We start from the raw sequence: 72,089 nt of genomic DNA on the forward strand, positions 1-72,089 counted from the left end.
TATTAGAGGTGACACTAAAACAGTAACTTTGCACATGACAGTGGATAAAGTTTTAGCACCAAGGACGCAGGGCAAAGGAGGGCAAAACAGTAACTAGAAGCAGCCTGAACAATGAAGAGAATTACGCATAAATGTACGAAGTACTACTGATAAAGAATACAGCAGATTTCAAAATTTGGTAAACAGGATACAGACAACACACCGTATCAGTCTGCCAAAGCACATTCTGTGACCTCGAAACAGCAGCAGCAAGCAATTTTGTTATGAAAAGTATTTTCTAAATAATAAAGATATTATACAATTTATATAACAATGGATCTCACGTATATGTGTGAGTGTCCTAAAACCCTTTCTAAGTGCAAAATATCAACATATTACTTTGATACGGGTGACTTTAAATCAAGGATAACCAGAAACTGTAAGAGATATCTGATCATTAAAGGTCTGAGTATCTGGAACTATAACTGAGATCCTGAAAATAACAGATGCTGCAAATCTGACTTGAGGCAGCTTGCTTGAAAGGTTGCACAGGGACAGCTCCAAGGTCTGGGAATGAAACAATGGAATATCCAAGGCTTTTTCTAGTCACTTTCACCAAATGCTTGATAACATACCTATAGGGCATTTTGGCTTGGAGGAATGTGGAGTTGTAAAAAGAATTACTTTGTGTCTATATAGTTCCTCAATGCCGATTTGCTTATCAATGCCTAAGCTCCAGAGTCTTAAATGTGCATAGGCCTCGAGAGGAAGGAATGCCCCACATGCTGTCAAGGTGTTGATTGACTCTGCTATATCACAGCCAATAGTTTATGCCCTTAGCAGTGCACCCCTGACTATATATAGAACAGAAATCCAATAACTGATGGATTGGTATGAATAAACGGATTTCAGCACATTTTTAAAAATATAAATGCTATGTACAAAGTTGCTTTACTATATGTTTAGGAAAAAATGGAGGACCCTGCCAGGTGGGAAAAAATGGCATCTAGAAAAAGATTAAAGTTAGGTCCTGTAGAAGATCGGCCAGATGTTTAGCTAATTCATATGTCGGTGAACCAATGGCACTCACGCTGGGTCGGAGTGGGACTGAATCCTTATGAATTTTAGGGAGTCCATATACACACTGAATCCTTATGAATTTTAGGGAGTCCATATACACAAAAACTCCAATCACCACCCTCGACAGAAAAGAGGCATAATAAAAACATTAGTAGACCGTGCAAGACAGATGTGTGAACCGCACTTTCTCAACGAGGAAACTAATCATCTAAACCACGCACTTCAAGCAAATGGCTACTCCAGAAATGAAATCAGAAGAGCAATTAAACCAAGGATAAATCAAACAACCAAGGAAAAACAGTCTCCCACGGGAAAAGTGTTTTTGCCGTACATCAAAGGAATCACTGATCAGATGGGAAAGCTTATGAAAAAGCACAACCTTCAAACAGTATTCAGACTCACCAGAAAAATACAACAGATGCTACGATCAGCAAAAGACAGTAGAGACCCCTTCACCTCTGCAGGAGTATGCCACATACCCTGCAGCTGTGGACAAGTTTACATCGGGACCACACAGTGTAGCATCCAGACAAGAATAAAAGAGCATGAAAGACACTGCAGACTTGGACAACCTGAAAAATCAGCAGTGGCTGAACATAACCTAACTCAAACAGGACACAGTATCCTATTCCAGGACACTAAAATACTGGACAACACTTCCAACTACTTCGTCAGACTGCACAGGGAAGCCATTGAAATTCATAAGCATAAGCACAATTTCAACAGGAAAGAAGAGACCTTAAGAATTAATAGAGCATGGTTTCCAGTCCTGAAAAACACCAGGCTAACAAAATACTCTGTACCCGACAATAGCCCTGCAGAGAAGATTAGCATATCAAGCACCAATCCATACGCAAAACAACCTCCTCAGGATACAGTGAAGTCTCCCTCCATTAGCATTCCACACCCTGGGAAACTCTTACAGGAGGACTCAACCCAACCCTACCTTTCTGAGTAGATATAAATTACCTGCCAGCTTCTTTTCCACACTGTGACACTGAGAGATCTCTGTCTTTTGGTGCTACACCTCTGAAGATGCCAGTCACAGCTGCTGGCGAAACATCAGGAACTACAATGCCAAGACCACGGCTATACAGCCCGGAAAATCCACAACTACCATCGTTCTCCGGCCGTGAAAGCCTTCAACAATACAACTTGTTCAATCATTTGATTCATCATGATACTAAATAAAGCTTTCAATCTTGTGAAACAATCCACGCAGACACAACAGACATATAACAGAGGAATGTTAATATTTTACCTTACAGCAGCTGGTTTTATTGTTATTTTTAATGTTATCATTGTTTATAAGAAGTTAAAATCAATTTTAATAAACGTTTTAAAATTTTTAAAAAGTTGTAGTTCCCAAATAAAGCCAATGCATAATCAAATGCATGAAAACTTGGATAAGTATTATAAATCTTTATTCTATATAAATCTCAGATTCCTGTGGAAAGGAGTTGGTTATGAAAGGTGAGGTAAATCTATAGTCCTTCATTGTAAAACTATTACAGCCTCAGGATCTATTGCTCAGAAGAAGATCTCGTGCTTTGCATTCATAAGGTTACAGGTTCAGTTCCCATTATCTCAAGACAGAGAATGTCAGAGAGCAATGCTGAGAAAAACTTCTGCCTATGATCCTGGAGAGGTGCAGCTAAGTTAAAACAGACCAGTGATCATCAACATAGAGCCTACTGGGTGCTGCAGAGCCCACCTGGCTTTCTATTGTCTATTTAGAACAGGAAGCATCACCTTTATATCTAAAAGGAACTCTCATATAGGGCCAAATTCGATGATATATGTGGCATGAGTGGGGTCAGGAATCCCTGACCTGCAGTTGTATGTAACATGCAACTAACATTCTCTAGAACTCCAGGATACAATTTGCTTCAGGATGGAGGGCATAATGAAGAGGTTTCTGCCTTCCTTCATGCACCATTTTCGTGAACCAGATTGGTGGTGGGGAGACTGTCTGCCTCGCTGTGGGGCTGCAGGTTTGCACTGTGCAAACACTCCTTGCGTGCACACACAGCTGCTCTAGCTTAGGAAAAACAGCTCGGGAGGGTAGACTGCAGCCCCCTGTGCCATTTATGAGCCAAGCTGGGCCGTGGAAATCTTAGAAACTTTAGTATGACTGCAAGTCAAGTTGGATGACTCCTGACCTGACTTGTGCCACATGCATCATCTAGCTGAGCCCTCAAAAACAGCTGCCTCAATCATAGGAGGGTGCCAATATTTTTGTAGGGTTGCCAACTTCAGGTTAGGAAATTCCTGGAGATTAGGAGTCTGGGGAGGGACCTCAGAGGGGTATAATGTCATAAAGTCCATCCTCCAAAGAAGCAAGTTTCTCTAGGGGAACTGACCTCTTTAGTCAATTGTAATTCTGGGGGATTCCAGGCCCCACCTGGAGGTTGGCAACCCTAATTTTGTAATTGGCCATGGCCTTCATGTCAGCCACTTCATGGTGGTGCCCACTACTCATTCTCAAAACTCCCAAAGTGCTCATCAGATCAATAAGTTTGGGGATACTGGAATAGACACACCTTGGCTAGTTGGTCTCACGATGTGAGATAGCTTCATATGCTCATGGAAAGAAAGCAGGCTGTGTAAACAGGATCCAGTCTAACCACATAAATGGGATCCTTTCCTGTGGAATAAATTTGTTATACAGCCTACTTCCTTTCAGTTTAACAAGTGCCAAGCACCCTAAAAGGATGGATGTTGTGGGTTTTCCGGGCTGTATTGCCGTGGTCTTGGCATTGTAGTTCCTGATGTTTCGCCAGTAGCTGTGGCTGGCATCTTCAGAGGTGTAGCACCAAAAGACAGAGATCTCTCAGTGTCACAGTGTGGAAAAGATGTTGGCAGGTCATTTATATCTACTCAGGAGGGGTGGGGTTGAGCTGAGTCATCCTGTAAGAGTTTCCCAGGGTGTGGAATGCTAATGGCAGGAGGCTTCACTGTATCCTGAGGAGGTTCTTTTGCATATGGATTGGTACTTGATGTGCTAATCTTCTCTGCAGGGCTATTGTCGGGGATAGAATGTTTTGTTAGCCTGGTGTTTTTCAGAACTGGAAACCATGCTCTGTTCATTCTTAAGGTTTCCTTTTTCCTGTTGAAGTTTTGCTTATGCTTGTGAATTTCAATGGCTACCCTGTGCAGTCTGACAAAGTAGTTGGACGTGTTGTCCAGTATTTTGGTGTCCTGGAATAAGATACTGTGCCCTGTTTGAGTTAGGCTATGTTCAGCCACTGCTGATTTTTCAGGTTGTCCAAGTCTGCAGTGTCTTTCATGTTCTTTTATTCTTGTCTGGATGCTACGCTTTGTGGTCCCGATGTAAACTTGTCCACAGCTGCAGGGTATCCGGTATACTCTCTTCATTATTCAAACTGATGGCATATCATTCTGGTTTCAGTTTGTAGGATTAAAAGAGAAGTCACTCCAAAGAAAGGCCCAATGTAAAACTTCTTAAACAGCAGTCTCTGAGTATGTCCACTAGAAGATTTTCCATGCTTTCATATAGCAATGGTGCTGTTTAGTTTTCATTAAACTAACTAACCTCTCTGGAAGCCAAACAAGGCCCACCCTAATAAATGCAAGTGGCATATCAATATGCAACAGTTTTATTCATGTCTTCCAAGCAGTTAGTATGTTTTGGTTAAATAAAGGTCAGTGTGATTGGGTTGTAGCCCTGCTCTATAAAAGCAGCCTCATATCACATTTTCATAGATATTCTTAGCTATGGTGATACATGGAGGTGGACTATGGAAAGTGTGTAGGACGTGTTTGTGCATGAAGTAATTCCCTTATAAATACTTACTGCTATATATCAAGCATGTAGGCTTCAGCAAATGCTTGAGTAGTGGCTAAAATGCCTGGGGGATGGTGCATGCATTGTACAGCTGGGACCAAGCCCTGAGCAGCCTGGGTTACGACGAGGCCCCAGAACTATCACATAACCCACCCACCAATAGTCTCTCATTGAACTCTTTGTGAGGACACACAGTGGCTTTTGCGGAACAGGAAGTCCAGCTACCAGACTTTGGATTTCATGACCTGGTATCAGGAAATGGTAGTTATGAACTGAGTTTTCTTTAAAGTTCCAAGGTATGAGGTCCTCAAAGCCTGACACCAAGTTTGCATACATACTTTCTCTTTATCCAATCATTTCCAAACTCTTGTCTCTGCTTATTAATTCATAGCTATAAAGTAGCTGCTATACCAGGTCAGATGACTGTACTGGCATAATAGAATCTAATCAGAATAAATTGCAGGTTGCACAGATCATGTTGGTTTATACAGAAGGGAACTAGTCAGGATGTAATGAAATATCATGGTTTTCTAAACACATGGTGTCCTTCTCCTCTCAATGGAAGTGGATGCTGTTATTTTTTTTAAAATAACTACTAATCCTTGAGCTAGATGAGTAGAAATGCAATGATCACCACCATCTCTACCACTTTGAGGCATTTGAGAATGTCCAGAAGACATTTATTTTATTTTTCTAATACTAAACCTCTGAAAAAATCCTAAAGTATGTTTAATATTTCATATGTGTGTCCATTTAATATCTACATGAACACAACTATTTATTTATTTATTGCATTTCTAGACCGCCCTCCCCGTCAGATGGGCTCTTATTTGGGGGAAATTAGAGATGAGGAACAGAAGAAGGCTTGCTTAGTAGACAGTTGTTTATTACATGGTAACCATTTTTGGTCTTCCTGCCAGTGGTATGCAACAAAAAGTCGCTCATTGATGCAGTAGTGATTTGGTCAATTCTTTACAACCCTACAATGCTACATTTCTGTTGCTCAAACATTGTGGTTAGATGTACAGACAACCTCCTATCCCCATTAGTTCAGAGGTATGAATACATCTGACCGTTAGCTGTAATCATCCAATGATATAGTTGTCTGTTAACAGACAACAACAACATTTGACTTATATACCACCCTTCAGGACAACTTAACACCCACTTAGGGTGGTTTACAAAGTGTGTTATTATTATTCTCACAAAATCACTCTGTTAGGTGGGTGGGACTGAGAGAGCTCCAAGAAGCTGTGACTGACCCAAGGTCACCCAGCTGGCTTCATGTGGAGGAGTGGGGAATCAAACTTGGTTCTCCATATTAGAGTCCCGCTGCTCTTAACCACCACACCAAACTGTAATGTGTTTAGATGTCAGACTGTTGTGAATTTCTGTTTACAGGTAAGAGATAATCTCCTCAAACCATGGGTAAGGACCAAATCACTAAAGTCTTTTTTCAGTTATTTTAATGGATTTATGAACAGACCCTTGAGCACTTGATATCCTGTGCAGCCATGTTCTGAAGAACCAGCACTGGGGATCAAGTTCAGTTGGGCAGAACTCAGGAAAACCTATCCTTCTGGATACAAAACCTCCTCAATAAAAGTGAAAAAATGGAGGATATTTTAGTCTTCCCCAAAGGACAAGGAAATATCAGGTACAGGTTAATTTTCCAGTTGAGAGGATAATCTGTAGTCAATAATTTACCAGATGAATTGAGCTTCTGTTTGTGGAAAGTCTCTGGGCAGACTGGTACTCTCTTTCTCTCCCTCCCTTCCTCTTGGATTCCCTCAGTCATTCAAATGTATTTACTTTTTCCAGCTACTGCAAGGATAAAATACAGATCAAAAGTTTCTCTGGTATTTCCATGGCCCCAGTGGCATAGTAATATGAGCACTTCAAAGACCTTCATGCATTTCTGTGAGGTAAGGAAGTACTATAATACCCATTCTGAAGGAGAAGCACAGCAACACAAACTAGGTGAAAAGGCGCAGTGGAAGTCCATAGAAGATCACAAAATCAGCCCCAAAGCATCCCAGAGCTGCTTCTCATTTCACAAGAAACAAAGCTGTCTTTTTGTTCAGATGTATAATTACTTTCTTTAAAAAAAAATCATTGTACAAGGAACGGGGAGTGCAGGCAGTGAAAAAAAGTAGAGGTTGTTTCTTTTGCATATAATTTATAAAAATGGCTCAGCTTTTAAAGTCTGAGGATGGTGGGTACTGAGATCCAAGGCACCAATTACAAGCAAAACACTGCATGGAAGCCAGTTCAAACCTGCATGCAGCTATGTGGTACTATACTACCATGGACTGGTGCTACATCAAAAGTTCCCTGAAAACACATAGTTTCTAGCCTAGCCTTCTGGGCATGGAGCAGGGGTCACTGGGGCAGTCAGGATGGGGGGGGGTAGTTGGGAATTTCCTGCATTGTGCAGGGAGTTGGACTAGATGACCTTAGATGTCACTTCCAACCCTATGATTCTATGATTCCTCATATAGTAGGATTGCATGTGCAGGAAGATTTTGAATTAAGCATTCCAGAATATGAAATTCCACTACAAGCACTGAGGACTTCACCATGTGTCCCTGTTACATGTTTGCAGCGACTCTACAATTTACATAGATTAATTAGAAAGCAGTTAAATGAGCAGTGGGCAAAAAAGCCTTCTTATAGGAGAGACTTGAAATTTGCTATTTTGGTTTAAATTGGAATTTTTTCAATCAATCAATCAATCAATCAATCAATCAATCAATCAATCAATCAATCAATCAATCAATCAATCAATCAATCAATCAATCAATCAATCAATCAATCAATCAATTGTTACGGTCATAAAATCAGCAATTACAAATTAACCACTAAGGGTTAAAAATTTAAAATACATTTAGAAAACAGTTACAAGTTATAAAATCTGACTATACGTCTAAAATCTTTTAAAGGGCACACTAATTCAAAATTCCATCAATCAAGGATTTTTATTTTCAAATTGCTAATGAACAGAATTTAGCCACTGCATGTGAGACAGATTTCTGCATGTCTTCTAAGAGATATTCCCACAGAGTTCCAGTTTTAAAATTAATAAAATATTGCAAGGGTTTAAATCTAGTGAGAAGTGGAATAATCAATTGAGTTCTTTCTTCTTGGTAGGACTCACAATGTAGGAGGATATGTACAACTGACTCAACCACTTTATCAGAGCAGGGACAACAACGCTGCTGTAACGATAGATGGCAGAACCTGCCATGTAAAACTGCAGAGGGAAATGCATCAAAATGCATTCTGGAAAAGACCCATCTGTATCCCTCATATGTAATATTCGACAGATATGATGGGGCTATGTGACATGCCCACCTTTTTAGGGTACTGTGCTTTATTGGAAGCATTGCTTCATTATTTTGGGACTCTATATCAGTCAGTCTTTGAGATTAGGAGTTTTGCCTTGCTCAATCCCACAACAAAGAACACTTCTGGGTTTAAACCAATCATTCTGATTTTATCTATTATCATCATGGACCAAGGAGGATAGGGTTCAGCAGCTGAGAGAAGGGGAATTAAGCCCTTTGGGTTAAAATGGATCTTTAGTCAGTACCAAATTGTATGTTCCCAGATTTTTAGCTCTACTCTAGGTACGCCCACTTCGTGCCTAACAACAGCATTTGAGGTGCATCTTGGTGCATTAAACAGGGCTCTAAGAAACTTAGACTGAACTTAAAAAAAATTATTGTAAATGACATTGAATCACATGTGAAAAGGCAGGATATAAATGTTTAAACAAACAAATAAAAACCAGATTTGATAAAACGGTACTGCTTGACCATTATAAAAGCAGCCTCACTCACTGTCATGAGAAACAAGCTGCTTCCTTCACCTAGTTCCCTACATAGTTCATTTCCCCATTGGTAATATGGTGGGAACAAAAATAGCCAAAGGGTAGTGTTGTCAACTTTGGGTCGGGAAACTCCTGGAGATTTGGGAGTGGAGCCTGGGAAGGGGAGGGTTAGGGGAGGGGAAGTCCACCCTTTAAATAAGCTGTTTGCTCCAGTGGAACTCATCTCTAGTCTGGAGATCAGCTGTAATTGCAGGAGGTTTCCAGGCTCCGTTTGGAGATTGGCAAAAGGAAATGACAGAAGTAGGTCCCTGTACAATGGAAGGCCTCCAGATGTAAGCAGCAAAATCTTGCTTTATTGGGAAAAAGCCCTTCGCAGTTCAGAATCAGGTTCAAAGGCTGCTGCCAGTGAATGTTGGTAATAGAGAGCACTGTCACCTTCAGCTTCTGAAACAGGGTCGTTCTGAACATTTCAGCTTCAGCAGATTTATTTAGGCACATTAATTTCAAGACCCAGCCCCCTCTATTAAACCAATGGAAATTGCCTCCTTGTGCCATGAAGGACTGAATGAGAAGGAATTGACTTCAGAAAATACATGCCTTGAGGCATATGCCCATACATGTTCTCTGAGGCTAATTTCTTGTCCCCTGTAGACTCTCCCTCCTCCAATTTGCATAACAGTCTGCAATGGACAAGCTCTCCACTTTCAGCTCAGATATAATCATGGGGGCTTGAGCTTACTTACACTCAAAGAATGCACAGAGTTTGTCATATCATCCACCGAGCTCAAGACAAGGCCATTTATTTATTTACTATATTTATAGTCCGCCTTTCTCACTGAGTCTCAAAGTGGATTACTCAGTGGATTACATAGTCAATGCCATCAATATGATGAGACATCTAATAAGAAAAGTACTAGTACTAGGATTACAGAAACCTGAATAAGCATCAAGTATTCAACATGATACAGAACGCAGATACAATGCAGAAAAATGACATCACTCAGTAGAAAATAATGCAGTGATAACAGGGTAATAACACATCATAATCCACAGACCCTTTCCCTTTATAAAGCACCTTCCTGTACCATTCTGTTACAACATATTCATTTTTATTTTTATTTATTTATTTTATTTTTAACCCACCCTCCCTGCAAGCGGGCTCAGGGCAAGGTACAACATTGATTTAAAAAACAACTTAAAATCAATTATAAAAACAGATAAAATGCTGTGCCCCTTTCGGGGCAACCAGCAGGAGTGGACTCTCCATACCCCTTATAGAGGGAGACTGGTGGAAGGCTCAGCAATGATGGGCTGAAATTAGCCTCCACCATATGCCTGGGAGAACATCTCTGTCTTATAGGCCCACCTAAATGACACAAGATCCTGGCGGGCCCAAGTGTCCTCAGACAGAGAGTTCCACGAGATTGTGGCCAGGACCGAAAAGGCCCTGGCCCTGGTAGAGGCGAGCCGAGCCTCCCTAGGGCCAGGGACCACCAGTAGATGTTTTCCGGTTGAACGAAGTGCTCTCTGGGGCACATACAGGGAGAGACGGTCCCTTAGGTATGCTGGTCCCAGTCTGTTTAGGGCTTTATAGGTCAAAACCAACACCTTGAACCAGATCCGAAATTCTACTGAGAGCCAGTGAAGCTGCTACAAGATAGGCGTAATGTGTGTCCTATATGAACCTCCAGTTAGGACACACGCAGCAGCATTCTGGGCCTGTAGATGTCTCTGGATCAAGCCCAAGGGCAGCCCTGTGTAGAGTGAGTTACAGTAGTCTAACCTGGAGGTGACTGTTGCATGGATCACTGTTGTTAAGTCCTGGGCCGAGACAGTTGTTGGCCCTGCTGAAGGTGGAAAAAGCCTAGCAGTCCCCAGCGATTCTGAGCCTGCAGGCACCTTTGGATTCTGACACTGGGTGATGGGTACAGTCACAAAAAGGCCAATGCAGGAGGTGAAGTTGCCCGCAAAATGGCTGCCACAGGAGGCAGAGTGCACCATATTTCAGGGATTTAGGTTATGCATAACCCTGATTGTAGCTCTTCAGCATTTCAGGCAGAAACTGTGTTTAAGAAGATGCTTGAAAAAAATGAAAATATTGCTTTCCCATAGAGATGGGCACGAACCGGAAAAAAACTGAACCGTGAGGTTTGTGGTTCGTTGCATTTCATGAACCATGAACCACAAACTTTCACAAACTTGCCCCATTTCGTGAACCGGTTCATTTGGTTCATGAAAATGTCACATCCAGGTAAGCAAATTGTCACTTCAGGGTCAGCAGAAATTCTGCAGGAAGTCCATCCCCTGTTGCCTAGGAAACTGATTGATCGGTGCCAGGCTGTCTGCAGTGACAAACCAAAACACAAACCAAATGAACCAGCCTAAAGTTTGTGCTGGTTCATCAAAAACGGACGCTGACAAACTGCCAGTTCACAAACTACGAACAAGCCCAGTTCATCACAAACTTTGGTTCGTATTTCGGTTCATGCCCATCTCTACTTTAAAATATTTTAAATTAAAATATTAATGAAAATTTTAAAATATAAATAAAATTAAAGTATCTCCTTGGAAGTTAAAAGACAATGTTTTTTTGCAGCTGCATTAACTTGCTACTCCAGCCACAGTCTATATACTCTGAAATGTGTGGAAAGTATATGTGTTTGTGCACATGTTTTTCCCCTGAATTTGTGTGTGAAGTGTCCTTTATTCCATCTCAAGATAGGACAAACTGTGGGGACAATGTTCAGCTGCCTCATAGAACTTCAAAGAAGTCTGTACAGAGTGGAGAACTGGTACAGTTAATTCTACCAGTGAAATATGTAGACTCCCTGGAGCCTGTTTTAGACTTTTCCAAACGATTCTTCCATTCTTTTATATTAGATCAATTAAATGCATTGGACATTATTCAATATGCGTGCCTACGAATGTGTGTTTTTCCAATGAGCTTTGAATGTCACCTATCCCTACCCTGGTATTTATGGTTCTTCTGCCGATTTTTACCCATAATAGTCACAACAGTTCAGTGATTAATTGCTGCCATGTAAAAAGCCATCTATGTTCATGGCCATTACTACGACCACAGTGAATTTAATTACTTGTTGAGTCACGTGTACATGGAATGGAGGAAGAACATCACAATGATAGGCCCTGCTCCCAGCTTTGGGGCATTCATGTTTATTGTTTGCAATATGCTTTAAAACTTCTTGCATGTGCCTGGGGACCCGTTTTTTCAGAATCTCTGATTACATTGACATTTTGTCTTCATGTAGGTTCTATGTACACAGTAAATTGAATGTGTATAGGTCGAGATGGGCCTTGACATGACAATAACCCCCCTATCCCCCACCCACACAAACACACCTCTGGTCCATTTGTACACTGAACACTTACAAAGAGCTAAACTATCCATCACATGATAAAAATATTCCTGATATTTACCACTTCAGACCAAAGGTAGATGAAGGCAGAAGACTGCATGACTGAATTTTCCCATACATTAAAATATTAAAAACTGCTTGCAGAAAGAAAACTAGATTCAGAAAGGGAGATTCTAGGCTACTCTTCTCCCTTGCATATTAAGTTTTTGATGAATAGAAGTTCCACACACAGACAGAGACACACACACAAAAGCAATATGAAAAAGTACAATTCAGGAACAGCTTACGTGATAAGCTGTTATTGTAAAATAATATAAAAACTCATCAAGTTATCATGAAATAATGTTTAAACCATATATTGTTGTGGTTGAAAGAACCACATGTATTTGGCTTGGAAGAACCCATGTATTTCCTGTTGATGGCAAGGATGCTTTCTGTATGATCTTGACCCAGCCACATTATTTACTGTGCAATTTTCCTGTAAAGAGAGGCATCAGAATTTCCATTCCAAACATGTCTTGCCATGTCTCATTTTATCTCTTGTGATGCTGCATCATCTTTGTTATTCCCTCTCATCCTTCATCTCTAACCTCAATGTTTGGCTCTGTAGGGCATGTCCTTCCTCCTCCTCCTCCTCCTCCTCCTCCTTGACACCAACATTTATATTGATATCCTATCCTACTTCCTTTCTCTTATGTCTTCCTTGTCTGTCCATCCCTGGACCTGTTTCCTCATATGCTACAAATGACCACTCTCAATCTCATCTGTGAGTTATTCTCTATTCTCAATAAATTATCTTTTGGTCCTCCTTGTCTTCTAAAGTGTTTGCATACCTGAAACCAACCATCATCATACTGATAATTTTTGGGATAAAGAAAGCACTGAAGCTTTTCCAAGAGAACAATTACAAAATGCATGGTTTCTGAGCCAAAAACTTGCCCAGCTGAAATAGTCATATTACCAGAGACCAAGTTTTGCTCCTAAAAGTCTGTTTGCAATATTGTGTCTCATGTTCAAACTACAGTCCAAAAGAATGGTGGCAGGATGTACCTCAATTCCCTCCAGACATGCCAAGTCTAAGGCAAAATGCAAGATACTGGAATTCCATCTAGAATTGCTGTGGAATGGGAAATGTTCTAGACTTCTGAGTAGAGAAACCATGCCAAGGATTTTGTACCTTCAATCTGTTGATAGTGGACACAGCAATTTTAAAAATTTCACATTAAATTTGGAAACTATTTTGAAGTTCAATTGGTCAATAGTTTACAAATTCCCTTCCTTTAAAAAATGCACTCACAGGTGCATGCAACACATCTCTTTTTGATTTCAAGTACAGTGATTACTATGAAGTCCTTTTTTAATTTAAAAAAGTGTTAATTACCAATGTTTGGGGGAAAACTACTAAAATGCTTTTTAAATATATGGCTAAAGTTCCATTTTGAGGCAAGCTTATTATCTATAAGACGGAATGTCAGATAACAGAGAGTTAACTAATAGAGTCGTACTACAGTCCTTTAAAAAAAAAAAGAAGCTTGTTGAAATTACTAAATACTGCTTGCTTGCTTCTGCTCTTGAGGAATAGCAACACTTTCTATCTCTGTCCCTTTCTCCCTTTTTCAGTGCCTGCCCAAAAGCAATATGAAGCTTGCAGTCAGTGTAAAACCTTTCTGATTATTGTCCTAGGCGCAAGAAGGCCTAATTATTAACATTTCTGAAGGGCACCTGAGGATTCTTCTTGACAATTCGCTTTAATGTGCTGCTGATTTATTTAAAAATTGAGGTTGTTTACAACTGAATGCTGATTGAATTTCTGCAAACAATAATCTCTTAGGATAGTCCCTATTGCTGTGGTGTAGTTTTTCACTTTTATCAAGGAAATCACAGGTTTTGTTGTTTACACAAGCAGAGAGGTGAATCACTGAGGATCCTTTTAAGTCAACAACAAAAGAAAGGACAAAGACCTCTCTCCATTGATTTAGAATTAGATCTTTGACTCAACACAATTTTGGCCAGTGATCAACAACAACTACTTTTGCATATGTAACAACCTGTGGCATGTTGGCTGTGAAAATAAAGAAACTAAAGATGATTAATTGCACATATTAAGGTTGGTAGACATGTTGAAACAGCAGGATTTTCAATAAAGTTTCCAAGTGCCTACCAGTGGCAGGCAAACCCCCATTGGTTTGCCCCAGTGAGGTTGCAAGCTGCCTGGCAATCAGCCACTACTGGCAGGCAACCCAAGCAAATGTGCAGTAGGCACATTTCCAGCAGGACATGACAAGTCACTTTCTGAAATGACATCATCACTTTTGCATGGGAGTGCTCCTGTACTTCATGGGGGTGGGGGTGGCAAATGTGCTAATTCTAAAAGAAGTGACCTTGTGCAAAGCACAAGAAGCATTTCCACGCAAAGTGCAATTATGTCACTTCAGGAAGTGATGTCATTACATTGGCACTGGGAGCTCACATGCACTTTATGCACATGCAAAAATCTTCATACCAGTGAGTGTTTGGTCCCCCTGACCCACTGGGAGGGTTTGGAGAACTGGAAACCCTAATTTTCATTTAGTGGCATGTTAGAGACCAACAAGATGTTCAGACTGTAAGCTTATGCTGACTCTCAAAAGCTTACACTCTGAAACTCTTGTTGGTCTCTAAGGTGCCACTGGATGAAAATCTTAGTTGGATATACTCTTCACTGCAGATGTGACCGGCAGTCTGTCTCTTCTGCTGTTTTTATGAAGCAGTCAATCCAAATTCAGGAACGGTGATTGACAGATGGAAAGAAACATCTTATACAAATGGTCAGTTTGGATCAGGCCTGTCTGTGCAAAAGGAGACTGCAAGAAGGTAGTGGGTAGGGAGAACCTTCTATCCACAACTACAGCTGCACTGTGAAAAAATGGTTTACTTTTGTCAGTTCTAAGCACCTCTTGGAGGGCCTTATTTTTTTCAGCAGAAACTTGAGACTGGGAACATTTTCTTTACCTTACCAGACAAAACTTATACATGGTGTTTGGACTATACATCAATATTGAGGACCTTTGCAGAAGCTGTATGGTTAAAATAGTGTTGTTGTTTTTTAAAAGCTTCCCATTTCAATTTTTCCTTGAGAGCTGAAAACATATCAGGACGTTTTTTAATTTTGTCACCCTTTCAGCTGGATTAATTCTTTGTGACCATGAGCTTGATTGCTGCTATGGCTGCATGCCTTCTCTGCCATCAAGTGATCAATAAGAGCTAAGTGCACTATGTGCTATTGCACGTGTGCTAAAGATGTCACCAAAATTCATAACCTGCTTTTAACATGTTTCTTCAGGTTGTAATGCCATCTGTACTGTGAACCAAGCACCATCTCCCTGAGAAGTTCTTCTCCAGCCTGGAATGTAAAATGACTGATGATCAGTGTTCAGGCACATAGGTGCATGCACAACAGTTCTTAAATGGTAGCCCCACACCCTCAGAAAAAGATATCTAAGTATCTCTTTTGATTAAAGTAAGCTATTTTTAGGGGCATATGCAGAAGTTATTTAATTTTAGTCCCTTATTCTCAAACTCACTTTGATGGATGTGAATAATGTAACTATGCCTTCTGGTTAAGCAGAATTTTGTTTGGTGAATTTCTCTCTATTTTGATCAGTTCTCTTGTTTCTTGCAAACAGTCTATGTGATTATTGTCTGCTGTTCATGTCTATTTTTCGGGGGTAGGTGGGTGTAGTGGCTCATTCTGAGAACTATGATTCCCAGGAGCCAATATGATAAGGCATATCTGTGCAGCACAATTAATGCACATGTGGCAACATTACACGCAGGAGAGCAATCGGATAACCTTCCTGGGAACTACAGAGTGGTGGTGGTGGGGAACAGTGTAGTGGCCAAGTCTGCAGATGACACAAAACTATTCAAGATGGTAAAAATCAAGGTCAACTGTGAAGAGCTCCAGGAGGATCTCCACAAATTGGGTGAGTGGACAATGTGATAAATGAAGTTTAATGCAGGCAAGTGTAAATTGATGCACATCATAACAAAATCCTCACTTCAAGTATAGGCTAATGGGGTCTAATCTTGAGATCACAGTGGATTGCCCAATGAAAGTGTCTCCCCAGTGTGCTGCAGCAGTGAAAAAGGCGAACTGTGTTCTGGAAAGCAAAGGGATGGAAAATAAAATGGCCAATATTATCATGCCTCTGGCCTGCACAGATCTATGGTGCAGCCTCATTTGGAATACTATGTGCTGTTCTGGTCACCCATATCTCAAAAAGGACTCTGCAAAGCAGGAAAAGGTACAGAAGGAAGCAATCAACATGATTAGGGGTTTGGAGCACTTTTCCTATGACAAAAGGCTGAAGAGTCCAGGTCTCTGTCTTTTGGTGCTACACCTCTGAAGATGCCAGCCACAGCTGCTGGCGAAACGTCAGGAACTACAATGCCAAGACCACGGCAATACAGCCCGGAAAACCCACAACAACCATAGTCCAGGTCTCTTCAGTTTAGAAAAGAGTTGACTAAGGGGTGACATGACAGAGATTTGTACAATTATGCATTGGGTAGAAAGAGTAGACAGAGAGAACTTTTTCTCTCTCTCCCAAAATACTAGAACTCAAGGACATCCAATGAAGCTGATGAGCAATTGATTTAGGACCGACAAAATGAAATACTTCTTTATACAAGGAGTGATTAAGATATGGAATTCACTGCCAGAGGATGTAGTGATGGCCACAGGCCTAGACAGCTTTAAAAGGGAATTAGACAGATGCATGGAGGATAGGTCTGTAAGTGTCTATTAGCCATAGTGACTAAAAGGAACCTCCACATTCAGAGGCAGTAAACCTCTGAATACCAGTGCCAGGAGGCAATTTCAAGGGGACACTTTAGAATGCAATCATTGCATAACCTAGCAAGCCATTATTTATTCTAATTTACAGCTATTAAAATAAAAGTGATATGATTACATGCATCCCAAAAGACAGACATTTTGCATGATGATCCAGATTATTGTAAAATCTAGTAGCCATGTTAGTTTACTGCAGCTAAAGTAACAAAGCCTCCTTGGGCCACCTCCAGTTCAGTTATGCTTAAAGAACAACACACCTCTATTATTTGGCTAATCATAAATTCCTAGAGAATCCTAGCAATTTTTGGAGTTAAGTTTCTAGTCCACATGACCAGAGAAATAAGATAACTCTAAAAATTGCTAGGATTCTCTAGGATTTTATGATTAGCCAAATAATAGAGGTATGTGGTTCTTTAAGCATAACTTACATTTTAAGCATATGTTTTTGCCATAGCCTTTTAAATAAAGTTTCTAGTCCACATGACTAGAGAAATAAGATTATTTAAAAGGTTATGGCAAAAATGTATGCCATCTAAATAAATGTGCCATAATTTGACTAATATGATTAGTAAAGACATAACTGTTGTTCCTTGTCAGAAATTATTTAAATAGTATATACCGTCATATTGTGCCTGTGTTCTTAAATCAGTTTTGAGCAGAGAGGCTGGAGAAGGATTCTTTGTTCAGTGCTATGTTTTCAAAGCAATAAATGAATTGCAAGCATTAAACTAGAGTATTAGGGAAGAAATGTTAATAGAATAGACCCCAGAGCGCTGTTTGTAAAGGAGAGGTTTTTATGAAGAACAACTCCACTCTTCTTTGTACTTAGAATTAGTGTTATCTTTTATTACATCATAGTTTTTCCTTTAAACTGTTGGGATGTTGGATTAGGTGAGGAATTTCACCATCCTTTGCTTTTAAATAGCTTGGCTATGATATCACTCAAATTCCTTTCTGCACCCCCCACCCAGAATTCTCTCTCCAATACTCCACCCTAGTCTAAAAATCCTGTTTTACCCTTTCACTCCTGAAACAAATATAATCTTGTCAAAGCAAAACAAAATAGAATATTTCACACAAAAAATAAAAAATACTCTTTATTTCAGTATTCAAACACGGCCATCTTATCACTAATTATCAAAAACTGTAGTGCTACACAAAATATGTATTTTATTTGGTTTTGTGATATATTTTGAAGGTTAAAAATAAAAACCACTGCACATTGTAATCAGCCAACACCCAAGCACATACAATCTTTTCATGCCAAGGCAGCTACCTAAACTTCTATTATATTAGAACACCCCCCCCATTTCTTCACTATAGAAAGGTCTGATCTTTTGCTGATTCCTTGTGCTTTGGGTATATGTAGTAGTCTGGCCATGTCTCATTCAGTCAGAATGACAACTAGATGTCAATGGCTTGACACAACATGAGAGAGGAATCAACAGCTCAGACATGCCCTCTGACAAAGTTTTAAACTACAGGAAATATTTTAAACACTTAAAAACAGTATATACCCAAGTTTTGAATAAGAAGTGGTTTTCATTGAAAATTGAAATGTTTCATAATATTTTATTGGGTTTCTCCCCACAGAAATTGTGAAATATTCTAATTCTTCCTTTGAAATACTCTTGAACTATGATATGTTGATGTCAAACAGCTGAAAGGCAGCCATCTGCTTTGCATTTCTAATTGGAGAGGAGGGCATCATGGGGGATTTTATCTTTAGTGTCAAATCCTAAAGGGTATTTGGCCCTGAATGTGATGGCTTTGTAGCAGAGTTCCCCAGAAGGTCCAGGCCAGATCTGCTTCGAAACAGGCATTGGTATAGGGCCTGATTCAAACACAACAACAACAACCAGGATTTGTAGAGTTACTTGATGAAAAGTATGCAACTGACAAGCAGATAATACACAAAATTCCTAAGAGTAAAGCTTCTATAAATTGTCCTATCAAGTTGCTGTAGTACAGTGAAAAGAACACACAGTTTGAAAACAAAAAATCTCTTTTCAGCCATGAAGCTCATTGGGTAGCCTTAAACAAGTCTCTCTGTCTCATCCTAACTTAACTCACTGGATTGTTGCAGGGATAAAATGAAATCACTCCGTGGCCTTTTTGAGCTCCCTGGAGAATACTGTGCTTAATTGTAGGATTGATAAAGAAGAGCACAGAATTCCATCTCTTACTGAGAAAGATGCCTCAAATGATGGCTGGTGCTTCACAGTTTTTTGTAACAGCACAAACAAATGTGCTTAATAAATTAAACCATAAATTAATTAATAACAATTACTATTAATTGCTGTGCTTAGTAAGTACATTTTTACTTATTTGCCTGTGTTTATCAGAGATGTGCTTCTAAGCACTGTATAAATGATGAAATAGACAAGTACCTGTCAGAATGGCATACAATCTACTAGATGTGACAGGGAATGGTGAGGAAACAGGAACACATCAGTTTAGGTACATTAAAATTATTAAATGAACAAATGGAAGGATCATTGAAGGAATCTTTTCTGGGATGGGAAAAATCAAGTGGCAGTTGGTCCCAGCAGGCCTGCTGCAATACTCCCCCTCCCTCGGTACTACTTTGTTTTGTTGTTGATGATGATTATCACAATTCTTCAAAGCCAATAATTCCAATTTTTACTGCTATTTGGGCACCATTTTCTACTTTATTTCATTTATATTTGATGAATCTTATGCAATTAATGAAGATTTAGGGTCAGAGTAAATGATACTGCATCCCTGAGTCTGCCGTGGGTATGTGGAACCATTTTAGAGCCTGGATTTTACTTTCCAAAATGCCACTGGGTCCATATCCTTCTGGACCCATGCTGGGGGTGGGGGCGGGAAATGAAGGACTCATATCTCCGAACCCTCATCCCCCTGTGATCTGGTCTCCAGCAGACCCCCCCCACACACCATTTTGAACTCAGGCTCTAAAATGGCATTGTGTCCCCACGGGAGACTCAGGGATGCAGTATTGTCTAGTTAAAAGATATGTTGCTTTTTTGACACCATATAGCCAATCAACTTTAGATGTATGGTGATGTACCTGGGCAGATTTTGGCATCTATCTGAGTTTTTCTACCTGCTTAACTTCACCCTTTGACTGTTGAGGCCTTTAAAAGGAAGATGCTGCCTTTTACCAGAGGAGACTTTGTTAGTTAATTATTTAATTATTTGACATATTATAATAGGAATTCATATCTGAATTGTATCATATTTGTTAGCCACTTTAGGTGTTCTTTTGAACATAAAAGCAGGATATAAACAAACAAATAAGTAAAACTGATATCAAGTGGAATTGATATCAAATAATATCAATATCAAAAATTGATATCAAAAACTGATAACAAGTAAAATTGATATCATGCACATCAGTTGCTGAGGAAACTGGACTGATGTAGATGGCATTAGAAGAATCACTCTTTGACAGATTCAATCTTCTTTATTGAATCAAACAGAAAAAAGGTACTGGAAAATAGACTCTATGGGCCAGGAATGGATCTCTCTTATGGAGCTCCTTGGGTTTATTTTTAATTTTATTTATTTATAGTCCTCCTTTCTCACTGAGACCCAACTACACAGTGCAAATCAATAAAACCAATCCCTAGTACACTCAATGAGCAAGTATAATCAATAGCTAGAACGTTCAATGAAAAAATACAATAGGATATGGGGTTGCAGAATTTTGAAACAGGCATAAAGACAGTGATGAACCATTCCTGAAACAAAGCATAAGTAATTAAATATGACATCTTTAATAACACAGGAGCATATCTACACCAACAGACAGTACTTAAAAGTTTACAGACCCTGTCCCTATCCAAGGCATCTCTCTGAGCCAATTCTTACAGAACAGTGCTATTATCTGAGTAAAAAATCCCTCCTGAATAATTCAGTTTTAAGTTTAATAAAAAGTCTGATATTCATTCTACTACAGTCCATGCCATTCATGTTCAACAGGCGCACTATTAATGTAAGACCTAAAGTAACCTTCAAGTTTGGAGATGGAAGGCCCAGATCAAAACTTTCACTCAATTGTGAAGTCCCTAAAGAAGCTATCACTTATCTTTCATGTAGGCTAGCATATTCTGCAGGACTATTACAAAGGGAGAATTCACGCACTATGAGAATCATCAGGGCTTCCAAATTCCCATCGAAATGCTGCAAGGAAAATCTAAAGAACTGGTTGGATTTTAATTTGGGGAGGGGGCAACTAAAGGGGCATTATGATAGAACAAGGATACCCAATGTTGTGCCTGTGGGCACCATGGCACCTTCCAACACATTCCCTGGTGCCCAGTTTATGAAAGTTGGGACCATGTGAGGTTCCTGCCCAGCAGGGCTTCTGATTGCCCACTGGAGGCCCAACTGGCAGTGCAGACTAAAACAATGATTTAGCAGCCGCTTCCGCCACAGTGTTGTTTTTATTCTCTCTCACTCCTGTTTTTCATTCTATTTTTAAACATTAACCTCCTTGTCGCCTGCACTTGGGATTTCTCTGTATACATGCATGTGTAGCTCCATCTCTTGTGGCAGCCATTTGTGGTTGTGTCCACCATCCCATGTTAGAATTCCAAAGGTGTCCACAGGCTCAAAAAGGATGGGGACCCTTGTGATAGATGTTTTCAGGGACAAGAAATAATTCATGGCTAGACGTAAGTGTAGGTCAGGTAAAAAGGAAAAAAGTTCTTCACACCCCTCATAACTGGCTACTGCAAGATGTGGTGGCTGCCCATTCTGTCACCCATACTCTAATATTTACAGCTATTTTGGTGACTCCCAGTTTTTTTCTTAGTTTACTTCAAGGTAGACTTATCAGGTTGCCCATTATGGCAAACTCCCACCATTGGTCCCAGGCTCCCACTGTTGCTTGATGGAGCAAAATGGTGGTGGAAGGGTGGAAGCATTGGAAAATTCCTAGACTATCATCCTAGAATTCCTAGAACATCTGCAATCCCCACATCCCAAATGTTCTTGGGGACAGCCAACTAATAGCTGGCAACTCTACTACAAGGTACTAGTTGTAATCTTTTAAGCCAGATTAGGACCCACATTTCTTTCTCCATATGTTGCCATGAAATGATTGTCACTAGTTGCCAACTTCTGGTTGTTCCCCCATTTAAAGTAACCTGTTTGGCATTTACTAGCATTTGGTCCTTTTCAATAGTGACTCCTACTTTGTGGAATGGGCTCCCTGAGGAGGTGATGAGGTACTATCTTAGAAGTTTTCAGGAGAGGTTGCAAGTGTTTTTATGCAATTCAAGCTGTATTTTTGTGTGGAGAGAGGTTAATTAATTTTATTGTGTTGCGTATGGTTTTTGTTTGGAATTGCAAACCATAAGGGAAAGTCTAGGCATAAATATTTAATAAACAAACAGAAACGTCGTATTTTGCTTTGCTATACTAGAACAGTGTCATTGAAGAAGAGCAGTCTGGCAACAGAAAGCATCAGTTTGTTTGCTCTGGAAACAGAACGTGTTCTCTCCCCCTCCTATGCACCTGCTTCCACAAACACTTTTGCCCCCTTTTTCTAGGCCATAAATGGGAACTGTGTTGCAGTTTGCAAAAACTTTGGTGTAAAAATTTTCACACAAAGTATCTTCTTTTTGACTCAGCTCTAATAAAAACAAATAACACATTTTCTCATCTTCAGTTTGGCAGAAACATAGCACAGATAGTGATCTAAAGCAGGCCTAAGAAAACTACTTGTATGTGAAGGTTCCATCAAGTCACAGCTGAGTTATGGTGACCCCCCCGGGGGGGTTTAAAGGCAAGAGATTAGCAGAAATGGTTTGCCATTGCCTACCACTACACAGTAGCTCTGGACTTCCTTAGTGGTCTTCCAGTCAGTGGCAAAGTGTTCAGAATCTGCTTCTATGTGATGATGCAGAAAAACTGAAAGCACCTCCCCTCCCCCCATAGCACCCACAGCACATGCACTAGCCCTTGGACTGTAAAGTTTTCCTTGTGAGACAATACTGTGTGGCTTGCTCTGAATCAATGGGGCCTGGTGAGATATAAAACTAGCAGATAAACAGTTAATTACATGCAGATCACAGATGAGAATGAGTAAGTAGTACTGACTGAGGGCTGAACCTCATCTGGAGATGCCTAGTGGGTGGGGTCTTTTTCTTCCAGTCTGCTCTCCTTTTTTTTCAGGAAAGCACTTACAGAACAGTATAGGGGAGGTAACCCTCTAAATGGCTAGTAAATGACACAGCTATATATTTTAACAAGCTGTTAAATGATGATTGTTAAGTAGCTGAGCTTGTCCCAGCCCCGCACCCAGAGTTTTCTCCTCTTGCCTAGCAATAAGAGAGAATGGGGGAGGGTCCATTCAGGCCTGCTATACATAACTAAACAACCCCCATATAACTGGAATGCTAAATAGTCACATAAAATTTGAGAGACAGTTGAAATGTGAGTACCAATTACATTTTCCCCTTAGCTAATCTGTTGCCAGTAATAGTGCTATATCTCTAGCACTCCTGCCAGCGACCTTTTTATTCTGCAAAGCAGACAGATGAATGGTGCAAGAGAAAGGTACAAGCTAAAAAGTATTTACAACACTTAGAAATTATGGAGAAAACCACAAAATAATGGGGCGGCGGGGGTGAGGTAGGATAGTTTGCTCTCTTTTAGAACTTCTGGGGCGAGGGCTAGAATTATCTGTGTTGCAGCAGAGAAGCACTTGAGCTCCAAGAGAAACCTTTTGTTAAAAAATTAAGTTCATAAAACGGTGTGGGCGTGAGAGGGAGATGAGTGCTTCCAAACAATGTCCAATGGATGTATGTGACCAACTCTCACTTTCCTGGTATGTTTAGTAGAACTAATGAGCAGGAAGATGCCAGAAGGAGCATAAGTGGAAAGAATAATTTGGCTGCATCCTTCCTCAGTGCCTCAGAGCACCTGAGAATTTAGTCACCAACTCTGGGTAAGGACCACGCAGCCCTAAACATCAGACAGCCTGAAAAGGAAATTGTGAACCTCTATGTTGAGGCTGATAAGAGCAGAAGTCCTAACAGAAAAGAAGTGCCAGGCCAATCTCTGCTGTTCATTTTATTCTTGTAGAATCCATCTGGTGGCACCAAACATCTGTAGATTTAAAAAAATTCAAAATAACAAAATACAGCCACACTGTACTCACTTCATCTCTTGGAGTATTACACATATTGGATGCCATGCTGTACAACCTATACTCCCTCTCTTTCCTCCCACATCATACTTTTCAGATCCAGAATATAAACATTTACAACAAAATGCACTTAGTCTATGTAGTTATTTGCCAAGTGCTGTTGGCTCCCCACTTTGATTATGATTATGAGAAAAACAGTGTTTTGTTTAAATGGGAAAACAAATCATTCAGACTTCTCCATTCTCTGAGCACAAACTTATTCTAATGGCACAGGATACTTTATCCACTAATAGTTTCATGTGAATAATATCTTTGACAGAAAAAAATCAGGTAGAAATTCCTAATAAAATGCCCCTTCTTTAACTGGGCAGAGGACAATTTAAACCAAAGAGTTTTAGAACCCAGTGCTTTTTCCCAATTATTTAAAGTTTTTCTCCACATTCTCAAGGAACACTCATTTACCTGCCACAAAATCCCTGGGTGTTTTGGATTTGCAATCTAAGATACAATCTGAATACATGTGGGTTGCTGACTAGGGTTGTTAGGGTCCAGTGTTACCCCACACATAACAGTGGAAGAAAATATCTTACAGATGCATACCTTGAATTCCAGAGCTTTTCTGAGGTATTTCATCTTAGCCAATATGCTCTGCTTTTAAAAAGCCATTAATTTCACAACCAGTTGTAATTCTAGCCTCCCCACCCTGGTTTTAAGGCAAAAATGTATTTTGTATGTATTCGTAAAATATATAATAGATTAACAAACTGATCCTCTGAAAGGTTTGCAAGATATCAATCACATTTTTTGTCTGGGATGTTCCCTCCGTGTCTTTTCAGATAATCCAACAGATAACACTGAATAGTTACTATAACGAATTGTCCTTTTGCAGAAGAGCGCTCCAAACTAGCAGTGCTCCTCTGTGATTGAGGCAACTCCATTCTCTTTAGGAGTTTAACTAGAGAGATCTACGTGCAGATCTTCCCAGCAAATAACAAGGCAAAGTCCTAATTCAGATCAGGACTGCAGTATGAGGAGAAGTAGGCTTTCGCTTTGAGACTCAGGTTTGATGCTCATTTTTAGTAGGACATTGGTAGGACTACATATGTAAATTAGAGATGGAAAGCAGTAGGATGGCTGTAACAGCTCAATTGCCTTTTTCATTTAGTGCAATTCACCACCTTTTCTGCTGGTGAAAAGGAGGAGTGGGCCTCTTTGACCACCCAAAGGCTATGCTGAGAATCATGGCACCTGCATGTACAAAAGCTATGGGGGTGGGCACTGTAGTATGGAGGGGAAATGGGTGAAACTGAATGAAAAAGCTGGCTGGATTCATTCTTTAACACTTGCATTACCCTATGACTTCAAATAACTGTTGAGATTTGAACTCAGACATCTTTGCTCTAAATCCAACACGCACCCACACCGGTTCTCACCTTCAGGTGTGAAGCAGAAAGGTGAAAACTCAGCACAGAGACTGTGGGTCCCTCTAGCCCAGTCCTGTCAATTAAGAATCCAGTATGGTCTCAGGCAGAAATCAGTTCCAACCTCGCTACTTGAGAGCCTTTCAAGTAGAGATACCAGCGATTGAGCCTGGGACATTCTGTAGCAGTTACTTCTCTACGTACTAAGTCAGGCTTGTGCCAGGTGACCCTCTGCATGTCTCCTCAGAAATAAACCTGACTTCAAAGGAGCTTACTCTGACATAAGCACAGGACTGTCGCTTCAAACTGATTTCTGCATTTTATTTCCTGAGCTTGTAATTTGACTATGAAACATACACTGAATAGATTGAAAATGTATTTAGGTATTATAGCTATATCTTTCTTTCTGGAAAAAAGACTTAAGGGGGCTAACAAAAGAAATGTGAAAATCAGAGAGTATGGTGTAGCATGTCATACTAAGGCTGGGGATACTCTGGTTCAAAACCCTACTCCACCACGAAGCTCAATATCTCTCAACCTATCCTGCCTCCTAGAATTGTTCTGAGGCCAAAATGGAGGAGATAGAACCACATATCTGCAGAAGGGAAATCTGACTCTTGAAAGCTTACACCTTGAAAATCTTGTTGGTCTTTAAGGTGCCACTGATCCTGGTGGCACCCAGGAACCCAGATCCCGGTGTTCTACTGCACAGCAACACAGCTACCCACCTAGAACCACATATGCCACTCAGGGCTCCTCAAGAAGGGTAGATGTGAAGGGAATAGTGTGAGCCTCAGTCCTTCCCTCCCTTTCCTGCAGAGATATAAGGGAAAAGGCATTTCTCTGCAACAAAATGGCAAGAGATATGCATTTTTAGAAAGGTAAACCCTCCAAGTGCTGGGTAGGTGAAACTGGGAAAACCCAAACTTTCCCTCCCACATGACAGCCATCGATGATTTGCTGATATCTTTTTAAAAATATGTGGTGCATTGGCAACACAACTTCTACATGGGATGTTCAGTGCACTTTCTTCCATTGGCACCATTTTTTCCCTGCATTTCCCCCTGCACCTCTGGAGAGGTCCCTCCCCCACACTTTTAAAAATAAACAGTAATCAATATAGCAATTGCTGATTTTTAAAAAAAGCCCTCCAGTGGTGAGGTGGGGAAACTGGCAGCAGTAAGAGGCTGACCCGAGGAAAATAGCACCAATATAAAACTCACACCTTCCTATCCAGACAGCATGACAACACGCTTAGATTGGGCTCTTCCAGAAAAGACTGGGGGAAAGCAGGTTTGGGAAAACATACTAAGGATGGAGCAAATCTGGAAAGTGGGCAGAGGACATTGCTGTTTGGATGCTAAACAAAAGTACTGCAGTTCAGAAGCCAAAGTGAAGCAGCCCTCTATGTAAACTCAGCCCAATTTTATACTGGAAATAACCATGACAACTGCACTGAGATTGTACCTCCCTGGTGCCACTCAACCAGGCTCTATAGCCAAGCTATTGGTTCCCAGCAGCCAGTCAGCATTTTTTCTGGCTAGTGCTCTGAGGTGGTCTGGAAATAAAAGACTGTGGGTGGCAGGAGCTCTGTGAGCTCTGGTCCTTTGAAACAGGAGAAATCCAATTCCATTCCCTTTCCCTAAGGAGAAGCAATCCCTGTCCCTATTCCTAGAAAGCGGAGGGAGCTCCATTTTCATTTTAGTTAGATGGGCATGAGAAGGGCTTGCCTTCTGTCCTTACAAAGACTGGCAGTTTCCTTGGAGTACCATTACAGACCCACTCCCTGGGAGGTGATCCTGGACCCTCCGTGGAGAAACACTGGGTTACATGCTGATTGGATTAATTTATAAGTGTAAAAATTAATAAGTCACATAAATATTGGGATCTTGGAACCAATTTGGTGATAAACTGATAGGTAAATCATCATTCGTTAAACCAGATGTGTTTGCAATAACGGACACACTGTACTCAGAAAATTGTTAAATTTAGATTTCTCTCCCTCCTTCAAATATCATTTTAGTGCTTGTTTAATGTATTTTGATGTGGACCGGGGGGTGGGGGTGGGCACTTGACCCTCCTCCCATGCTGCACCGAGTCCAAGGTGGACTAGAAAAATAGCTGCCTTACACCAGAGCAGGGCAGCTAAACATGTGGGAGCCCATGTCTCCTCCTATGCCACCCTACCAGGTGGAAGGTAGACTGTTAAAGCCACCGCCTTACACTCCGACTTGGACACCTGGATCCATGCTATGGTAACATCAAGACTTGACTATAGTAATGCACTATAGATAGGTCTCCCATCCAAATTAACTAGAAGACTCCAATTGGTGCAAAATGCTGTGGAGCGACTGCTATCAGGAGCAAGCAGGAGCATGAACATCACCCCATTCTGCAGTCACTCCACTGGCTACCTATCAGCTACCATGCTCAGTTCAAGGTATTGGTTATCACATACAAAGCTCTTCATGGCCTTGGCCCGGCATACCTATGGGACTGCCTCCCTCCCTATATTCCTCCATGGCAGCTTCGCTCATCTGAACAGGGTCTCTTGCAGGTACCAATCTGCACATGGGCAAAATCAACAGCAGCCCATATACAGGCTTTCTCTGTGGTGGCTCCTACCCTGTGGAACGGTCTGCCTGAGGAGGTCAGGAGAGCCCCCACTCTCCTAGCTTTCTGCAAATGATGCAAAACTGAATTATTCAAAAAGGCTTTTGTATCGTAGAGAGGGGCTCTCAGATGCTTTGCTAAGGACCATAGACTTCACCACTATGTTGCCTTACGTACCACCTGTTGTCTTAAATATGTGTTCCTATGAGCTACTTGTGCTTCATGTGGTCTAATGTCAGCCCTAGAATTGTTTGTTATGTTTCAGCGTGTCTTCAATTCTGTATTGGATTCTTACTAATGCTATGTCTTTGTAAAATTGTATTTACCTTATGACATTGTTTATGGAAATGTCCTTGAAACTGACTGTACTAATCTCACACTGTGTAATCCACCTTGAGTCTAAGTGAGAAAGGGGGATCAGGGCTTTTTTTCAGCTGGAATGTGGTGGAATGGAGTTCCGGCACCTCTCGAAAATGGTCACATGTCCGGTGGCCCCGCCCCCTGATCTCCAGACAGAGGGGAGTTTAGATTGCCCTCTGTGCAAACTCCCCTCTGTCTGGAGATCAGGGGGCAGGGCCACTGGCCATGTGACCATTTTCGCCGAGGGCAATTTAAATGTTAAAAGACTCCCTCCTTGTTCCAGCTGACCCAAAGTGACATCATTGTGCAGTCATGGGACTGTGTGCGCATGTGGTACCAAGGGAACCACCTCCTGCCAGGAGTTGCCCCCTGTGCTGGCAACCCACTGAGTTCCACCACCTCTTTTCCCAGAAAAAAAAACCCTGAGGAGGACTATAAATGACATTAATGATGATGATGATGATGATGATAAAGCCATACAAGAGAGGCACAGAGGCAAGGGCCATCAACCTTTCTGTGCTGCCCAGCCCATGCTGCAATCATCTGCTTCCTTCATTTGGGCATCAAACTGGCCCTGGATTTGGCATTAGTGAGGGTTGGCAACTCCAGGTTAGGAAATTCCTGGAGATTTGAGGGTGCTTCCTGGGGAAGGCAGGGTTTGGGGACAGGCCTAAGTAGGGTATAATGCTATAAAGTCTACCTTCTGAAGCTGCTATCTTCTCCTAGGGAACTGAGCTGTATTATAATTCTGGGAGATCTTCAGGTCCTACCAGGAGGCTGGCAAGTGGCAACCCATGAGGAGGTGCTCATTTTTCTGGAGAAATTTTACTTGAAGAACAATTATGATGAAGTGATATTATGGATGCAGCATTAGCTTCAGGAGCATCAATTTATTTATTTACTTATTTATTGTTCGCTTTTCTCATTGACACTTAAGACAGATCACACAAAAATCTGAAAACAGAGTTAAAACAAAGCTTAAGTATTAGCATGACACATTAAACAATGCAGAAATTAAATAGTAGGATCATACTTGTAGCATCACACTGTATGTACTATACACAATAGTAGTGTCCCCATCGCAGTGACTTCACCAAAGCATCTTTCTGATAGATTTCATACACTACAGCCATGATTACTTGTGTAAAAAAGCCCTCCTGCATCACTCAGTTTTGCCTAGCCTGCAGGAAACCAAGCAGGTGGCAGGCAGCCTTCCTGACCCCATCAAGCAGGCCATTCCGTAAGGTGAGGACCGCAACAGAGAATGCACGTAGATGGGCAGTGGTTGATTTGCAGGGTGTCCCTGTTCTGATGAGTGAAGCTGTCATGGAGGAACATGAGGGAGCAGTCATACAGCTATGAGGAGCGAAGGCCATGAAGGGCTTTGTTTGCGACAATCAATAACTTGAATTGAGCCTAGTAACTGATGGGAAGCAATGGAGTGACTGCAGAATGGGAGTAATATGTACGCTCTGCTTAGCTCCTGTCCTGATAATAACCAAACTGCAGCATTCTGCACCAGCTGGAGTCTCTGAGATGACTTTGATGGTAGTCCTATATGGAGTGCATTACAGTAGACTAGTTTCAGTGTTATAGCGGCATGGATCCAGGTGGCCAGGACTACTGTGTCAAGGGGGACCTGTCTGCCAGGCTAGGCTACATTGGAAGAAAGCATTTTTTGCAGGTGCATCAACTTGTTTCTCCAGTACATTTTTATGAATATCAACAGACGGTTAAATCCAGTCATGCACTGACCATATTTTTTTTTAAAAAAAGAATTCTTACCTATGCTTAGATCCAGATAGATATGTCCTCTTCAATGGAAGGTAAAATAACCTGTCCCTTTTGATCAACAGCTTTTTGCCTGTGTTATTGTTTCTTTCATGCATTCTTTCTTCACACAATACTCTATTTACTTGCACTGAAGGATAACTAAGCTGCAATTAAAAGATCAAAGAAACAAACACAAGAAGACCCATTGGCAACTTGTGAGGTTGGTTAGGTGATGGTGGTTGTAGCTGAAGACTTGTCTGCCTAAATGCTGGCTACTTTCACCACATCAGGGAAATCGCTGCTTACCCACCGGAACATCACATTCGGATTAGGAATATTCTTTGCTATTTTTCATCTTTCATGTTGGAGTTGTTTTCTCCCAACCTGTTTTGCTTTTCTTAGGCCAGGACCAGCCTTCCACCTTCCACTCCCACCTTCTCCAGATTTCCTTTATCAATTCAAGGGGCATGCCTATGGTGAAATGAGGGGGAAGGAAATCAAAGGACTGGGCTCTTGCAACCATTAGCCATTAATGGCAGGGCAACTTACAGCTAGTGATCCTTTCCATGACATAGTATTTGACATCTGTATTTATTCGTACATAACACAGAAGCACCTATGTGGGTATACACTAACTTAAAAAATAGAATTTGTTAAGATGTTATCTCCAGCCCATATGTTTCATTGAACAAAGAAAGTGTATGTGCCCTAGAATTTTAGGCTCTGGCTTAGGGCATGGTAATCCAGATTTTTAGAATGTAGAATATTGGACTAGAGTAAATCGAGACTTAAATATTCATAAAAGGGTGATATAATGATGACCTCTGAAATGAAAAAGAAATATCAACATTTGATCCCCTTCCCAAGGCTTTTGTTGTTGTTGTTGTTGTTGTTAATTTGTGCTGACATTTATCTTTTTTCAGTCTCACAAATATTCCAGCACACAAGTAAGTTTTAGAAAACCAGTTTTGCTGCTGATATGATACAAAACAGTGGATTTGCCATGTTAGCCCTGAGTCTCCTTTTTTCCCTCTCACCTACTTTGTGATTATCTGGGCTACTCAGACCCTGATCCTAGAGACAATGAAAACTACCAACGGGTAAATGTTTACAACATGGAAATATTTTTGTGATTTTCTTGTGGTGTATTGTGTGTTTTTGCAGCATAATCAATGTGATCTGTGGTGACCATTTTGTAATGGACAATGGTACTTGTAAAGTGGGATCCCACTCATTTACATGAGATTTACATGGATAACTTCAAACACATCAAATTGCCCCACTGACTGGTAAACATATTTGTCATTAAGCTCTAGCCAGGAGCAAGAGCTTCATATGCAAAAGCTTGTTTACATGTGAATACAACATGCAAAAGGGCATTGTAGAGCCAACATACACTTTGAGGGAGCTGTGGAGGTAGGGGAAGAAATGGGTCACTAAACTGGACAACCAAATCTTAGGTTAATCATGTTAATGGAGTTGTGAATGATTAAAAAGGATCCCAGACGCAAGGAACCAATCCTGCCATGGATAAATTTATACTGGATGTAAAAACTGGAGCCACATCAACATGCAGGATATATCTTAATGGTATGTTACTCAACCGATACTTGAGAGACTGTATGCACTGAAGATTTGTTTCTAAAATAAAAGTGGTAAATAATTCAAAGTTAGCTACTCCCAAGCAGCACAAAAGCTGAAAAGAAACAGCTCTACCTCAATGTAGCAATGCCAAAGAATAGATTTTTACCAATATATGTTAATGCCTAGCCTTGGAATTTCAGATAATACTAGAAATTTATCTTGTCTTCCTCAATGCTGTTGACTCAAAAAATAAAATAGACAAGTGGAAAGCCTGGAAATAGTTTGAGAGGAAGAGGTCATTCTATGGTACCAAGACTAAAAGCTTACCTATTTTAAATTGTTCAGATTTCCTAAATAGTATGTGCTTGGCGGGGGGGGGGGGGAGGGGTCCTTTAGATATTCCTTATGTGATCTGAATGTCTGGGGATTGCCTGGGGATATCATTGGGTTTGTCTTTCCTCAGGGGTACCTGAGAGGGGCAGGGTCCCTCAACACTTCATGGGATTGTGCAAACTGCTTGTCTCAGGGTAGGACTGCTGGAGGGCAAAGGAGTAAGGCAAGGGGCCCTTGGTCCCACCACTCTTCCTCAGGCCATGATGTGAGGTCCTACATTAAGGCTTGGTTTACACATGCTGAGGAATGAAGTGGCAGAAACCTGAGCTACTAGAATGAACCATGGTGTACCACTTCTGGCTGAAGGATTACATTTTGGATATGTAAAAATGCCCAGAAAACAGAATATCGGCACTGCAAACAAACAAACAAAAAAGGTGTGTGTACATTTGCGCACATGCATGTGTGTGTGTAAAGAATACAGTCAGCTGTGCTGGTTTTCTGTATGCATGGAGGGTTTTTTTTCAATGTGAAGAAGCATACAAAGCTAGAATCCAGCATCTGCATACTGAAGTGGTACAATTTACAGTACTATCACAAGGTTCTGTTACCTCATTGCTCTCCATATGTGAACTAAGTCTTAGTGGTGGAAACTTCCACCAGCAAGCACTAACAGAGGTGATTTGCCATTGCCTTCCTCTCCATAGCAACTATATTATTTGGAGGTCTCCCATCCAACTACTAACCAAGGCCAACCCTACTTAGCTTCTGAGAACTCTATGCTCTGGACATAGAGCAGGGGTCACTGGGTGCGGGGAGAGAGCTGTCAATTTCCTGGATTGTGCAGGGGCTGGACTAGATGACCCTTTGTGTCCCTTCCAGCTCTATGTTTCTATGATCTGATGAGGTCGGGCTTGCCTGGGATATCTAGGTTAGGGTGAACCAAATCTTAGCCGCAGAAGTAAAGTTATCTCATTTTGCAGACCCCTAATAAACTTGTGCCTTAGTTAGAATCTGTATCTATCTCCTGTTTTCATTGCAGCTGAGGGGGCAATAATCACTGATAAACAAAATAAAGACCAGGGTGACTTGAGAAATCTTTCCTCTGTCCTTGACCACTGATTAAATTAGAAGCATCCCATCAACAAAATCAAAGAAAAATCATTGTCTAACATTTAATAATCCTCAAACTGTTAGCACTTTCCAGTCCTAACAGAATGTATTTATTTCTGCAAGTTTATTAAGAGGAAAAAATAGAAAGAGAAATAAAAAAGAAATATTCTTATAGTCACACAACTATCAAGAGATGCCCACCCATCACACTTTCCTTTCCTCATCATGTGTGGGGAAAAGAGGAAGAAAGGAATTTTCTGCAGGAAGCAATAGCCACTTTCATAGGACTTTGCTGGGGAAGAGTATTCTATGAAACCACGCTATTGAAACTCCCCCCCCCTCCAAATGGGAGGCTCAGAAGAACTTAAAGAGGGAGGAGGTAAGGAGGGGGGAGAGAGGGGTTAGATAACCTCTGCAATTTTATTGGCTGGGTTACCTTGATGGTTGTGAGTTTGAGCATGCCCATTGGGTGGTGTATAAAAGAAGGGACAGTGAACGCTCTCAGTCTGTCTCCTCAGTTGTGGAGCAGTTAATTGAGGCTATAGCTGCCTCTGGGAGAACTAAGCCCTACCAGTCTGGTCTCTGGAAAAAAGATCTAAACAGGAGGCAGCAAAGAAAAGAAAACCTCTCTCTTTTAAACACACACACACACGTCTAAAAGGACTTGCTATACCAAATACAACCCGAAATCAAGCAGAGCAGCAGCACCATGTCAAGAGTACAGAGGCACATGGATGAATGCTCCAGCCACCCCGACGTCTTCCAAATCTGCACGCAAGAAGTTGAGAGCAGCTGTGGCAGTTCAAAGGTAAGGGGGGAAAACAAACCACCCTGGACTTATCTCCCGTTCCAAGGCACTCGGAGGCAGGGGAAAGCGAGGGAGCAGGGCGGTCAACTCAGCAGCATCACAACTCTTGCGAACGGTTTGGGCGTCTATAACGTAAGTGCGTTTCTGACTTGTCCTCGCTTTTCCTTAGCGTGCTTTTGAGTTCACCGAAGGACGCCGATTGCAAAAAGAAGCAGAGCTCTTACGTCCTTGCGAGAGACTGGGGACAATCGGCCCCTTCTCAGGAATTTGAGTTCTGCTTTAAAAAACAAAGGGTTTTTTTTTACAGTTTAGTGCCTGAAACAGGATTTTTTGAACTACACTTGCCTCAAAAAAAAAGTTTCATTTGTTTTGTTGCACACCTTTTCGCCGCTTTTCGTACGCCTAAGATCTGTGCAAGCAGTTCCACAGGGGACTAGCTACAAAAGTGACCGGCACGAAGGAGCGAGCGCCTCTTTCTTTCTTTCTTTCTTTCGTGCCTTTCCCAATTTATCCCTTCCGTGCGTGCAGTCTTCTGGTTTGCGGAACAGAAAAACTAAATTTCCCTTTCTGCAATGCTCATTTTTTGACGCTAGAGGGACCCCAAGGGATGGGTCAGAACTAGCCGTTTTTGACTTCATGGAACGATTGCGCTCCAGCAGCCCAGTCCAAAGGCTTCCCGGAGCCTGTAGCATTACTGCGTTGTAAGAACTTGTGGCAGCTACGTTACTACGTAGGTTGATATCCAGAAGCTTCAAAGGGGAGATTTTTCAGGGTGAAGGAGTCTGTATGAGTAGAGGCGCGATGCATGTACGGCATAATGAGTAAGAGTCTAGCTCAGCGCTGCTTGAGTTTTATGAATGGAGCGGTTGGTGTTGGCCAGAAATAGCAGATTGCTAGATGCTGGCAGATAGCTTTTTTTAAAAATGTGTTTTAGTGCACTGTGTCAAAAGGCTTTTTTTAAAGGGAAGAATGCCCTAGGGACTCTTATCTTTCAGTGGGCATAGCCACATGGTCTGTATCAAATAGTCATAGAATGTTGCATGTTGAGTGCTAGCTGGCGATTTCACAAACAGCAAGCAGAGTGTGAGTTTGGATGAAAAGGGCTTCAGTCCAACATGCGAGTTGGATTGCATCTCTCTGTGTAAGGACATGCAAGGTCAGGTGCTGGATAGAACATTAAGCTAACATTTTCATGACAAAGTTATTGCCTGCTTTTTTCAAGCTGTTTGGGGGAAAACTTCTGAAGATTTGTGCATTTTGTGTGAAGAACACACAGTTCCTCAGCTCTGGCGGTTATTAAACTCACTTCTTAAAAAACACTGCAGCATGTTAGGTCTCTGAGGAATGAAAACTTAGAGAAGGAAGGGAAAAAACAGGGAAGTGGAGCCAAAAACCAGAGAGAGTTAACAGTTGGCATAGGGCCTTCTACTTTGTATGGATTTTTTTTTTTATTATTTTCCCTTCTTTCTTCTCTTCCAACTGCTTTTCCCTAGAGTAATTGTTCTGAGAAACTTGGAAAGGTTTTCGCAGTCTGCAGAGCAGTAGGGATTTGGGGCACACGAGGAAACTGTAGTCTAACATAACCGTACCAGCAGATGTGTCTGAACCGCTTTCAGCCAGTAGCACATTAACAGTCTTTTTAATCTGTATGGCTCAGAATGCTGAGTTAGAAAGAGAGAAAAGTTTGCATGGGAGGCTTTAAGTGAAACTCTTGTAGGGGGAGGGAGGATTGGTGCTTTAAGGGTGGCACCTCACTCTGCACTACTGTATATGGCTATTTACAACTCAGGGCTCTACTTCACAGCCACTAGCACTGGTTGTTGGCTTTGAAAGAGATTGGGGTTGTGTTCGCATCTGCAGAGCTGCAATGAGAAAGGGCTATCTGAACAGTTGTCAGAGATCATTATTTAGAAATCTTGCGTCAGGCAAAACTTGTTGCTTTCCCAGTATCTTCTCTGTTAAAGTGAAAAGCTGTTTGTCCATGGTCTACAGACCGATTCTGCACACTGATTCGAATTGCTCCTTTTAACTAGTTAGGTGTTCTGCAGCAGTCTATTGGGATCAGTTAGACCTTTAGCTAGACAGCAGGACAGCACTGTAAAAGTCTAGTGTGGGAATCCATGCTTTGTAACCAATGATTCTTTGAGGAATTGACTCAACAGATATTGCCTGTTGACAGCAGTAAAATGGTTTATGCTTTATCTTTTTTAAAAAATGTAGAGTGCTGTGGTAGTAAGGCTAACTAGTGTGTTTTGGCTTTTTTAGCAGCAAGAGCTTTTCTAGGAAAGAACTTGCTTCATCAGCAGCATGAGTGAGACTGAGAAGGTAGTGAGACAAGATGCTTTAAAATACACAGAAGGCAGGAGAGTGATTCTGAATCATCTTAACATGGAGCTGGCAGGGTAAACAAGGGACTGAATTAAGTATACTTCTGGGCAATATATTGTGGGCATACTGCTTGCTGGTGTGCAGCAGGCACCATGATCTCTGACTTAACTAGCAGGTTGAGGGATGTATTTTTGCACTAATTTATTTCAGATTTTGGAGACAAAAGCAGAAAAAGAAAGAGGCAATACAGAAGAACTTGTTAACTTGGACAGCTAAAATTGATCAGTCGGTTAGGTGAAAAGAGTGACTTTAAATCTCCTTTCCCTGTTTCCTGCCAGATGCCTTTAGAAAGTTAAGCAAGATTGTGTTTCCTTTTTTTATTTAATGTAATAAATCATTTTTTCTGGGCTTCACACCAAAGTTCAAGCAATACTCTTATATCCTGGTGGGATGAATAAACAGGACATACTGCTCTTTTTCCTTTCCTACCTATCTGCTTTCTGTAGCTTTATTTTATACAGCTGTTGGATTGTTTTGCTAGTATAACCTTTTTAAGTGCAGACCAATGTATGGTGGCTTAAAACTATACTGCCTGGCACAGGAGGTAGAAGGAAAGTTTGCAGCTAGGTGGAGCTCACCCCACTAATCTCTTCCCTTAAAGTAAATAACTGCTTGAAAAGATGTGTTTAAAAAAAACTAAGACAGAGTAATAGCATTAACTCAACTGCCTTGGCTATACTGCTTTGTGTGGGAGTGTTGTATGCGTAAGGGAGATAGGCAAGGGAGGACCAGGCTACATTGTCCTGAATGAAAAATGTGTAGACTCTCTGATTTGATAGTGTCATTCAGATTAAGTTCTGATGCTGTTGGACAGAAGAATATTCACAAATAACAGGGAATAGCAATTACAAACATAACAGAGTTTTAAAAATGGTACAAAAGGTATAATTAGTATGAATTTATGTTAAAGAAATCATAATCAGATTACATACAAATAATTGATTTGCAGATTAAATGGATCTTGGATGCATGTCACATCAGCAGGCAGCATCTCGGAAGAAGCATTCTCTCCATATTGGGGGGTAGGGAGAGAAAGGAATGCCTTTAAGAAGATACCTGCCACTCATGAATGTGTAAATACTTAAATAATTGACAGTTATTCTGCCTAATTATTTGGGACACCTTTTTAATTTATTTCTAATTTATTAATTGATCAAAAGTGTATTATTTATTCAATTTTTAGCCCATCCTCCCCACAAACAGGCTCAGGGTGGGGTACAATAAAATGCTCAGTACACATTAAAACATATAAATACATCTAAAATCCTCAAACCACAAAATACATATGGAACAACATCTCAGATGGCAGCCCCCATTAATTGATTGAATAGACCAAATGTTAACAGCCCTAGTTACTAGCCCACAAACATTTTTACTAGCCTTCCTACACATACCAATATTAATCAATTGTATAATGCAAGTGGCCTGAAAAGAAGGGGGAAAGAACACACTCTTCTCACGAACAAAAGCTGCTCTGCTTTGTCACTTGGAGATGATGCTTGTTCACAACAGGCACCCAGGCAAATGGTTATGCATAAGCCAAAACTTCCTCCTCAAACATGGCAAATCCAATTTATGACTCCTATTACTGGTTCTAGTGCTTCTGAGTGCGTGATTATGCCATAGACATTTGGCATGCCGCACTCCAAACATACTAGAACCCAGTATAATTAAACATGTTGTTTTGCATTTATTGTTGTCATGAATTGACATTTTAAGCTGTGGTATTAGTCAGGTCAAATTATTTGTATATAGGCACAACTGGTAAGGGGCAAATAAGACACTGTGGCAATAGACTTTTGTGTCAGGATCAGAGTACCTCAGATATTCTGTAAACATTGAAGTGGAAAAATCATTTCAGGCTAGGCAGGTATTAGAGAAGACTTGAATTTTTTCCTACCACTGCTCTTCTCCTGCTGCATCTGTTCTGGTGGTTTGTGAGACTGGAAATAAATCCCAGTGTAAGCTGTGAAGTAGGTTTGCAGGGATGAGGAGCCCTATGCTATGCTTTAAATGCTACCACTTTAGGAAATCTAGACAACAAACACTCTTAGGCTGCCATAACATCTAGTTTATCCTTCAGCCTCTAGTACATTAAAATACCATGATTTCACATTTTGGGGGAGTGGTGGAACAGTGTATACATATGCATGGACACAAGATGACAGTCAGCAATCTAATTACTCTACTCTTTTATATATTCCAAACCCAGTTTCTTTTACAAAAGGTATTTTATAGACATTTTAAAAAAAGTTGCTTACAATAACTCTAGTGATGTTATTAATATAGGACTTAAAAGGCTCCTCACTTTTTTGAGGCAATGGAATTTGTACCCATGGCGTGTGTGCCTTGTATGTAAGCACATTTAATGAAACAAAAATCAGAACCAGTGCAATGTAGAAAATGTACAAAAATGTAGAACCAGTGAGCTGCCTTGCCCCAGCAATATTGGTGCTTTGAGGAATAATATGTATTCTGTAATGCATTTGGAAGTTTACCCCCTGCTCCACACAGAGGTTGCATGCCTTAAGTGCCACTCTTAACTATGAAAGTGGTCTTGGATACGTACGAAAGAACATACCTGGATTTTAGTTCCACCTCTCACCAGTACAGACTTGATGGTTTATGCATATGTTGACCCATATGTTGGCTTATGCATATGTTGACTTGATGGCTTATGCATATGTTGGCACACATTAATACAACAAAAAATCCATAATGTAGACCTTTTTAATACAGCCAGCAACATGCTGTCATTGTCTTTGATGCTGTATCCTCCTGACCAGACTCGTTATTGTAATTCCAGCTTCCCCCCCCTACTCATTTAACAACCCAATCCTCAACATGGCTTTTGGCAAAGGGAGGCAGGGTGGGGTGAGGTCTGAGCCCTTAAGGTCATAAGTCATGCTGTTATTGGAAGACTGGTGGTAGTAGGCCACATCACAACACTGCTGTTAAGCCTTCTATTAAGCCTCTGTTATCTCTCCCCTGTCCCATTGTCTACAGTCTCCTATGGAGTAAACTCAAAGATGCAAGATTGTTTTGATTGTTTGCAGAAGATTCACATGGGGATAGGAAAGAGCAGGGAGGAGTTCAGCACTGGGTAGTAAACAAGCAGTTTTTTTCTCCCTTGCTGTTCTCTGCCTGGTTTCTTATTGTCTTCTGGAGTGGTAAGAGAAGGAGAAGGGAAAAACCCAAGGTGAACATCCCTACTACGAGGTATCTGAAAACCCAGCATTAAGAAGTGGGAGGAGAGAATGCACAGTACTCAAGCAGTGCATTGGGATATACAGGCATCCATTTGGATGTTGGCTTAAGTTACAGCACAGATGTCACTTCTCCCTTTGTGCAGCATTTTGTCACAGGATGCTTCAAAAACATCATTCCTATCAGATCCCACCAACAAAAAAATAATGTAAGTGTACCTTGTTTGTCCCCTCTTGGCCAAAAGGGAGGGAAATAGCTTGGCATTGCATGGAGAATAAGGGAGAACATGGCATTCTAAGAGTCTCTCTACACAAGACATCTTACATGGGGATGCTCAAGTGACTTACTTTCTGTGTGGTCTTAAATTCAGCTGTACTCTGTCTCCCTAGCAGTGCATGTGTATCCACAATGGGAGAACAAGTGTAAGATGTTTCACTTGAGTGTCCCCATGTAAGATGTCTTGTGTAGAGCGACTCTACGACTTCACAGATGCAGATATTTTCTAGGAGATCATTGAAGGGTGTTCACCTCCCCCTTTGCAATACTGGGGAGTATCAAGTATCACAGCTGCTGACAAAATAATTGCTTCCTCATCTCTATCTGTGTGTTGACTCCTGTGTCATACCTTCAATAGGATGGGAAAGGACACTTTAATAGACTAGGTTGGAATTGCTGATAGTGTGGGAAACCAGTTAAAATGTGCTGGAGTCTACAACTATACAAGGGATAGCTTTTTAAATATCTCATATCGTTCTGAAATTCCATTGGCTTCAAGAGCAAGATAAGGATAAGAAAAATGTAGCAGAAATTTGCTGTGAGAAGTAATGGAGGTTAGCTTTAATTTTTGGATGTAGCTCTTCCCATTTACTACTTCCATTGCACAGGATGGAAGTTAGCTAAGATTTTTCTTGTGTGCAGTTGTCTTTCAGAGCTATGGCTTAACCTGGATTTCCCATGTGTATGTTTGCATTTTTGCCAGAAAAGACTTTTTAAGTGCCACATCATCTACTGTTGTAGTGATCCCTCTGAGCAATGGTGAAGAGAGAATGGCGGGGGGGGGGGGGAATAGGGAGGGAGAATAAACCTTATCAGGGTTTTTTCCAAGAATTTGTGAGCAGACAGATAAATTCCCAGATTTGAGGCCTCCTGGGAAAATAAATTGTTTGTTCAGAGCTTGTCAAACATAAAAATTAAGCAATCCCTTGTGAGAAATTGACGGTCACCAGGGTCGATGACAAAGTGGTTAAACTAGCTCTCTGAGGCTCACTAGTTATGTAGAAGTTAATTGGGTGCAGGAGTGGGGGTGTTGTTGGTTGTCCTTAAAGTCACCATCAAATATTGCAGCCTACACACCTCTGGTGTCCTAAAAGATAAATTGCCAACATGCAGGTAGCTCAGCATTAACTTTACAACATCTTCACTAAGATGGATGTGGTGCAACTGTTTATAGCTCACCAGGCTCTTGGAAGCTGCCTTGCACGATTCCTTTTCCCCTCGCCCGCAGATTCAGAGTTAAAGCCTATTCACACAACTATCCGGGCGTATGGGAGCGATAGGCTTAGTGCTTGAAGAAGCTTGCCCATGTTGACTCCCCAGTTGCAGTGAGCCAGTTAAGCATCTGTCCTCAGGACAGCTTCAGGGATCCTGCTGTGATTCATTTGATGGCAAATCAAAAGCTGAATCCTGCACATGTTGATAGAAGAATGTGAAGAACTCATTGTGAGCTTCTAGCCCATTTGAGCAGGCTTTCCCTGTGTCAACCATGTAGTGTTCTCAGTAGGTTCTTTTGCAATAATAATCTAATACAGAATTTTTAATAGCACAGCTGTAAAACCAATCTAGGTTAATGAACATTTTCCTTAGGAGGGAAAATTAGGAGCAATCCCATCTGTACCACAAAATGATAGTGCCCTTTGAACAAATTGTGGTCCACTGAATTCCTTTTGGGGGAAAGGCTAGGTATTCCGCAAGGTGGTTATGCCTTACAGGATAACTATACGCAAGGTGGTTCTGCCTTGATTCTGCCAATTTGAACTTGAATTTAGCTAGACAGTTGCTCACAAGCACCACCACAGCTGAAAGGGTGCTACTTGTTGCTGGCTGCCTGAGGCAGAGGAACCGAGGGCACTGCCCCTCCCCCCCTTAGAAGCCAAAAGATCATAATTTGGTCTTTCTCATCAAAGAATCTAGACCCTGGCATCTTCATTTCTTGCATTTAGGAAGATGCACAAGACAGGTTCATTCCAGAGGGTATTTGGTAGAAGGTGAACTGTTTTGGGCAGATCTGGCTGTGTTTTTAATCTGTGTACTGTTTTTAATTTTGTTAATAGATTTAGGCTCTTGTGTCCTTGCCACTAGTCTAGGAAAATAAGGTGAGATTTAAATTTTAGATAATTAATATTTTGTGCCCAATGAGAACAGCTAGCATAAAACATAAAAACTAATTTAATAATGATGCATAGATAACATTATTGGCTGAGACTAAATCTATTGCATCACTAAGCCCCTTTACAGGAAGCTTTTAGACGGCTCACTTGAACTTGTTTTTGCTACTTCTAAAGTGTGCAAGAGAGAAAAACAGGGGAATCCCAAATGGGTTTACTTTTGGACCAGCATAGTTGTGATCCCAACATTACTGTCAGCAAAAAATGGTTCTTTGAAGAGCTATTCATATTTTCATGCCTTGCACATAGTTTTTTATTTCTTCCCTGCAGCTACATGTCAAGGTTTTAGATTTTGGTTATACAGGAAAAGCTGAGGCCAGAGTCCTACATTTAAGCTGAGTGTTCTGCAATAGTACTTGGTTCAAAAGCAAATCAGATGACTTATTTTAAGTAAGAAATTAGAATTATCCTTGGATGATCACTGTGTTTTCCCTGCTTAGTACAGCAAATATTTTTCTTCCATGTTGTGGGACTAGTAACCGCTTTATAAAGTTCAGTTTCTTCTCCCACATACCATAAATTGCTTGAAAGCTGGTAATCCAGCATTGGCAATATGGATTATTAGATAGAAACAGACCTATTTCAAAACTGTCCTTGGATTCTGTCTGGGGTCACATTAGAAAGCTTGAGATGAAGCCAAGAGTAGATTGGACTAGATCACTCATGGGATTCATCCCAACTTTACAAAAGGTCGCCATCTGCCTCGTGTTATCATGATGACCATACATTAGTTATCCCTTCCAAGGAATATTCATATATTCTCTTATACTTTAGATTTGAGAATTTAGAACAAAATAATTCATTCCATATAATATCTTCCCTCCTTTTCAGACTGTTTTTTCTCCAAAATGTGCTCCTAACAATGCTTTATAGTTAGACAAATACTGGTTAAAAGAAGTCTAAAACAATACTGTAGGAATCCATTACAGCTGAAAGGGTTGTAATTGATGCTATTCATTGTTGGCCTGAGGCAGAGAAACTAAGGACGCTGCTGCTTCCCCCTCCCCTTTAAAAGCCAAAATATGCTAATTTGGTTTATCTACCTTGGCAACTTCAAACACATTTTTGCATGGAAACACAAGCTGCAGCCCTTCCTTAGCCAAGCCAAATTTGTAGTTGGGCCTCTGCCCCCTTCACTAAATCTGCTTTAAACAAGTTCAATATCTGCCTTGAAATTTTTACAGGTTTAACCAAAGTGACTGCAGTGGCCAGCTTTGGTATTTCTGCTCCTTTAGCACATTTTATATATATTTATTTATAATCTGCCTTTCTCCACATTGGGAACCCAAAGTGGCTGACATTCTCCTCTCCATTTCATCCTTAGAACAACCCTGTGAGGTAGGTTAGGCTGAGAGTATCTAAGTGATCCAAAGTCACCTGGTGAGTTTTGATTGCACAGCAGGGATTAGAATCTGGTCTCCTAGAGCCTAGGCTGACAATCTAACCACTGAACTACACTGCCTTTCCAGGGTGCACACTTGGTGGGGATACAGTTTAGACTCTATCTTATTCATATGGAACTTAATATGAAAACCATGGTCAGTCTGTCCTTGGTGTTTATTTACTACAGCTGCTTTCATCTTTTCAAGTAACTTTTCAAAGCATTTTGTCTTAAAATTATACTCACCTGAAACTATCATTAAAATCAGTTGTAGCTAAAGAAGTTCCATTTTCACTGCCTCCTTTCCCAGTGAGCTGAAGTCAATGCTGGTACTTGTTGTGGAGGCACTGATTTACAGCAGACAACTCGGAGGCCATTCTCAGGAATTCCTTTAAAATAGTCACTTGTGGCATGCCAAGTCACCTACTTTGCCACTGTATTGTTTCATAGTTGATTAGGTAATACAGAAGAAACAATTTAATTTTTTAAAAAAATACATCTCTTTTAGGTGCAGAAGATGTGCACTTCTAAGCGAATACTGCTGCTAGCGCTCACCTTCTTGGCATACGTCGTTGATTCTGCCTCTGCATACAGCCCTGCTGAAACCCTCTGTGGTGGAGAGTTGGTGGACACACTGCAGTTTGTCTGTGGGGACAGAGGATTTTATTTCAGTAAGTATCTCTTGCACATTGAGGGAACCGAGCATTAGCTCCTCCCTAAAAAGCATGTGGATTCAAACCATGTACACCTATTACTATAATACTTCATATTTTTGAGTTGCATTTCAAGCTCTGAAAAGTTTTTTTCACATTATGTTACTACATCCCTGTAAGGTAGACCAGTGTTATCTTTGGATTATGGCTGAGGTTGAGCTAAGACCTTGTGAACCATACTTGAGGTGATATTTCCTGATTCCGCCCCCCTCCCCCAGTTGCTTACCCAGGCAATGTGATTAGAATGTTTTAGCTTGTTTCCCTCTGTAGAAAATGCTGAGAGGAGTATTAGCAATGGGTATTCAGTAGAACATGTATGTTCATGGGACATAGACGAACCACTGCAACACTGAAATGTGTCTGTAAATCAACCTTTTTGCAGAGTTATCAACCAATTGCCTTTCATGTGCACCACTAAGAATGCAGAGAGGCTGTATTTATTTTACATAGCATGTTTGAGTTGAGTCTATGCCTTTACTAAATCAGATTTGTACTTGGGTGAAAGGAAATCATATAGCACACTCAAGGAAATCATATAGCACACTCTTTTCCCTAACTTGTGTAATACATTGTTGGAACTTAGTAGCATGTAACCAGACATTACACAAACATGTATGGTTTGACAGAAATAATCTGCTAGAAATAAAGTATCAGATTTCCTAGACACGTATGGTACATATCCATTCGATTCCTATTCCTGTTTGATTAAGAAAGAATACTCTTAGTTATTCTAATTTAGCAACCTAATTATCTAGGTTTTTTTAAGCACAAGGGAGTAAACTGCATTTTGAAACACTAGTTACTAAATCACAGTAGGTAATCTTGAATAAATCAAATTCCAGCCTTTGAAAAATGCATCACATTGAGCTCTGCTTTAGGATTTAACATTTGCATTAGGTTTCTTCTTTGACCATGTCTCTTAGAAGTACAGGACATTTTAAAACAATCCTATGTAGATCTAAACTTTTGGTACCTTAGGGTCAAATTAGACATGTAGACATGCAGGTTTTCAAAGAGTTGATTCCCCAGACCCAACTTGAGTTCCCTGCAGCCACATAGCAGTTTTGGGGAATAGCTGCTGAAAAATAAAGGAGAACCCAAACAGCCTCAGAATACCTCTGTGGGGGGGAGGGGGGACTCCTCAAGCTGTTTCCCTGTGTTACAATAGCACGGGAGGGAGTTCCCCCCCCCTGTTCTTTCTGCTCCACGTGGAGCATTCTGTGTATGTGGAGCAATAAAAATTGGGGGAGGGGGAAACTCCCCCATAAGCTATTGTGACACAGGGAAATGGCTTGAAGGTTTGTTCTCATTACTGATGAAGAACCAAGGTGATGTTTTACTTGTACATTACTTTTTAAACTCTTCCCTCCCGGCTAAGAGCTCAGGGCAGTGTATGAAATCCTTGCAAGGTACTGGATAGCCCAAGGTCACCTGTTGAACTTCATGGCAAAATTGAGATTTTTGAACCCTGGTTTTTCAGTTCTAGTCCAACTACTACACCATGGGGAACTATGGTCAGTTGACATGAGACCAAAATCTAACATTCTTTTTAGTTAACCCTGACATTGAAATACACTCATTTTATGTACCTGACTTAAAAAAAAAAAAACTATTTCATTTCCAAAGTCTGATTGTATTGCCTTGTTTTACTTCTGTGCTTCTGTAGTGTTCTTGCATCCATTTTGTATTGGAAATAACAACAGGAAGGATTAGCAAGTAAATTCTCCATGGGTGAAAGGCAGGGAGTTGGGGGGCATGTTTATCATTAGAGTTGCTTTTTTAAAGCTTTGGAGGTGGTAGTTAATTTTCAAAGAGAGATGTGTTTGGGCTCAAAGCCTTCCCAAAAGTTGAACTCTCTGATCTGAAGACCTTGGCCCCTAATCCTAATGAGCAGTGGTTACTCAGTAGTGAGTGAAACGTGTTCAGCATATGCAAGGCTATCTCCAGTTGCTTCATAGGGAGTGAGTGCTGGGAATGAAAACAGATTCCAGGACCAAGCTCTTGACAAAAGGGATCTCTTCTGCATTCATATTGTTTTCAGTAACAATCAGCTTTGAAATGGCAAGTCTTTGGAACTATGAACTTTTTTAAAAATGCAGAAGACTGGTTGCTGAGGTCCAGTTGTGCTAGTGTGGTAGGGGGCTAGAGAATATGTTATTCAGCACCAAAAAGGGTCAACATTTGTCTCCCCAAAGTAAGCAGTTGCTAGATTGTTGATAGCTGCATAACCTCTTATCCATGAGCATCAGACCTGATACCTTCCTCATGTAGATGGTCTGAAGTCTCTTCTTTTGAAAATATTTTTAGAAGCATAGCTGCTTTTTAGGCCCTTTAAATCTCCAGTTATGACCAATACCACCAAAGGTCAAGACCCTAGCTGGGAACAATTAATCATAGCTCCACTGAAATCAGACTTAACAGCTCAGCTCTCAGATGTTTGTCATCTTTTTTTTTTTCTTCATTTGGGGGCAGGGGGATCTGGTGGCAGTACTGAAGAGAGCTAAAATGACCCCCTGCATAGGATGCAGTTGATGAACAACAAACCCAATCAATGTTTGTCCTAAACAACTTTTGCAAAAATGGTTACATGAACCAGTGCAAAAGGATTGAGAAAAGTATTGAAGTAGCATCTTCTCTTACTTTAATAATAACCTGTAGATATGAAATTTAGGAAAGAGACAGATACTGAAGGGCACAGCTCACGAGGAACACATTATTCCAGACCAGAGGGGGCAAAACTCTCCAAGAGATAAAATTGTTGGACCTGGCCCTGTCTTTCTGGACTAGGAAGAGATGAAGGGTTTAATAGGGAGGGGGTAGGAGAGAAGGAGGCATTTGACTTCTCTGTAAACAGCTCCTGTTCTTCCTTTCCAACAGCTGATAAGAATTTAGCTCTTTCCAGCCACTTATGCTGACAAAGCACATTCTCTCTCTGCATCCCTCAGAATAATACTAGGAAAAAGAAAGGGGTGGGGGGGAAGAGAAGCTATTTTGGGGGAGGGGTTTGGAACAATGGCTGCTGCTGCCCAGCCATCTGACAAAGAGCCTCTTGTTGGTGCCCACATTCCTTTGACAGGGGAAGAGGGGATTGTTTACACCCAGAGTCTTCTTCCGCTTGGCTTGGTACTTGATTGATCAGACAGAAGCGGTGGTTAGGGGTGTGTGAGGGATGGGGGCACAGGCTTTGGAGTATTTTACAATTATTCAGAAGTGTGTCACAAATATTCTTCTATGCTACAGACATCCACTACCCCACTTCCTCAATACATACATGGGTATTTGCAGTGCTGAGTAACCTTGGGCAATATTACAAAAAGGCTGGTTGCAATTCCCGTTTAGAAAAAAAAAAACTCCAAAGAAAGAGGAACTGTTCAATAATTTGTGTCTAGTTGCTGTGTGCACATACTACATCCTTTGCACTAGACATAGGATGCAGGGGCTGAATATGCTGATGAACATAACTCCTGGCCCTACTCTTGAGACGACATTCCAAAGACACAGAAAGGTTCAAATGAAGGTGCCTTATTTAGTTCACTGCTGAAAATGAACCTGGCTGGCATCAGCTGGATAGAAGGTGACCTGTAGAGATCCCATATCTACCATGCAAGTAGCAAAAGACTCTTTAATAGTGATTGATGTAAAGCTAAAATGGGAAGGCAACATATAAATGGTTGTTGTGGGTTTTCCGGGCTGTATTGCCGTGGTCTTGGCATTGTAGTTCCTGACGTTTCGCCAGCAGCTGTGGCTGGCATCTTCAGAGGTGTAGCACCAAAAGACAGAGATCTCTCAGTGTCACAGTGTGGAAAAGGTGTTGGCAGGTCATTTATATCTACTCAGGAGGGGTGGGGTTGAGCTGAGTCATCCTGTAAGAGTTTCCCAGGGTGTGGAATGCTAATGGCGGGGTGCTACACCTCTGAAGATGCCAGCCACAGCTGCTGGCGAAACGTCAGGAACTACAATGCCAAGACCACGGCAATACAGCCCTGAAAACTCACAACAACCATTGTTCTCTGGCCGTGAAAGCCTTCGACAATGCAACATATAAAATTTGTATTAATCAAGAAGGTGGCCAGACCACCTATGCTGTACAGAGTCTTCAAATCTCTCCTCAGATAGATGATCTTAGGTCAATGCCCAGTCTGTGATACAGGAAAATTACCACCTTATAGGGCTGTCAGAAGGATTACTGATTCATGTGAAGCACTTTGAACACTTAAATAGACTATTAAAATGTTAAGTAGCATTGCTGAGTACGACAACTATAGTCTGCCTTCTGCCATTTCATCATGTTCCCACAGTTTGTGTGTGTGACTTGCATCACAGGCTAGGAATATTTCCATCCTACAATGAAATCACAAACTAATCAGTCATTTGTAACCCAAAATTGTTTCTCAGCCATTGCTTCCAGAGTTGATGTGGAATACCTCTAATTTTTAATTTATTTATTTTAGACACAATCAAATCTGTGACAGTTACATAATTGGAAATACATGGTACCAGTCTTGAAAGGAAAGCAGATAATGATGACTGACCTTGAAAGTTATTTCAGGGATGGAAAGTAGAAATATCCATAACAGCACTCACAGGAATTTCTTAGATGTTCCTGGGATCTGATATAGCAGTTGCTCTTGGAACAAATGTGGTTCTGAAAACTTCACTCCAAAGCCACTGCTCTGTTAAGCATCGCCTGTCAGTACTGATGGTACTTGCCTTCAGTGTTTGTGAGGGTGTGCGCACACAGGCTTCTTTTTTCTCCACTAGCACAGCATGCATCTTCTGAAGGGGGCTAGGATAAGAGGACAGAACCTGAGAACCTGTAAAAATACAGCCTATGTACTGAATTCCCTTAACTAGCAAGAGCATAAGTACGTGGCAGTTCTTAGTGTGCATGCCATCTTGAAATTTACCTCAGTGAACAGACAAACTATATATTTCAGCAGAACTCATTACTAATATTTTGACATTGAATACATTAATGAAAGTATAATTGTACATAATAATTGGTGTTTGGTAGTCTTTTCTAGAACAGGCCTGCATGCAGCAAGCCAAGTGGTACAGGCTTGGTCTATTTAGTCAGTCAGTCTCTCTCTCTCTCTTCTGGATTGTCCATAGTACTTTATAAAATGCTAATACTACATATAGAATTTTCTTTAAAAAGTTGAAAGTGAGCCAGTTGAATGGGACAAATAATAAAAAAATCGGTACTAAATTGTGATGCTTGCAGAACAATCCAGTCATCGGAATCCATGTTTTTTTCCTAACACAACTCTGCCATTACAGGTCGGCCAGTGGGCAGAAACAGAGGCCGGCTCAACCGCGGCATAGTGGAGGAGTGCTGTTTTCGGAGTTGTGATCTTAATCTCTTGGAAACTTACTGTGCAAAATCTGCCAAATCAGAGAGGGACCTCTCATCTACTTCTCTTGTAGTCTTACCAGCACTAAACAAGGTAAGATAGTATCTAAATGATAGATGCCTTTTGAAAAACAAAATGCCATGAGAGAACAGTACCCTTATTGCCAACATCTGCTGCTTTTACAGTTATGGCAAAGTATCACTTCATGACACATACTTTTTTTTTTTTTACTCTCAAACCTCTTACTTAAAAAAAAAAAACTTCGGACATTGTGATCAATAGTTAAATAGCTGAGCCTTAAAACAAAAAAGAACAACAATTGCATTTCTATTGGTAGCTTGAAAGTTGAATAGGAAGTGTAGCATGATTCTGTCCTTGGGCATGTAGTATCTACCAGTTTCAGGTACACACAGCAAAATAAGATGTATAGAGTTACATATCTTTTTTTTTTGTCAGGAACAGGCTCACATTTTACATGTATGTATAAAACTTTTTTTAAAGAAACAGACACAATATAACAGTATAAGATGACACTGAAGCTTTTAACAAAATAGTCAATGTTTAGTTAAGAAACCAATTCTAAGGAACATATCTGAGTAAACACAAGTTTTTACCTGCGTGTCTCCTTGGTTGAAAACAAACATTTGAGCTCACAGTCAAAAGTTGGTCAGATTTTGTACTGATGAATTACCAAGATAGACTATCAAATGAAATCCTCTTACTCACCCTCACTTTGTTTCTCTTCTTTTTCTCTTCTTTTTCTGAAGGATCCCTTTCAGAAGCCTTCTCACACCAAGTATTCAAAATATGACATATGGCAGAAGAAAAGCTCACAGCGCCTTCAAAGGGGGCTCCCCAACATCCTCCGTGCCCGCAGGTATCGATGGCAGACTGAAGGACTGCAAGAATCTGAGGAATCCAAGGCCCATCGTCCCTTGGTGGTCCTCCCCACTCAGAAGCCTCTGGTTGTGCAAACCACCTCAGAAACATCAAGCACCCAGAAGTGAACTGTGACAATTAGCAAAATGGATTCTTTATTTTTTTCCCAGTCTTATGGGAGACATTCCCAGGCTTGGCCCCACCTTTTCTGTCTCCCAAACCAGGGCAGAGGGGGGGGAGGGGAAATGTCCTTTTACACCAAGGAGCAAGAAGGGGCACTGTAACACCAAACAACTGACTTAGAAAGAACAGGATTACAACGTTGTCAGCAGCAGCATTTTCTGTGGCATTGTCCTTAATTTTTTTAAAAAATTGTTTGTTTTCTTCATTTCCTACTCAGTTTTACAGCCTTTACTTAAAAAGGACCGTTAAGGCACTTGAACTATTTAATATTGGGCTACTGCCTTTCAACCCATGTTCTAACCACAGAAGAGCAAGAGAAGATATTGAAATTGAAAGAAGCCCAATATATACTTGTCTTGACAATAAAAGTGAAAAGGGGGGTGGGACAACTGAGGGTTTTAAATTTTGGCCTCATTTCCAAACATTTTTAAAAATCACAACCACTGCATGTTTTGAAGGGGGTTTTGCACGTTTTAAAAACCAGAGAGAAATGAGGCCTGCTACCTTTTTGTTGTTTAATTACACAATTCCAAAAGTATTTGCACCTTTAAAATCACCGAGGAAGTGAGAGAAAGAAGAAAGTGTGAACACAGGTTCACTTTAATGGAGGAGACGTCTGCATTGCACATTTGCCACGGATTTAGTTGAATATATAAAATATATATTATATATAACTTTTTTTGGCAGAAAAGCACTATTTTTAATGGGACCATTTTTTTGTGTAGTAACTGAAGAGGGGTTGTAATGTTTAAATGTTGTTATGGTGCTAATGTAAGTTGGAAGGGGGAAAACAAACCCAGAAAATTACAAGAGGGTGGGGTGGGAAGGACAAGATCTCGAATACTGAACTTGAAATTTTTAGCTTTTCGTTTTAGGAAAGTGTGATAAGTGTTCTTTTTTTCTCTTCTGAAATATAGCTTGGTCATGACCATATGAGCTAATTGCCTTTCACTCATATACACAATACGCACGCACATGCAGAAACACATAAATACAACTATATACATTTTAGATCAACATTTTTTCCTTTAAGTCTTTCACACTGTCTTTGATATCCAGAATTGGAAGCATGCCTACTGCGAAGGCATATGCATGTGACTTTGTGAGTAATCTCATTTTATTCCATGGAACTATTCACTGTACATAGAGCAGCCATTGGCCTTTGCAGGGTGAGGGTCAGCATCCTTCTACAAATAAGTGTCACTTTCAGTCTCCCTCTGCCACTTCTTTCTGATCTGATACCATATTTGAAATTCACATTTCAAATTAGGCAAGAATCCATGTGGTGGTTGCCCAAAGAACCTCCTCAGGATGAATAGCTCAAATTACTAGTCATCTCATTATTCAATTGCTTCATTTTACTTGTTTCCTTGTCAAAAATGAAAGGAACAATTCTGAGGATTATCTCATAATAGCAGCAACAACAGGTCAGCTACTTAATGCAAATGAAACATCCTGCTATCCTCTCCTAGAGGAAGGAAAAGCGAGTAGAGTTATGTCTTGAACGCAAAAGCTCCCAAGGGAAAAGGAAGATAGTAATATAAGAGATCTAGAAAAAGGATGGTCATCTTTATTGCCTTCATAAGATGTGAGTGAGGCTTCAAAACTCCATATCCCATCCTTTGGGGTAAAAAAACCAGAAATCTGATCTGATGTTTCAGGAATGGGAAAGGTTAAAATTCAATCATTTTGCTTGAAGCTCAGGATTGGAGGGTTCAGAAGGTGATAAAAATGATAGCTAATCACATCACCTGTCTATAAGAAGAGGGGAAACCAATGCCCCCATCATATATACTCAATTGCTTAGAGAAAGGGGGACATCTAATCAGTTCTGTACTGCTTTGCCTTATATAGCCAAACATTTTAAAGAACATAAAAGACTACTTGAATTGTATTTTTAAAGAAAGGGTAGGTTTTTAAATATATCTTTTTTTAAAATGCCAGCTTGCAATGTTGAGCCATGAAGCCTTTGGGGGTTTATTTTTTCCATGGCACTGCAAAACACAAGCCCCAATCAGTTAGAAATAAGAAAAAAAAACCTAATAATCCAAGTTAAGAAAAAAATGGCTGGGGAAGGGACAGAAAGGGTTGTTTTATACTTATATTTGCAGAACAAAAGCTTTACTGGAAGCCTTTTACTGAAAAAAGCAACAATGCTCTCCCCTACCAACACAACTAAAATATATGCTATGGTAGAACACATAAAATGAGAACTTTCTTTGAGACATAATACTGATGAAAGAGCAAAGGGAATTTATATATTGTCTGGGCTCAGTTTTGTAATATTATTAACAGAGCTGACCTTGATATTGCAAAGAAATATGTGCTTGCTTTGAGTTTATGGAATATTAATCAAAGTTGATGGAGTATCCATACAGTTAAATATATCCTAAGTGCTTGTCAACTGGGAGGAATATCAATAGCCAATAGCTTTTGGGAAGTGGAATGCTCAACAGAGAACAAGTATATGCTTGTAAATTTGTCTTTGGAATGTTTGCATTTTGGAAGTTGGTTCAGCGTCCCTCTAACTGTTACAGAAGGTTCTCTTTTTTGAGCTAGTGTAATCATTTACCTTAATGCCAGATAGAAACAATAGTTAATGTATGCTATGGTTACATTTTACATGAAAAGTAAAATAAATGTAGATTCGGTACCAAATTAATCAGAATGTTAGGCTCAGATTCTGAGACAATATATATCAGGAAGCTTCCAGCGCAGGTACTTGAGGCATGTACTTGATTCAAGAGGGAACTCACATTGATTTCTTTCCCTGAATAAATCCAGGCCTAAATTGAGTACAGAAAATAGAGCTGCATACAGCTTGTACAAGAAGACAATTATAACCAGAGAATTGGGTGGTATTTTGGCTACTTGGCTTTTCCCGGCTTACATGCACTATGTAAGGCTACAGACTTGCACATGCTTACTTTAAAGTAGTTCTGTGTAGCTTGGGAGTAATTGGAATAAACTTGCATAGGCTCATTATGCAAAATCAATGCCAACATGTTCGGAAGAAATGTGTTTTTAGGACTGGAATATTTAAACGGACCAAAAGAACACTGGGCTGGTGGTTGGAACCCTTAGAATTCCCAAGATGACAGCAGTTTAATTTGATTAGTTCAGCTGATCTGCAAAATCTGTACTAAGGCATGAAACAAAGCAGACTGGCAGGAAGGGTATTCTCATCTTCCAATCCTGTTGCAGTGAGAAATGGTGTATAGCACAATTGATGGCGTTTCTCTGGCACATATAACATTTTTCATGAAACTACAAGGGAGAGGAAAGATGGCTAATTTAACAGATTTTTCTGAGCACAATCTTCTTGAATTTAAATGTAAAATCCATGTAGCACAACTATTTTTTTTTAAAGAAGGGGCTTTAAAAACAAACAAAATTACTGAAATTACATACCTGATCTGTTTTCTTCCACCCCTTGGTGCATGACCACAGCATTCAAGGAGTGGAGCATGGTTCCCCCAAACTGGTTCCACTGTCTTACTGTCTCATAACAGCTTCATTCATTTCATCCTGCCTGATTGCAAAGGCTCAGTCTTTTGGTGATGGACCTAGCTGCCTCTGCACTAAATGAAGGGAAGAATTGTATTTGTTGTTTTTTTTTAAAAAAAAAACTTTTTGTCATTGTATGTATTACTGTCTGCTCAAGTTTTATATGGAGGGGAGGGAGTGGGGGAGGGAAAAGTGGGTGTTAATGTATCTTGAAATATTTCACTTGTGTGCACTCAATATGCAAGAGTCAAACTGCCCGGAATTCTGCACCTATTGTACTTCTCATTCGTAATACAGTATCAATAAAGCAATCAGCTATAATGTTCTCTTGCCTCAACTGATTTGAGTTTTTTTTTTTAACCCAGAGCTGAAAATTCACTTTTATCCTACCCTTCCTCTATAAAGATTGGTGTTGGTAGTTGGGTTAACCAGCTGCCTAGAAAAAATATCAGCCTGTGTTATGCTTATGCCTTTATATGCCAAAATCAGCAAGATACAGAGCTAAATGTTACTGTTTTCTAATTGTTACCATCAAGATTGCCTCAAAGGGCTGGCTACATGAACCATTTCAAAAGCTGACAGCCCTTAGTGATACACATTTGGGAGGTGGGTGTGATTTTATTCCTATAGCAGTTAGGCTATGAGATTGTAACTTGTCTAAGGGTACCTAGTAAGAAAGTTCATTGATGTTCATGCAAGTAAAGCCATTGTAGCTGTACGGACAGGATTCACATCATTGGAAGAGATTGCTCGCTTGGTACAGGATTCAGGGAGATCTGCAGTTAGGAGATTAACTAGTAGGAAGCCTGTAAACATATATGGGAGCCATAAGCACTTAAAAGGTAGCCCTTTTTACAGCTGTCATGAATAAATATTCTCGGCAAGCATCAAACTATGGATTATGCATTACTATGGATACTAATATGGTTTGCTGAAATATTTTGAACCAACAAACCTGTGGAATGTTAAAGACTAACTTCTTTAGCGCAAACTTTCATGAATCAGCCCATTTTGCCTAAGGTTGTCAACTGACCAGGGGAAAAAATCTGTCCCTCTAATAGAGGTTTAATAAGCAGAAATGGGCAGTTGAAGCTTTCTATGGCATAGAGCTAAATAATATCATACTGATATTAACGGGACAGATGGAGGCACTACTTTAAAAGTCAGTAACCCTACTTTTGTCAGATGACTCAAGTGTTACATATAGTGGGAAGAAAGATATGTGTGTGTGCACAACACATGCGGCCTAGCAAGCCAAGACTTAGGCTGTCGTCACATGGCCATTTAATCCATCAGTTTTGCAACGAATAGCGTCTTCATTGCTATCGGCATCAGAACGGATTCACCTATCACATCATGTATGCTTGCACTTCCAGTTGTTCAGGCAGAAGCGCACTCTGACATCAAATTGAAGTGTCTCCAGACATGGGAAAAAAATAAAGTTCCCCCCTCCTTTTTTTAAAAAAAAATTCCGTATATTTTCGCTATATCGCAGTTTCACAATATCAACATTGTGCTAGTCCAACCCCAAACTTGAGCATGATAGGCAGCCGAGTTTTCCCGCCCATGAACTGGCAAAAACATTGATTGAGCCAATTTTTTTTTCAAATTAGAATAACCATAAATAGCCCTTTGGCTTGAAATAGCCCTTTGGCTCAGTATTTATACTTTTGCTATTATGATCTATAAATGTAAGAACACAAGAAACAAGAGGGGGTAATGCAAGTCATACAATAAGAAAATATACGTTTACTTTGCATTTTGAATTAGGATGGGAAAAGTGCCTTCGGGCATTTATTCTAGCATTACAGAAAATCGCAATAGCGCAATAAGGCTTATTTTTTTTTTAAAAAAAAATTAATTAGGTGCATGATTGCCGATCGCGAAAGGGCTTCTGGGAGTGAGGGGCGGGAAAATCAATTGAAAACATAGGAAGGATGAACGGGGAAGTGAGCGCTTTGGCATTGCGAAGTATTCAGAGATGATCCTGGGCATTCACATGGAAGTGGATGAGATCAAGAAAATGAATAGCGACCCGTTTGGGAAGGAGAATGACGATCTCGCAACTGGAATAGAATAAGGTGGGCATTCGGCGGGAGATGTCACTAGTTTGGCGTGAAATTTATGGCCGTGTGACGACGGCCTTAAATATGTTAGATTACTTTGCAGAGCATAGATGAAAACCAGATCCAGTTAACAGAATATTGAATCCAGTCAGAGTAAGTATAGTCTGCTCCAAGTAGGAATGAACTGGCAAACTTAGATGTATAGTGTACTGAAAGCTACTGGGTTAGAATTCTTCAGTAATTCTAACAGACTTGTTCTCAGTAGGACCTAGGAATGGTCAGCGTACTACAGAAAAGATTTGTCCTTCTGTAGAGATTTACATTTGATACTAGTTGGAAGTGATTTTTCCACCCACTGATTATATCTTGTTTTCATGATTTGTGCACTGCAAATTGATATAACATACCTGTTCTAGCTGGATAGCTTGTTAATCTATGTAACCAAAACAGGAGTCTGTAGGACTTTAGAAACAAACTGATTTATTTTGGCATAAGCTTTCTTGTCTTGGATTGTTGGGCCTTTTAACCCCACTTTGTAATAATGTCGTTTCTTAATCTTGTTTGTACCTCTAGGTATATGCCTGTCTAACACTTTATGCATCTGATGAAGTGGGTGCTCAGTCTCAAAAAAGCTTATGCTGCAATAAATACATTGGACTTTAATTTGCCAAAAGACCACTGTTTTGTCTGCTATTGCCTAACACAGTTATTCTTGAATTTACAAACAAGAATGCAAAGTATCTCTTAAAGTCGGCTCTTCTGACTTCAAATGGGACGAGCTAGATAACCCTATGATAACTGCCCCTGTTCTGTGCTCTTGCTTATGGATCGATGACCTCTGAGCACTTGAAAGAGATACATTAAAGATCCTTGTACAGAAATAACTCTGGGAGTGAGGTGAAGGCTGATCCATACATTGCAGGTCACAAATGAAGGCCTCTGCAAATATTGTCCGTGTGTCATGGAGAAGCCACCCTATGGTCACTGTATTTAGCAGCTGCTGAATGAGGGTCACTGTAGACCCTCAGAGGCAGGCCTCTGAATGTGCTGTGTCCAGAAGGGTATGTTTATATGTGCGATCATGTTGCAACCGACTTATGGTAAACCCAGGAAGGGACTTTCAAGGCGAGTGAGAAGCAGAGAAGGTTTGCCATTGCCTTTTCCTGCAGAGTCTTCCTTGGTGATGCCTCATCCAAGTACCAATCCTGCTTAGGTTTGTAGATCTAATGAGATCAGCTTATACTATACCATTCCACACTGCCAGTCTAAGAATAGGAAGACATTTATTGTCAGCAGGTTAGCAACCTTACCATTAGGTATGACTGTAGCTAACACAGCAATGTATATTTAAGACTAGCAACAGAACCCATTGTGAGAAGAAATACAATGATTTGAAGTGTAGTCTGCACATGTAGAATCTATCTCAGTTCATTGCCTTCATTGCCACAGTCTTTTTATTCACTGGAAAGTGGTGGATGTTGATGTTTCATGTTGGCTGAAGGCCAACAGCAAAGTGTTTGGTTCTCCAGGTCTGGTCCTGCAGTAACACTATTTCGGTTCATTATTTCTGGAAACTACTGTTAAACTCCAACGGCAACATAATCCAAAGAATGTCAAACCTACAAAGGTTTTAGTTTGAAATTCATATCAATATCTCTTTTCAAATCCTTTACCCAGTAGATATTGAGGATCAGAAAGAATACAGCTCTTCAAAAGATCATTACCATTAAGAAATTTTCTAGCTCACCTTTTCCCCCTGAAGTCCTGATTTGTTATCTGTTTAAATGTTCTAAATGTTCCCTACTTTATGGGTGGATACTTCCACACAGAGAGTAGGAAAAGGTTTCCACACTGTGGAAGCAGCAGCAGTACCAGTGAGCAGGGTGGTGATTGGCAGTGATGGCCTTCACATGGCGCTCTCCCCAAGCCCCTTGGCTGACTCTCTTCTTGTGATCCATCATATTGCTTCAGAACTTGCCCAGGAGACCAGAAACAGCACCCCAACCCCTTTCACAGTGGGTCACTAGAGGGATCCCATTATAGAGGTTAAAGAACCCAAGTACCACTTTCCCCTTCACATCTGAGAAGCAATACTGCCTAGATTGTGGGTGGACCAACCGTCTATAGGGACACTTGCTTGCAACCACCCATCCTTTAAGCTGTACCAAAGGTAAAGGGGTTTGTTCCACCTCATGGAAGAAAGCTCCAGGAACTGTACATGTTGTACTCCGCATAGGCAGGATGTTGGGTGTAAGCAAAAAAAAAAAAAAGCTGCAGTTGGAGAGGAAGGTGAAGTAAAAGATCTATGCAGCCAAGACCCTAGGTACCCTAGTTTTGTTTCAGTCACTGTTATAACATGAGCGGCAAAATGATCATGCTGTTGCATCTGGGCAGGCTGTAGAAACCCACCAATTAACATTAATGTTAATGTTAACATTATAGTTTGAAATTAATATCTTGTTCCAACAGATCTCTTCAACAAAAGCCATCCCTCCTGAAACTATTAAAATTAGTCCTCTTAAATTCAATTTGCTATGCAGTATAAATTAATCTATGTAAGAACAAAATTCCGTAGTAAAAACATTAAACTCATACAATCAACATGGTTAAATTGAAAAGTTGAGTAGATTTAACCAAAGAGATACTTTAAGAAAGAAAATCTATGCATTAAGGTCTAAGCTATGCAGAAAATAGAAGCATTGGCTTTTTAAAAAAAAAATGTGGTAACTCGTATTCTCACTCTAAAAGTCTGGTTTTTTAAAAGTATGCCTATTGCCTTGATAAGGATGCTGTTATTTTAACAGCTGGTGGAGAAGTGATACACTGTCAGTAAACATTTGCCAGTATAAAGACAAGCAAATTACAAGTGTAAAGAAGTGTGATGCAATCTTCTCAATTACTTTTTTCTTCCTAAAGTAGTTCTTCCAGCGCCATTCCTAAACTGATAGGTATGTAGGAAGAAGTGACATTTAGATCCTATTGAACTAAACAGATGCTGGAAAAAATGTTTGCTAATTAGAGTAAGTAAAATTGGGCAGCAACTCTTAGAAAAGCTTTGGTGTGTGTGGGGGGGGGGATGGAAGTAATTTGGTAGATTAGTTGCAACAAAACTATTGTAACAGCAGCAAAATCCAGTAATTTTCAGAGAAAGTTAGCAGAACAGGATCTGAACTTTCCTGATAGCCCACATCTTCCAGGCTCCAGGACATATAAGAAAAATGTGGAAAACAGGGATGAAAATGGGGGCAGACATGGTAGAAGTGATACATCTTCCTGGATGGAGCTGGCAGACTACATTCCACCCTCCCCGCCAAATGCTCTGTGCCATTGATATATTTCCATGAAGTTAAAATGTATACAAAAATATCATTTTGTCCATATGCTTCTGTTCAACTATATCCCTGGGAAAGCTGGGAGGGGGCAAGAATAGCTTTGGTGGGAAGGTCTCCTATAGGAGAGGAGAACTAGCAAAATCCCCCTTGCATTCATGGACAATTCTAGGTGAGATCTAAGCCTTTATCTAATGTATGCTTTAAGTGTGGATAATTTTGTCAACAATAAATATGCTATAATATGTTTGATAATATATCATTAAAATGTTCAATCTTTTCAGTGCTATAGTTTGACTTGATATCCAAATATGCTTCCAGTCCTATTTTACTATATAAAACTCTTCTGTCCAAATTATACTTTTTTTAGTTCACTACAAAATTTGTTTACCAATTTCAGTTCATATTTTTTCTTATTTCTCAGAAGGCAAAACTTACGATACAAGTCCTAAAGTAGCATATTGTACAGCAGTTTTCTGCTCTCTCAAGTATTGGTCATGTTTGCAGTTTTGCTTATAGAAATCTAGGGCATTTATACTTTTAAATAGAGATGGGCACGAACAAAAAAACCCTGAACATGATGTTTGTTGTTCGTTGCCATACACGAACAGGGACTCATGAACAACCACGAACATGGCCCTGTTCATGAACATGTTCGTGGTTGGCAGTTCGTGGGGGCCAGCCAGCTCTCCTCCAGCCATCATCCAAGTCACGATCCCTACTGCACCACTCCGAGAAACCTCACCTGAGCAGGCAGCAGGCAAGGTACCAATAATAAATAATAGCTTGGCTCAAAGCTTGGCAGCAGTCCTGGAACTTGAAGAGGTAGATCCCTATCCCACCACTCACAAAGAAAATTCAAGCTCCAATGCACTCTGTCAAAATGCCAACAGCAACTGTCTCTCCACTGTCTGCAAAGTCAGAGCTGGGAGCCCCCCTCCCCCCTTGGGTCTTTGCTCCCTTGTAACAAATTTGGAGCTCCACACTTGAAAGGAAGACCTGCCTATCAAGCTAAATTGGGCTTAGATTGGGGTTTCCAGGGCAACAGCAGGAGTTCAGACAGAGTTCAGACAATCCCTGCCTAAGTTGCCAAGGGAATTGATTGCAGGTGCCAGACTGTCTGGCTTGACAAACAGCAAGGAATGAAGCTTGCAACGACCACCTGTTCGTTTAGAATGGGGCCTCACAAACAGCTTGTTTGCAAACAGCAGATTGGGCTGTTTGTGGCTTTTTTTTAGTTCGTATTGCTGTTCTTGCCCATCTCTACTTTTAAATTTCATAAATGTACCAAACAGAACAATTTTATATGTTAATTAAGTTGTAAATTATTAATTTTATGTTGTTAAAGCAGTGCAATTAGTTCCAGTCTGATAGGACAGTATTACATATATTTCAATGTCCCTCAAGTCTCCATTTTTTCCTGGAAAACGCCCCCCCCCCCGCCCCCTCCATGGCTTTCAAATGTCTGAACATTTTATATCTGTACTATAAGGTAAGGTAAGGTAGGCAGAGACTGATTAGCTAAAGGTCACTTAGCAAGTGTCATGACAGAACAGAAATTTGAATGGAGGCCTCCCAGGTCCTAGGCCAACATTCTTACCATTATACAATACTACATTTCCTTAATGTTCATACCCACGGGGTCACATATGCACGTGAATGAGAAATGATGCAGCTACTTCCCACAATGAGAATGATGTCTAGAGATCCTTGAAGGAACTAAACCTTGAAGAGCAGCAGCTCAGACCACCCATATTAACATAATTTTAACATGACCTTCCCAAATGACAAAAAGAAAGACAATGATTTATGATAGGCAGGCAGTAGACAGGATTGTCCTTCGTAAATAAGGTCAGTTGGAGCATATGGTAATTTTTGAACTGTTTGTATCAGTGCTAATTTAAATGCTTATCTGTACATCCAAATACACTCATTTAAGTTTTTTCTTCTTCAATAAAAAGATGATTGGAAATCATTTTACAAATGAGGCATGTTGAGGTACTGCATTATTGTTCCAGCACACAATTTTCTGAGTCTGTGTAGTTCTGAATATGGATGGCAACAGTTACTGTCTGAGAGGCTGAGGCAAAAATAGAAAGGCTGATGAAGGGGTGGCAGTTGAGGGATGGGAAGGGGAACTTATTTGCCCCTACAAATAAGGCACATTTCCTTCAAACTGGTATTGCAGGCTGCACAGCTAACCAGGCTGATTCCCTTCAGTAATGAGCACTGCCAAGACTAGGAAGTACATCAAAATGAACCAGTACCTTTAGAGACATGCGCAACAGATAAGCTAGTCGGCTCCAGGTTGGAAAATTCCTGGACTTTTGGAGATTGTAGCCTGGAGATATTGGGGTTTGGAGGAGGGTCCTCAGTGGAGTAGAAAGTCCTAGATTCCACCCTCCAATGCAGCCATTTTCTTTAGGGGAATTGATCTTTGTTACTTGGAATCAGTTGTAATTACTTCTCATTACTAGAGTGGTACAAGGAGGATTAGGTGGTGGAATAAATTCTGATATTATGTGTTGTTGTTGTTCTGCAGTGTCTATCAGGTTATCCTCTTCATGAGCTGCTTTCAAAACTTCAGACAATCTCGAGATGTTTCATTTCCTTCCATCCTTGAAGAAAGCAGAATGTCCTTGGATGTCTATTACCTGCCATGGGCTTTAATAACTGGAATGTCCCTTTCTGACCCTGGACAGTAGTTAGACATGAACAAAATCTCCAAGAGTTTTTCCTCACACTCGACTTACTCCTGATTTTCTTAGCAATCAATCCCCAAGTATTGGATTCAGTTTGGGTACAGTTCTTCTGCATGTCTGCCCTCCTTTTGAATTTTTACAGTTGTGGAGTTAGTTTACTTTGTTCTGCATGTGCCTTAAATAATCAATATTTTCAAGTGAAGGTTCTGCCATCTTTAGTAGCATCATCGATGATGTCATAACACCACCATCCCTTTATTTTTTGCACATGCTTATAATGTTATATCAATATAAGGGCTGATTTTTTAAAAAAATAGATTGAAAACGAACACACGGGGAAGTCTTTGGAAGAGCTTTAGATTACAGGGAGTAGTATGTTCTGTACATAGTTGGCACCATTGTCTTTATAAACAGCTGCCCCAGACACATTGAAAATAATGGTCTCAGACATTATAACCTGAAAAACCATATGGATTTGTATGGAGCAGCCTAAATGGGGAGCAGCTCCACCACCCATACCTAAGCCCCCCTCCCATGGTCCAAACATTAAAGCCCTGTTCTGCCTGGGTCAACCCAGGGCTAGGAGGCAGAGGCCAGCACTAGTGAGTCCCAACCTTTGTTAGGACAGCACCCAGAACAGCAGCAGTTGTGTGGTTTTCCAACCATGTGGCTTTGTCTGGTGCCAGAAGTAGCCACAAACCTCTACTCTAGGCCCCCAGGGGTTTTGCAGGTTTTTTTTTAAAAAAATCATCATTTTCATAGCATTATATCAACCTACTGTTGTAACAAAACAATTCCCAGCCTTCATTTTTTATTAAAAAAAGCAAGTCTCTAGCTCCTTCCTTTGCAAAGATATAAAGAAAAAAATAATTTCTCCACAATCACAGTCACTCTAAGGGCCAAGCTACACATGACGAATGACACTTGAATGGCAAGTGTATTTCTCCCTGTTCACTTGCCCTCCACTCAATCCACTTGCTGTTCAAGTGTCATTCGTCATGTGTAGCTTGGCCCTAAGAGAAGGAAAATTAAATGAATACAGAGAGGGCTTTTTAAAATGTTGGTAGCTGGCCAGTGGTCCCCTGTTAGGCTGCCACTTGACAGCCATTTTAGAAATCTTTAGAGAGAAGCGCACTTGTGCAGACAGGCAACTACTTCTGGGGTCTCTAAAATTTAACCCCCTTGTTTAATCTGCTTGAAACTTACAGGATCTTTAAATTAGAAGGAGTAGTATGTTCTGTGCATATTTGGCACCATTGTCTTTATAAACAACTGCCCCAGACACGTTGAAAATAATGGTCTCAGACGTTATAACCAGAAAAACCATATGGATTTGAATCCTGAACCAGTAAAGTTCTCCTGACGGGTAATGTCCTACGCAGAAAGAAGCAATCATGGTAAAAATTCCCTTGTTCCCAAAGCTCTGATCTGAAATTATAACAAATTGAGGGGAGTATGTTTGTGTCCTCCCACAAAAATTTACCCTCCTGCATCAACTTGTACATATACATTTAAAGGGGAGTATTTGATTTCTTAAACTGACCAAGAAGTGGATGCTATGACTTGTTACAAAGGTTTTGTTTTTGTGAATGTCTTTTAACAGCATCTAGGTGTCAGCTGGACCCGATTTATTGTTTACCCATAATAAGAAGAGATAAAACATGTTCCAGAGATCTGTTTATGAGTCAGACTATCTACCGTTATATAATTAAACAAACCTCTCTGCCAACAAGCTGTTGTTTGGGGATGTGGAGGAAAAGACAATTAGATCATTTCTCAAGGCTGCAAAGTTGCACAATAAAAGCTTTGTGCCACTGTGCCATAAGCCCCAAGTTTTGGCACTTAATGGCATCCATACACTGGCCTATTTTTTCTGTCATGCATCCTAGGAGAAAGTATGTGATGAGAGCAACAGCAGGGAAAAATAAAATAAATACCCAATATGCGGAGTGCCATTCATGGTTTGGAGTATACCAAGAGTCTATGACTGGTAAAATGATAGCACTTTAACTCATACCCTCCACCATTTAACAGAAAGTTGGAGTGCTGAGTGAAATTATTGTTAACAAACCTACAAATTATGATAAGAAGTTTCCTTTTTGTAGGACTGCAAATATTAATTCTAGATTAGATTTCAGTTGTGCAGCCATCATAGAAAATGCAGAGTTTCCAATGTGAGCCATATAAAACTGGCAACTTTTGAATTTGTCCATCTTTACATCTTTTCCTGTTATGTATGGGACTGAATGTGGTGTTATTTCTGGTTTTTTGAGCTTGAAAAATACCACTATGTACTTTGAAATACATTATGAATAAAAGACAAGTGAGTTTCTTTATATCAATGTCATTTCAACATAATGCACTTTTACATTTCTAAATGCACAATAAAACAGACAGACTACTCATTATATGGCCTGCTTCAACTGACTAAAATGATGGAAAACAAAAAAAAATTGCATTAATGATTTTGTTGTAGAAGTAAAGGCATTAAAATATAGGTAAAATGCAACTTCCTATACTAGGATATAATGTACAGTAAAATAGCAGGGTGTTGATGTTTTCAAATCAACATAGGTTTTTGTTTCACATTAAAAAAAAATACATGCACATTTGCACATGTCATGGCACAAGGTAATCTTTATGGCTTTCACCCTAATGGTATCTATTGTGCACTTTTTTTGCAAGGGCATTTCAGTGCCTCATGGAATTTAACATGGACACCCCACCCCCCACACCCTGCTGTGAGGCAGATTTTCCCACTAAAATTCAGTTTCCCTACTTTGACTGAGAGCCAAACTAAAAGTGACGTCTTACACAGGTTGGACACTAGTCGGCTTCCCTCAAGTTTTGATGGGAAATGTAGGCATCCTGGTCTTGCAGCTGTAATGGAGAGCCAAGCTGTAAAACCAGAGTGCCTACATTTCCCATCAAAACTTGAGGGAAGCCGACTAGTGTCCAACCTGTGTAAGACGTCACTTGTAGTTTGGCTCTGAGCAGCTCCAAGTAGCGTGTTAATATTTGTGGTTTTGAAAATCTGTTTGTCCCACCCTGATATGCAGATATAATTTTGGCTTTTTAGCCCAGCCCAGGAACGTGATGGGGAGAAGCAGGAGCCCTCTTCCTTTTGTACTTGGAAATGGCACTAGAGACTGTGTAACATTCAAAAAGAAATAACTTTATTTAACAGGCAGAGACTGAGTAAGTGTAAGAGGATGGAATGTGGAGGTAACATTTTGTTGGTATTACAGAATACACTTTGTATAACAGGCAAAATATTATCCTTGAAGCTTATTTTCATATTCTTAGCTCTTAACAGTGAGAAGTGTTTTACTTTGTAATTTAGGTACAGCAACAATGTTTCTTCATGAAGTTTCCTATGGCAGTTCAGGTTTTCTGGAGTTAATCACTTTCTTTGTGCGCCTAACTCATTCCTTTCTTGAAACTAGAGGGTTTTTCTATCTCTGTTTTCCTTTCACAATAGACACGGGGTCCTCCTCAGCACCAATCCCCCTTCAAAACTGGGCTAGAATTAATCTTCTTATCCTCAGAAGATATAGAATCATAGGATCATAGAGTTGGAAGATACTTCCAGGGTCATCTACTCCAACCCCCTGCACAATGCAGGACATTCACAACTACCCCCCTACACATTCCCAGTAACCCCTGCTTCATGCCCAGAAGATGACAAAAAACCTCCAAGATTCCTGGCCAAACTGGCCAGAAGAAAATTGTTTCCTGACCCCAAAGTGGCAACCGGCATTACCCTGAACATGTAAGAAAGGGCCACAAGAACTAAGCACTGATGTAACGCTTCCTGCCCTCCCTCTCGTGATCTGCCTAGGTTCACAGAATCATCTTATAACCCCTCTTATTTTTGGTTTGAAAGGGAGTTTCAACCCACTACCCAATCACTCTCACCAAAACACACCCCTAGTTCTCTGGTGTTTGTGTAAAGCATACTTTACACTGACCATTCAAGTGCCATCTATCAGTAGGAAAGGGGCGACAGGGATTATGGCAGCTTCCAAATGGATTCTCCATGTAGTTTTTAGTGCCACTGTGAATGCAGTGGCACTGAAAATGCACAGGCATTTACAGCACAAAACAAAGAACCCATTCAGCAGTTTCCCCGTGCATTTTTCTTGCTTCACCCTCCTGTGGCCACTATATTCCCCCTGCATACCACTGAAGGGCCTTTTCAGGTTTTTTTTTTAAAATCAGTTTTAGGTGGATAGCCCTGTTGGTCTTCCATCGAGCAGCAGGATTTGAGTCCAGTGTCACCTTAAAGGCCAACAAGATTTTCAGAGTGTAGGCTTTCAATAGTCACAGCTCCCTTCTTCAGATACTTCAGAGCTCTGACTCTTAAAAGCTAATACTCTAAAAATTTTGTTGGTCTCTAAGGTGCCACTGGACTTAAATCCTGCTGTTTAAAAATCAGCAATTGCTAGATCTCAATAACACAATAGTAATGTTATGGTAATCTATTTCCATATTCTAGAGACTAACTTGTTTACTAAAATGACAGTTCGGAATTCAGAGGAGCTAGTAGATTATGGCAATAGTTATAAAGTTATTGTGCTATCTATCCATCACATCCATCCCAACTGTTTAAGGTATCTTGACATCTTTTAACCCTAAATCTGAACCTTTGCTGGGTCAAGAACAAACAATGAGCTGTGACACCTTTGCAAACCTTTTTACTGATAAAATAATTCAAATATGCTCTGATCTGGATGCCACCTATAATGTAGGTATGTTAGGAATAATGTTTAACAAACCATCTGGTCTGTTTCTTGATCATTTTGACCTAGTCACTGTGATAGATATTGACTGAATTCTAGTGTCTGTGAAGGCCACTACTTGTAATCTGGATCCTTGCCCATCCTGGCTACTAAAATCTTGTAAATCAGTCACCAATTCAAGACATCTTCCCTCTGCGTCTCAAAGATGTGGTCATCTGCCCACTGCTTAAAAAGAAAAGACAAAAAAGATGTAGCCAATTATTGCCTAGTCTCTACCCTTTCTGGGCAAAGTAGCTGAGAGAGCAATAGCTGATCAACTCCAGGCCTTCTTGGCAATTCTGGTACTTTAGACCCTTTTCAGTATGGTTTTAAGTCAGGCTATGCTCTAGTGGCTCTAGTTGATGATCTCTGCCTGAATGTGGATGAAGGCCATGCTTCATAGTTGCTCCTCCTAGATCTTTCTGCATCCTTCAATACAGTAGACTATGCCATCCTATTGAGGTTTTTGGAGGCAGAAGTAAGTATCAGGGGTTGTGCTTTAAATCATTCCTAATGGGACAAACTCAAAGAGTTGTTATTGGAGACTAGGGATCCTCAGTTTGGGAATTATCATGTGGGATAGGGGTGCATAATGGAACAAACGAGCTGAAAATACACACAGAACTTGCTGGTTCGGCTTGTTAAAGCAGCTTCTGGAATACTGAACCTAATTGGGGGAAATAAATTGTAACAAGTACCTCCCACTAAAATGTTTGTGTGTTTTATTTCAGTTCATATATTCCAGCAGCAAACAGGCACTAGGCTCATCACAGAGAGCAGCAGCTTGTTTTTCTGAAGAGTGCCAATCAGATGTCAAGGGGAGAGAGACCTTATTAATTAATTCTCTTGGCAGGAAGAGGAAATGAGACCAATGCATGTGAATCCATTTCCCCACCCCCACCTCATAGCTGCCTGAGAAATAAGATTCTCTGCCTCTTTGCCAATCAGGTGAGGAGACCCCCCCTCCCCTTCTTTCCTATCAGGTTTGGAAATGTTTAGAAGGGAGACTTCAAATATAGGCTGCAATTTGAAATATACTTCCCTGAGAGTAAGCACCAGGGGTCATTTCATAGAAAAAGAACTGCAGGGACTCATTAGCATAACTCATTAACATATGCCACACCCACACTCATTAACATATGCCACATTTTGTGCCCAAAATGTGACATTTTGGGCACATTTAAGCCCGAAATGGGGCCTAAAAGGCCGGGACCGGGATGGTGCTGGGTGGGGGATGCTTCCCCTTCCCAGCACTGACACAATCCAGACCCCTTTGGCCCCAATCTGGGCTGAAACAGGCCCAAAATGGACAAAAATGGCCATTTTGAGCCCGTTTCAGCCAGGATCGGGGCCAAAATGGCTGGGACTGGGTTGGTGCTGGGTGGGGAAGGCTGCCCTTGCCTGGCACTGACTTGATTCCGGCCATTTTGGCCCCAATCCAGGCCTTGGTCCCTGATCCTGGTCAAAATGGTTCAAAAATGGCCATTTTTGACCCGTTTCGGCCAGAATCGGGGCCAAAAAAACAGTGTTGCTTACCTGTAACTGTTGTTCATTGAGTATGTTCTGTGCAGACACACATTGGGACTGCGCCTGCGCAGGCCAGCCGTGGAGAGATTTTTTATAGCTTTAAAAATTCACTAAAGGGGGATGCTCAGCCCTCACTGCGGCTGCACCATCAAATTCCCACCAAAATCGGGTGTCTAGGCTGAGCATCCCCAACATTCCCTCAGTTCTCCTGAGCTGCCGGAGATAAACATATTATTAAATAACACTCACAGCGGGGTAGGAGGGAGGGAATGTGTGTCTGCACAGAAGATACTCGACAAACAAGTTAAAGGTAAGCAACACTGTTTTTCGTCTTCATCCTTCTGTGCAGCCCCACATTGGGAGTATAGTGAGCTACTCACCAATGGAGGTGGGTATGAGTGCATTAACCAAACAATGAGTGTAAGACAGCTGTCCCCACTGCTGAGTCCTTCCTGGCATTTGTGTCCACAGACTAATGTCTTATGAACGTGTCTGAGGAAGACCACGTTGCAGCTTGGCAAACTTCACTTAGGGGGACACCACGAAGAAAAGCAGCCGAAGAAGCTTGAGCTCTGGTTGAGTGCGCTCCAATCACCAGTGGACATGATGTTCTAGATTTCTGATAGCAGAACTTGACAGCTGACACAATCCACCTTGACAGAGTTTGTGATGAAGCAGGTTTACCCATTCGAGGACCAGAATAACAGACGAACAACGATTTTGTTTTGCGAATGTGCATTGTCTTGTGCAAGTAATACAATAAAGCCCTCTTAACATCCAAACTATGCAAAGTACGTTCTGCATCAGATGTGGGAGAGGGAAAATATACAGGTAGTGTTACTTTCTGTTGTAAATGAAATTTGGAAACAACTTTTGGAAAAAACTCAATACTGGTATGTAACACCACCCTCTCAGGAAAAAACTGGAGAAAAGGGGGGGGGGGTCAATGCAAAATGCAGTAACCTCTCCAACACGCCTAGCTGAAGTAACTGCAACCAGAAATGCCACCTTCCAAGTAAGTAGTGGCAATTCACAGGATGCCATGGGTTCAAAGGGAGTTAGCATCAACTGTGATAGGACTAGTGGAAGATTCCACTGTGGGACTGGTGGCGTTCTGGGCAGAGAAGTATTCCACAAACCTTTTAGAAATTGTTTAGTCAGATAGTGAGAAAATACAGTTTTCCTGTCTATTCTCTCATGAAATGCTGATATTGCAGCCACATGTACCTTAATTGACGAAACTGACAATCCCTGTCTTTGCAAATCTAGCAAGTAATCTAGAATAGTGGTCAATGGACAGGAGAAAGGTGACACCTTCTTTGATTCCAACCAGACCGTAAATTTATGCCATTTCCGGTTGTAAGACAGCCTAGTTGATATTTTTCTAGCATTCAGAATAACGTTGATCACATCAGTGGATAAGGTTAAATTGGTGGGTTCAGTAACCATGCCATCAGGTGGAGGGTGGAGACATTGTGGTGCCATATCCCGTCCCTGTATAACAGGTCTGGTGTTAGGGGGAGGTGGATGTATCTGCCCTGTGCTAGGGAGCGCAGAGTCAGGAACCATTCCTGCCAGGGCCAAAAAAGGCACAATGAGGATGCAGTGAGTCTTGAAAAAGTGGATTCTGCAGAGAACTCTGGTTAGCAGTGGAGTTGATGGGAAGGCGTAAAAGAGACCTGGGCACCATGGTATTTGGAAGGCATCCCCCATTGAAAATGGATCCATGCCTGCTATGGAACAGAACCTTGGGGCCTTCGAATTGACCTGCATGGCAAAAAGATCCACTAAAGGGAAATCCCATTGCTGGAAAACTAGGGACAGATACTTCATGTGTATGGACCATTCATGTTGAGATCGGAATACCCTGCTTAGGGAGTCTGCTGTGATGTTCCATGCTCCCGCTATGTGAATGGCATGCGGTAGTACATTGTTCTGGATTGTTGCTTCTTCTATGAGCTTGAGCGATGCCATTCTCCCTTGCTTGTTTAAGTAATACACTGCAGTTGTATTGTCGGTCTGAATTTGAACTCGTTTGTTGCGAAGGAAGCCTGCAAAAGAAACAAGGGAGTAACGTATCGCTCTGAGCTCTAGCACATTAATATGAAACTTAGATTCTTGCAAAGAACACTTGTCCTGAACTGAAGCAGTACCACAATGTCCCCCCCCCCTCAGCCTAAGTTAGATACATCTGTCTACACAGAAACATCTGCACAAGGTCTGCCAAAGGAATACCCTTGAGTCAGATTATTAGTATCAGTCCACCAGTGCAAAGATCGTAAGACGGATCTTGGAATAGAAAGTTTAACCTGCTGACTGGTGGATAGGGGATTATATTTTCTAAGGAACCAGTTTTTGCAAAGGTCTCATTCTAAGGCGAGCAAAGAAAACTACACCTGTGGTTGATGCCATTAGACCTAATAAGGTCTGAATCATTAGCGCAGACTGGTATCTGTGAGTAATGAAGAAACGTACTAAAGAGTATAACCTCTGTAACCTCTCTTGTGGCAGATATGCTCTGCCATATGAAGAATCGAGGACTGCTCCAATAAATTGGATTTGTTTAGTAGGGAGAAGGATAAACTTGTCCCAATTAATTAAGAGGCCCAGATTAGTAATAGTATTGACAATTAACTGTACATACTGCTTAAGCAATTCTGAGGAATTTGCCACGAGTAGCCAATCATCTAAATACGGGTATATGGCACAGCCCTCTGACCGTAAGAATGCCACTACCACGGCCATACATTTTGTAAATACATAGGGTGCAGAAGACAACCCAAAGGGTAATACGGTGTATTCAAACACATCATTTTCACATAGGAAACGTAAACATTTCCTATAATGATTTGGGAGACATCGTGCCTAACTAATGCTGTCCTAACTTCAAACTAAGCTACCTACGAATCTCTCACTACGGCGGCGAAGAAAGAACTGAGGGAATGTTGGGGACGCTCAGCCTAAACACCCGATTTTGGTGGGAATTTGATGGCGCAGCCGCAGTGAGGGCTGAGCGTCCCCCTTTAGTGAATTTTTAAAGCTATAAAGAATGTCTCCGTGGCTGGCCTGCGCAGGCGCAGTCCCAATGTGGGGCTGCACGGAAGGATGAAGACGAATGGCCGAGACCGGGTTGGTGCCAGGTGGGGGAGGCTCCCCTTGCCCAGCACCAATCCGATCCTGGCTGTTTCGTCCCAGATCTGGTCCATTTTGCCCCCAAAATGGGCCGAATAGGGCCCAAAATGGCCGAAAATGGCCAGGATTGGGGCCGAAACAGCCAGGACTGGGTCGGGGAGGCTCCTCCTGCCTGGCACCAACTCGATCCCAGCCATTTCAGTTCCAATCCGGGGTGTTTTGGCCCTGATCCTGGTCGAAATGGGTCAAAAATGGCCCAAAATGGCCATCTTTGACCCGTTTCGGCCAGGATCGGGGCCGAAATGGCTGGGACTGGGTTAGGTCATTGCTGGGTGGGGGAGGCTCCCCCTGCCCAGCACCGACCTGATCCTGGCCTTTTCAGCCCTGATCCTGACCGTTTCAGCCCCAATCCTGGCCGAAACAGGTCAAAAATG

General features: G+C 40.9%; 1 protein-coding gene across 1 annotated transcript; it reads left to right on the plus strand.

Annotated features, from left to right (window-relative positions):
• The first annotated feature begins 33,772 nt into the window (after positions 1 to 33,772).
• Positions 33,773 to 54,443, plus strand: IGF2 (insulin like growth factor 2). Its single transcript, XM_054971146.1, has 4 exons — positions 33,773 to 34,062; positions 43,991 to 44,153; positions 49,476 to 49,642; positions 50,317 to 54,443. The coding sequence occupies exons 1-4, from the start codon at positions 33,964 to 33,966 to the stop codon at positions 50,554 to 50,556; spliced, it is 669 nt and encodes a 222-aa protein (XP_054827121.1). The 5' UTR covers positions 33,773 to 33,963; the 3' UTR covers positions 50,557 to 54,443.
• Positions 54,444 to 72,089: the final 17,646 nt, after the last annotated feature.

Source organism: Eublepharis macularius, chromosome 2 (genome assembly GCF_028583425.1).
Source record: "Eublepharis macularius isolate TG4126 chromosome 2, MPM_Emac_v1.0, whole genome shotgun sequence".
Taxonomy (NCBI): Eukaryota; Metazoa; Chordata; class Lepidosauria; order Squamata; family Eublepharidae; genus Eublepharis; species Eublepharis macularius.

Bases quoted from the DNA above. Each gene is read 5' to 3' on its own strand.
- IGF2 (XM_054971146.1), top strand. From the start codon at position 33,964: ATGTCAAGAGTACAGAGGCACATGGATGAATGCTCCAGCCACCCCGAC. The intron at 34,063-43,990 runs GTAAGGGGGGAA...CATCTCTTTTAG, and splicing joins GCAGCTGTGGCAGTTCAAAG to GTGCAGAAGATGTGCACTTC. The intron at 44,154-49,475 runs GTAAGTATCTCT...CTGCCATTACAG, and splicing joins GGACAGAGGATTTTATTTCA to GTCGGCCAGTGGGCAGAAAC.